The sequence below is a fragment of the Mya arenaria genome, chromosome 7 (assembly GCF_026914265.1).
Source record: "Mya arenaria isolate MELC-2E11 chromosome 7, ASM2691426v1".
Classification (NCBI taxonomy): Eukaryota; Metazoa; Mollusca; class Bivalvia; order Myida; family Myidae; genus Mya; species Mya arenaria.
The window spans coordinates 1,858,528-1,930,616 of NC_069128.1; the positions used below are offsets into that span (position 1 = coordinate 1,858,528).

At 39.8% G+C, this 72,089-nt stretch overlaps 4 protein-coding genes across 5 annotated transcripts; all 4 read left to right on the top strand.

Annotated features, from left to right (window-relative positions):
- The first annotated feature begins 3,261 nt into the window (after positions 1 to 3,261).
- LOC128240403 (mucin-4-like) lies at positions 3,262 to 18,234 on the top strand. Its single transcript, XM_052957039.1, has 7 exons — positions 3,262 to 3,855; positions 8,065 to 8,495; positions 8,760 to 8,949; positions 9,239 to 9,813; positions 10,246 to 10,743; positions 11,036 to 14,464; positions 14,757 to 18,234. Exons 1-7 carry the CDS (start codon positions 3,262 to 3,264, stop codon positions 18,232 to 18,234), a joined length of 9,195 nt encoding a protein of 3,064 aa, XP_052812999.1.
- Positions 18,235 to 21,261: 3,027 nt separating this feature from the next.
- On the top strand, positions 21,262 to 26,965 carry LOC128241672 (uncharacterized). Of its 2 annotated transcripts, none has more exons than XM_052958704.1 (5): positions 21,262 to 21,398; positions 24,213 to 24,371; positions 24,849 to 25,119; positions 25,659 to 25,815; positions 26,288 to 26,965. In XM_052958704.1, the coding sequence occupies exons 2-5, from the start codon at positions 24,217 to 24,219 to the stop codon at positions 26,368 to 26,370; spliced, it is 666 nt and encodes a 221-aa protein (XP_052814664.1). In that variant the 5' UTR covers positions 21,262 to 21,398; positions 24,213 to 24,216; the 3' UTR covers positions 26,371 to 26,965. The 2 variants fall into 2 exon arrangements, with proteins under 2 accessions (XP_052814664.1, XP_052814665.1); XM_052958705.1 differs by having other exon boundaries at positions 24,852 to 25,119.
- Positions 26,966 to 27,781: 816 nt separating this feature from the next.
- On the top strand, positions 27,782 to 51,125 carry LOC128241674 (uncharacterized). The gene is made up of 5 exons (XM_052958706.1): positions 27,782 to 27,911; positions 48,664 to 48,807; positions 49,117 to 49,384; positions 49,691 to 49,847; positions 50,801 to 51,125. The coding sequence occupies exons 2-5, from the start codon at positions 48,668 to 48,670 to the stop codon at positions 50,896 to 50,898; spliced, it is 663 nt and encodes a 220-aa protein (XP_052814666.1). The 5' UTR covers positions 27,782 to 27,911; positions 48,664 to 48,667; the 3' UTR covers positions 50,899 to 51,125.
- A 9,634-nt stretch (positions 51,126 to 60,759) lies between these two features.
- Positions 60,760 to 67,401, top strand: LOC128241675 (uncharacterized). The gene is made up of 5 exons (XM_052958707.1): positions 60,760 to 60,915; positions 64,419 to 64,580; positions 65,106 to 65,376; positions 66,086 to 66,242; positions 66,713 to 67,401. The coding sequence occupies exons 2-5, from the start codon at positions 64,423 to 64,425 to the stop codon at positions 66,793 to 66,795; spliced, it is 669 nt and encodes a 222-aa protein (XP_052814667.1). The 5' UTR covers positions 60,760 to 60,915; positions 64,419 to 64,422; the 3' UTR covers positions 66,796 to 67,401.
- The last annotated feature ends 4,688 nt before the right edge of the window (positions 67,402 to 72,089 follow it).

Sequence of the window (72,089 nt, forward strand, 5' to 3'; positions counted from 1 at the left end):
CTGAACGTCTGTGGAATATATACATACACAGTAATCCACATAACCAACCCTTATCTATTCTAGCTGTACGTCTGTGGATTATAAACATAGACAGTAATCCATATAACCAACCCTTATCTATTCTAGCTGTACGTCTGTGGAATATATACATACACAGTAATCCATATAACCAACCCTTATCTATTCTAGCTGTACGTCTGTGGATATATATAACTACACAGTATGCCACATAACCAACCCTTATCTATTCTAGCTGTACGTCTGTGGAATATATAAATACACAGTAATCCATATAACCAACCCTTATCTATTCTAGCTGTACGTCTGTGGAATATATACATACACAGTAATCCACATAACCAACCCTTATCTAGTCTAGCTGCACGTCGGTGGAATATATAACTACACAGTATTCCACATAACCAACCCTTATCCATTCTAACTGTAAGTCTGTGGATTATATATATACACAGTATTCAACATAACCAACCCTTATCTATTCTAACTGTAAGTCTGTGGATTATATAAATACACAGTATTCAACATAACCAACCCTTATCTATTCTAACTGTAAGTCTGTGGATTATATAAATACACAGTATTCAACATAACCAACCATTATCCATTCTAGCTGTACGTATGTAGATTTTATAAATACACAGTATTCAACATAACCAACCCTTATTCATTATAGCTGTACGTCTGTGGATATATATATCTACACAGTATTCAACATAAACAACCCTTATTCATTCTAGCTGTACGTATGTAGATTATATAAATACACAGTATTCAACATAACCAACCCTTATTCATTCTAGCTGTACGTATGTAGATTTTATAAATACACAGTATTCAACATAACCAACCCTTATTCATTCTAGCTGTACGTATGTAGATTTTATAAATACACAGTATTCAACATAACCAACCCTTATCTATTCTAACTGTAAGTCTGTGGATTATATAAATACACAGTAATCACCATAACCAAGCCTTATCCATTCTAGCTGAACGTATGTAGAATTTATAAATACACAGTATTCAACATAACCAAGCCTTATCCATTCTAGCTGTACCTCTGTGGAATATATTCATACACAGTATTCCACATAACCAACCCTTATCCATTCCCGCTGTATGTCTGTGACATATATACATACACCTTATTTCACAAAAACAATCCTTATCTATTCAAGCTGTATGTCCGTTGAATATATACATACAGTATGCCACATAACCAACCCTTATCTATTCTAGGTGTACGTCTGTGGATATATATAACTACACAGTATTCCCTATAACCAACCCATATCTAGTCTAGCTGTACGTCTGTAGAATACACACATACACAGTATTCCACATGACCAACCCTTATTTATTCTATCTGTACGTTTGTGGAACATTTACATACATAGTAATCCATATAAACAACACATATATATTCCAGCTGTACGTCTGTGGAAAATATGCACCATATCCACCATAATAAAGTTCATCTACGGTCGGTTGCTCAATATAATTGAATCTTAGGTTTATGATTACAGGGATTCGGTCAACATTGTTTTACCCTTAGTTTGTATTATAAATCTATCTCGGATATGAAACAGTAGAGCAACAAAACAAAGGAGTATTACAGTATAAGTTGAATTTATTTCCAATATATTAGACATTAACCGAATTCATTTTAGGGCAGCCGCAGCGACCGATGGAATATGTGTGTTATATTTGTAAAGCATGAGCCATTATAATAACCAACATTTAGTTTATCGTTTTAATCTAAGTAAGTAGATCTGCAAGTATGACGTCACGACCCAATATGTTACGTTGGACATTAACCGAATATGTTTGGCTCCTCTGATTAGTTTGCTTGAAGCAATGACCTTCTAGTATAAGCAAATGGTGAAAATAACATACCAACGTGTTGACACCTTGAACTGTAAAAGCCAGGGTAACATTGGCAGTGTATATTGCTGATGTCACCATTTTCGTAGGTACACCTGCCTTTTTCGGAACACAGGGACGCAGAACATGCTGTAAGTATTATTGATTCAGAAGTTAAATTCATAACAAAATGTTAAACAACTCACTCAAATATCTTGAAGGTATTAAAATTGGACCATGCCATGAGAAAACATACAGCGACCCGTAAGCCAATCTTCTACACAGTGATCGTCTTTGATCAGCAGAGAATATCTTTTCTTTTTTGAAAACTATTTTACATGTATTGATTGTACGTGATATTGATGATCATCGCGTGATTAACGAGACTTCACGGCAGTGATTTCTGCAAGGCATTGGAAGTAATCGCTGTGTTGAGTTTAGCTGTAAGCATTTATGAAAGTAGAATATGAACAAAATTGCCATATAAATATCAAGCATGTTTCAATGACTAGTAGTAGTGATACCATGACTCGTTTATTGCCCCTCCATGTTCTAGTGTTTTGGCAGTACTGAGTCATGGTGGGCCCCGCTTTCGCGAAGAAATTACTTAATAAACTCTAACCTATACGTAAAACAAGATGGTGGATTCTGATAGCCATTTCACACTTGTTTTAACAATTACTTATACCTATTATTGATAACATATTCTTCAAACACTACACTTACTTTTTAAAGCTGAAATTTTCGTCCAACGCTGTGGACATCATCAGAGCTACTGGCCTGACTATCGCTCACTCGCAGCTCTGACACTCGGGACTTCCCGCCGAATTTCCGTAATCCGGCGAAAAGTGGGTTGTAAATCCCAGAAAGGAAGGCCCCCTCGTCCCGGTTCATAACTCCCCCCTCAGTTTTGATGCAGATAGCCTCCTTCGTTTTTCGCACTCTCCAGTCTGATTCTCTCTCTATTACGCGTGCCCCCTCCCAGTCTATTTCATGATTATTTATGTTCTGGTGATCTGTGATTGCACTTTTTTCTATTGTCGATTCTGATTGTTTTCTAGTTGCTCTAGTAAATGCCTTATTTGAGTTTGTTTCACAATCTTTTTTGTGTTCATTCAATACCTGAATTTTTCATCCCACCACCCATTACAGCACAAGCTGAGCGTGGTCAGAACTCTATTAGACAGGTGCTACAACCTCGTCACCGAAACTGAAGATAGAGATAAAGAGGAAGAACATGTAAAACAAGCTTTAGGCCAGTGTGGGTACCCTGATTGGACAATAAAGAGGGTTAAGACCGAGATTTTGAAAAGAAAAAATGAAAACAAGGACAAGAAAAAAGTGAAACATACAGATAGAGACAATAAATCTAAAGGGATGGTGGTTATTCCGTATGTGAAAGGGCTATCTGAAGCAGTGAGCCGGGTGTTTAATAAACATCGAGTCGCCACGGCCATGCGCCCACATCAGACACTACGCAACATCTTAGTGCACCCCAAGGACAAACAGGAAACAACAGAGAAAGCAGAAGTAATTTACAAAATACCTTGTAAAAATTGTGATAAAGTCTACGTGGGAGAATCGGGGCGAAAATTTGGAATAAGACTGAATGAACACAAAAAAGATTGTGAAACAAACTCAAATAAGGCATTTACTAGAGCAACTAGAAAACAATCAGAATCGACAATAGAAAAAAGTGCAATCACAGATCACCAGAACATAAATAATCATGAAATAGACTGGGAGGGGGCACGCGTAATAGAGAGAGAATCAGACTGGGGAGTGCGAAAAACGAAGGAGGCTATCTGCATCAAAACTGAGGTGGCAGTTATGAACCGGGACGAGGGGGCCTTCCTTTCTGGGATTTACAACCCACTTTTCGCCGGATTACGGAAATTCGGCGGGAAGTCCCGAGTGTCAGAGCTGCGAGTGAGCGATAGTCAGGCCAGTAGCTCTGATGATGTCCACAGCGTTGGACGAAAATTTCAGCTTTAAAAAGTAAGTGTAGTGTTTGAAGAATATGTTATCAATCTATTGGATTTACCTACACAATGAACTCATTCAAGAATTATACCTATTATTTAAGGAGATAAACACAATATAGGTGTTTACAGTCTGCCAATGTAATGCGTTTGAAACATTATTTCTCATAAAATTCCTAGACGCCTTGATATGGCAAAAATAAGTCGGTTACTTTTCATATAGGCAGTCAACATGATCTAACTTAGTTGCGTACGTAACACAATAGGTCAAACTATACATTTGTTATCGTATGGGAAATATTACAAGCGATCGTAGCGGGAACAAAAACTACATTAAAGTAAAAATTAAGATTTTTCGAATGCAAACTGGTGTAACGGTCCGCTGTTGGCGGCGGATGTGCGTTAGTACAACTGTAACTGTCCGCTGTAGGCGGTGGATGTGCGTTCATAGTATAAAATTCCGTTATAGACGAAAGTAGGTTCATAGTGCGTATGTTTACTTGGTTGGTTATATGCAAATAAGCAAAGCCTGGGCTCCGTGTAGATTAAGAATTTACTGTAAATAAAGACCAGTGGACCCCTTTAGGGTCGAGCATGCTTTTACTGAAGGGATCTGTTGGTGTTTGTTGACGTCGCACGTAACACTGGAATGAATTATTGACATCAGGCTGTTGTATTTCGCTTTAGGTTTGAGATGATAGCTCGGGGCATTGAACGCGTACGAGAATAAGAAGACTGGAATATGTTTTACTAAGAAACACTGCAAGAAAGCAACATACCAATTCCATTTCATTGTAATCTATTACTGAAAGGTACTACACGCATTTCATGATAATGGCTTGTTTATTGAAGATCCCAATATTGTTTTAATCATAAACCATATTTATGTTAAAGACGTACTTCTTGGTTTCGTTGAAAACTGATTCATACTTTGTTTTAATTATAATTCATTTAAATTATTTTTCAAACTGCTAACCACATTGCTTTCCAAGACCACAGGCGGCGGTATCGGTAAACATGGATGTTTTTTTTTATATAATGATAAACATTATATATTGTATTTGACCATATAGACCGATACTGCCACTACTAGCCGTGACAAGACATGTACTGTAGATTTCATTCTTGTAAATAATTGAACCTCAAAAATAGATAAAAAATATGTTATAATTTAAGATATTTGCTGTTATATTTGACACACACAAGAGTTTCTATCGTGGAAGGACTTATCCGTACTCTGATATACGTTGATTTAAACATGAAGTGCAAATACTTGGTAATTGTTGAATATTTATGAAACAAATAAAAATTTGTTAAGACCTTATATCAAAGAAAAGATAAACGAAAATAAAAAAAAGTTCTTACTGTGATGCTGACACTGATGTCCATAATATCCAGAGTGACAGTGACATGTCTGTTGTCCGTTAACTTCGGAGCAGTCGCCATGGTGATTACAATATTGACTATCACATGTATTTGCGGTATGGATTTGTCCATGGAAATTCGACTGGGATCCGGTCACTAAACGAGAGATGTAGTTATACATTGTATCAGATTATAAAGTTCCGGAATGTTTCAAAATTGTAGACATAAAAACGTATTCATAAGTTGCTTGACAGCACGACTGCATGTATGTTGTCTGGTATTATCCTGTCCTTCAGAGTTACCAAATTGATGTAGTGATAAAAAGAACCTTGGTTGTTGATTTATCACATATCTAAAAAACTATCAACTATCAAAATTGTTAAATATTGTATAGTAGGACTAATAAGTGGCTCGAAAAATGTTTCCATTCCGTAGTCACTGACAGATTAAATGCCGTTACCCAAATATATATATTGATAACCAAATTTGATGTTTTTTTTGAGAACGTATTAACGTCAACCATTCGCAATGAGCGAGAGTCAGGATTTAGGTATACTCACAAGATTTGTGTGCAGTTACTGTTTTGACCAGTATTGTTAAGCTAGCCATGGAATAAGTAAGGTGCGTACATTTTCATTGCAATATATCACCGTTCCGTTTTGATTTGAAAATAAATGCATACATTAAAACAAAACGATTAAAACTCCAAATATGCGCGATGATATTAAATGAGCTACATCTTTTGTTCTTACCCGGTACTGTCCAGTGAACCCTGTGTCACATGTTCATAGAGGGAATGGGGAGTGGTCAGTGTAATGACAGAAAAGTGAGCTACATAGTTTGTTCTTACCCTGTGTGCCGCAGTACTGTCCAGTGTACCCTGGGTTACATGTGCACAGAAAGTGTGGGTAATGGTTAATATCTTTGCAGTGTCCATGACTTCCACAAGGAAGACCCAGGCAAAAGTCTGTGGATAAATGATGTGTATAATAATGGCATTTACAATTATAAAACGCATCTTCCAAATCAAGAGCCACTTCTTAATGGATAATGCGGTATACAGTTCTTCATGGAGCATTTCTTAATAAAGCATGTGTTTGGCATTTCATAATGAAACATGTTGTCGATACTTTTTCCTGGAGCATTATGTATAGCTTTATGTATAAAGAATAATAATTCAATATTGAGACGAGGTATCTTACCAATAAGCTCGCAGTGGTCTCCAGCGTAATTTCGATGACAGTGACACTTGACAACGCCATATACTACGTAACAATCCCCATTGCCGCTACACATGTTTTGTTGACACTCTATATACAAATTAATTCTTTATTAACAATCTGTATCAAACACAAGGATTTTATCGAACGTTAAAATAACCTACATGTAAGCGTATGATATGTTTAAAAAGATTGCTTTAATCATGATGCAAACTCAAATGAATTCAACCGTATTTTGCATAGGCATAATTTCCATTCTTGAAATAATATTGTGCCGAAATGTTTATAAAATGTACAAGTTTTAGTTTATTATATCTCACGTGCTGTACAGTATTCTGGAAAAGCAACGCCATTTAGCTATATATCTTGATTCTATTAAGATGTTGCGTTTCTTGTGCATGGGGGTAAAGAATGTGACACGTGAAGCCAACTCCATACAGCAATTGAAGGGTTTATCCGCCAGGTCAATATGTATGCTGCTTTATTATATTTGAAATCTTTTGTTTACAAGTGCATTAGTCGAACTGAATATTGCCTTCATGCAATTGCTTTGTACCTATTCGTATGACTACAGCATTTGTCTATATGTACAACTTTTGGTTGCGTTAAGTTTTCGCTTAGTTCCTTAGACTAAATAACGAGTGACATATGTTAGTTGTTAACTTTTATTGATGATTGTGTTTATCGAAAACACAACAACAACTACGACAGGTTCTACAGGCCTTAGCCCATCTATTCACGCATATTACACATTGCCTTTTCGCCCTGCCCAAAATCCACCACACCGCAGTCCTCCCATATCGCTACAACGCACTAGCCCCACATGTCCGCGCCACCACATCGCCATATCGCAGTTTCCCATATCGCCCTACCGCACTGCTTCAATACACATGTCCCCTCATCCCCCACATCGCTTAAAAGCAATGTTCCTATTTATCCAACATACCCCTACATCGTCCCAACGCAGTGCTCCTACATCGCCTAATAGCAGTGACCCAATATCACCCAATCACAAAGTTCTTACATCGCCCCAACGCATATGTCCCCTTATAACCCCATTATGTTTCACCGCAGTGCTCAAACATACTCACCATACCCTTTCATCGCCAAACGCATGCCCCCCCCCCCACACACACCACACATCTCCCACATCCCCTGTCGTAGTGCTACCACCTCGCTCCAATGCAGTTCCCCACTTCGTCAAACCTCAATGCTCCTTCCAGTCCCCATCGCGCTGGTCCCCACATCGTCCCCCCGCAATGCTTCCACATTACCCTACCGTTCTGTATCCACATCTACCGATCGCAGTGCCAAACATCGCCCAGTCCCAGTGTTCAAACAAATCCCAACTGCAGTGGTTTCACTTAACTCCACCGCAGGGTGCGCCTACATTACCCAATCGCACAGGCCAAACATCGATCCTCCACATTTCACAAAAACCGCTCATTCTCAAATCACCGCAATATCAGTCCTCCCACATCACTCCACTGCAGTCCTCCCTCACAACTTCACTGCAGTCCTCCAACACCACTCCACTGCAGTGCTCCCAAACCACTCCACTGCACTCCTCCAACACCACTCCACTGCAGTCGTCCCACACCACTCCATTGTAGTCCTCCGACATCACTCCACTGCAGAGCTCCCACACCATTCTACTGCAGTTACCCAACACCACTCTGCTGCACTGGTCCCACACCACTCCACTGCAGACCTACCACACCACTCTACTGCAGTCCTCCCTCACCACTCCACTGCAGTCCTCCCAAACAACTCCACTGCAGTCCTTCCATGTCACACCACTGCAGACCTCCCAAATAGCTCCACTGCATTCCTCCCAAACCACTCAACTGCAGTGCTCCCACAACACTCCACTTCAGTCCTCCCTTACAATTCCACTGCAGTGCTCCAACACCATTCCACTGCAGTTCTCCCACACCACTCCACTGCAGTCCTCCCACACAACTCAACTGCAGTCCTTCCACACCACTCTGCTGCAGTCCTCCAACATCACTCCACTGCAGTGCTCCCAAACCGCCCATCCACAGTGCTAAAACGCCACTTCACCGCAGATAGCACACACCACTCCACTGCCGTCCTCCGATATCACTCAACTGCCGTCCTCATAAATCTCCCCGCCGCATTCCTCACACATCACTCCACTGCAATCCACCCACACCACTCCACTGCAGTGCTCCCACATCACACCACTGCAGTCCTCCAAAATCGCCCGCGGCAGTCCACAAACATCACCACACTGCAATCCTCCGACACCACTCCACTACAGTGCTCCCAAATCACACCACTGCAGTCCTCCAAAATCGCCCGCGGCAGTCCTCAAACATCACTCCACTGCAATCCTCCCACATCACTCCATTGTAGTCCTCCCTCATCACTCCACTGCCGTCCTCCCAAATCGCCCCGGCGCAGTGCTCAAACCCCACTTCACCGCAGTCCTCCAACACCACTCCACTGCAGTCCTCCGATATCACTCCACTGCAGTGCTCCATGATCGCCCCGCCGCATTCCTCCCACATCACTCAACTGCAATCCTCCCACACCACTCCACTGCAGTCCTCCCACATCACTCCACTGCAGTCCTCCCACATCACTCCTTTGCAATCTTCTCACATCACTCCACTGCAGTCCTCCCACATCTCTCCACTGCAGTCCTCTCACATCACTCCACTGCAGTCATCTCACATCACTCCACTGCAGTCCTACCACATCACTCCATTGTAATCCTCCCACATCACTCCACTGCATTCCTCCTACACCTCTCCACTGCAGTCCTCCCACATCACCCAACGGCAGTCTTCCCACATCACTCCACTGCAATCCTCCAACATCACTCCACTGCAGTCCTCCCACATCACTCCACTGCAGTCCTCCCACACCACTCCACTGCAGTCCTCTCACATCACTCCACTGCAGTCCTCACACATCACCCCACTGCAGTCCTCCCAAATCACTCCACTGCAGTCCTCCAACATCACTCCACTGCAGTCCTCCCACATCACTCCACTGCAGTCCTCTCACATCACTCCACTGCAGTCCTCTCACATCACTCCACTGCAGTCCTCCCAAATCACTCCACTGCAATCCTCCCACATCACTTCACTGCAATCCTCCCATATCACTCCACTGCAGTCCTCTCACATCACTCCACTGCAGTCCTCCCACACCACTCCACTGCAGTCCTCTCACATCACTCCACTGCAGTGCTCCAACACCATTCCACTGCAGTTCTCCCACATCACTCCACTGCTGTCCTCCCACACAACTCAACTGCAGTCCTTCCACACCACTCTACTGCAGTCCTCCAACATCACTCCACTGCAGTGCTCCCAAACCGCCCATCCACAGTGCTAAAACGCCACTTCACCACATATAGCACACACCACTCCACTGTAGTCCTCCGATATCACTCAACTGCCGTTCTCCTAAATCTCCCCGCCGCATTCCTCCAACATCACTCCACTGCAATCCTTCCACACCACTCCACTGCAGTGCTCCCACATCACACCACTGCCGTCCTCCAAAATCGCCCGCGGCAGTCCTCAAACATCACTCCACTGCAATCCTCCCACATTACTCCATTGTAGTCCTCCCTCATCACTCCACTGCCGCCCTCCCAAATCGCCCCGGCGCAGTGCTCAAACCCCACTTCACCGGAGTCCTCCAAAACCACTCCACTGCAGTCCTCCGATATCACTCCACTTCATTGCTCCATGATCGTCCCGCCGCATTCCTCCCACATTACTCAACTGCAAACATCCCACACCACTCCACTGCAGTGCTCCCACATCACTCCACTGCAGTCCTCCAAAATCGCCCGCGGCAGTCCTCCAACATCACTCCACTGCAATCCTCCCACACCACTTCAACGCAGTCCTCCCACACAATTCCACAACAGTACTCCAAACCACTCTACTGCAGTGCTCCCATATCACTCCACTGCAGTGCTCCCACATCACTCCTCTGCAGTGCTCCCACATCACTCCACTGCAATGCTCCCACATCACTCCACTGCAGTGCTCCCACATCACTCCACTGCAATCCTCCCACATCACTCCACTGCAGTCCTCTCACAACTCTCCACTGCAGTCCTCCCACATCACTCAACTGCAATCCTCCCACATCACTCCATTGCAGTGCTCCCACATCACTCCACTGCAGTCCACCCACATCACTCCACTGCAGTCCTCCCACATCTCTCCACTGCAGTCATCCCACATCACTCCACTGCAGTGCTCCCATACCACTCCACTGCAACCCTCCCACATCACTCCATTGTAGTCCTCCCACATCTCTCCACTGCAGTCCTCACACATTACCCCACTGCACTCCTCCCACATCACTCCTCTGCAGTCCTCCCACATCACTCCACTGCAGTCCTCCCACATCACTCAACGGCAGTCTTCCCACATTACTCCACTGCACTCCTCTCACACCACTCCTCTGCAGTCCTCCCACATCACTCCATTGCAATCCTCCAACATAACTCAACTGCAATCCTCCAACATCACTCCATTTCAATCATCCCACATAACTCAACTGCAATCCTCCCACATCACTTCACTGCAGTCCTCCCACATCACTCCACTGCAGTCCTCCCACATCACTCCTTTGCAATCCTCTCACATCACTCCACTGCAGTCCTCCCACATCTCTCCACTGCAGTCCTCTCACATCACTCCACTGCAGTCCTCTCACATCACTCCAATGCAGTCCTACCACATCACTCTATTGCAATCCTCCCACATCACTCCACTGCATTCCTCCTACATCTCTCCACTGCAGTCCTCCCACATCACCCAACGGCAGTCTTCCCACATCACTCCACTGCATTCCTCCCACATCACTCCACTGCATTCCTCTCACATCACTCCACTGCATTCCTCTCACATCACTCAACTGCAGTCCTCCCACATCACTCCACTACAGTCCTCCTACATCTCTACACAGCAGTCCTCCCACATCACTCCATTACAGTGCTCCCACACCACTCCTCTGCAATCCTCCCACATCACTCCACTGCAGTCCTCCCACATCACTCAACGGCAGTCTTCCCACATCACTCCACTGCAACCCTCCAACACCACTCCTCTGCAGTCCTCCCACACCACTCCTCGGCCGTCCTCTCACATCTTTTAACTGCAGTCCTCCCACATCACTCCACTGCAGTCCTCCCACACCACTCCTCTGCAGTCCTCTCACATCTTTAAACTGCAGTCCTCCCACACCACCCCTCTGCAGTCCTCCCACACCACTCCTCTGCAGTCGTCTCACATCACTCCACTGCACTCCTCCCACACCACCCCTCTGCAGTCCTCTCACATCTCTCAACTGCAATCCCCCCCACACCACTCTTCTGCAGTCCTATCACATCTCTCAACTGCAATCCTCCCACACCACTCCTCTGCAGTCCTCTCACACCACTCCTCTGCAGTCCTCCCACATCACTCCAATGCAGTGCTCCCACACCACTCCACTGCACTCCTCCCACACCACTCTTCTGCAGTCCTCTCACATCTCTCAACTGCAGTGCTCCCACTCCACTCCACTGCACTACTCCCACACCACTCCACTGCAGTCATCCAACATCACTCCTCTGCAGTCCTCTCACATCTCTCAACTGCAGTCCTCCCACATCACTCCACTGCAGTGCTCCCACACCACTCCACTGCACTCCTTCCACACCACTCCTCTGCAGTCCTCTCACATCTCTCAACTGCAGTGCTCCCACACCACTCCACTGCACTCCTCGCACACCACTCCACTGCACTCCTCCCACACCACTCCTCTGCAGTCCTCCCACATCACTCCACTGCAGTGCTCCCACACCACTCCACTGCACTCCTCCCACACCACCCCACTGCAGTCCTCCCACATCACTCCTCTGCAGTCCTCTCACATCTCTCAACTGCAGTCCTCCCACTTCACTCCACTGCAGTCCTCCCACACCACTCCTCGGCAGTCCTCTCACATCTCTCAACTGCAGTCCTCCCACTCCACTCCTCTGCAGTCCTCCCACACCACTCCTCTGCAGTCCTCTCACATCTCTCAACTGCATTCCTCCCACATCACTCCACTGCAATCCTCCCACATCACTCCACTGCAATCCTCCCACATCACTCCACTGCACTCCTCCCACACCACTCCTCTGCAATCCTCCCACACCACTCCTCTGCAATCCTCCCACATCACTCAACTGCAGTCCTCCGACATCACTCTTCTGCTGTGCTCCCACATCACTCCACTACAGTGCTCCCACACCAGTCCACTGCAGTTCTCCCACACCACTCTTCTGCAGTCCTCCCAAATCACACCACTGCAGTGCTCCCACATCACTCCACTGCAGTTCTCCCACATCATTCCTCTTCTGTGCTCCCACATCACTCCACTACAGTGCTCGCACACCACTCCACTGCAGTTCTCCCACACCACTCCACTGCAGTCCTCTCACATCACTCCATTACAGTCCTCCCACATCTCTTCACTGCAGTCCTCCCAAATCATACCACTGCAGTCCTCCCACATCACTCCACTGCAATCCTCCCACACCACTCCACTGCAGTCCTCTCACATCATTCCACTGCAGTCCTCCCACATCTCTCCACTTCAGTCCTCCCAAATCCAACCACTGCAATCCTCCCACATCACTCCTCTGCGTTCCTCCTACATCACTCCACTGAAGTCCTCTTACATCACTCCACTGCAGTCCTCCCACGTCACTCCACTGCAGTCCTCCCACATCACTCCTCTGCAGTTCTCCCACTTCACTCCATTGCAGCCCTCCCACATCACTCATCTGCTGTGCTCCCAAATCACTCCACTACAGTGCTCCCACACCACTCCACTACAGTGCTCCCACACCATTCCATTGCAGTCCTCCCAGATCACTCCACTGAAGTCCTCCCACATCACTCCTCCGCAGTCCTCTCACATCTCTCCACTGCAGTCCTCCCACATCACTCGTCAGCAGTCCCACCAAATCTCTCCACTGAAGTTCTCCCACATCACTCCTCCGCAGTCCTCTCACATACCTCCACTGCAGTCCTCCCTCATCACTCGTCCGCAGTCCTCTCACAACTTTTCACTGCAGTCCTCCCACATCACTAGTCTGCAGTCCTCACACATCTCTCCACTGAAGTCCTACCACATCACTTGTCCGCAGTCCTCCGACATCACTCGTCCGCAGTCCTCTCACATCTCTCCACTGAAGTCCTCCCACATCACTCGTCCGCAGTCCTCCCACATCACTCCTCCGCAGTCCTCCCACAACACTCCTCCGCAGTCCTCTCACATATCTCCACTGAAGTCCTCCCACATCTCTCGTCCGCAATCCTCTCACATCTCTCCACTGAAGTCCTCCCACATCACTCGTCCGCTGTCCTCTCACATCTGTCCACTAAAGTCCTCCCACATCACTCGTCCGCAGTCCTCCCACATCACTCCACTGCAGTCCTCCCACATCACTCCACTGAAGTCCTCCCACATCACTCAACTGCAGTCCTCCCACATCAATCGTCCACAGTCCTCCCACATCACTCCACTGCAGTCCTCCCACATCACACAACCGCAAACCTCCCACATCACTCGTCCGCAGTCCTCCCACATCACTCGTCCGCATTCCTCTCACATCTCTCCACTGCAGTCCTCCCACATCACTCCACTGCAGTCCTCCCACATCACTCCACTGCAGTCCTCCCACATCACTCCACTGCAGTGCTCCCACATCACTCCACTGCAGTGCTCCCACATCACTCCACTGCAATCCTCCCACATCACTCCACTGCAGTCCTCTCACAACTCTCCACTGCAGTCCTCCCACATCACTCAACTGCAATCCTCCCACATCACTCCATTGCAGTGCTCCCACATCACTCCACTGCAGTCCACCCACATCACTCCACTGCAGTCCTCCCACATCTCTCCACTGCAGTCATCCCACATCACTCCACTGCAGTGCTCCCATACCACTCCACTGCAACCCTCCCACATCACTCCATTGTAGTCCTCCCACATCTCTCCACTGCAGTCCTCACACATTACCCCACTGCACTCCTTCCACATCACTCCTCTGCAGTCCTCCCACATCACTCCACTGCAGTCCTCCCACATCACTCAACGGCAGTCTTCCCACATTACTCCACTGCACTCCTCTCACACCACTCCTCTGCAGTCCTCCCACATCACTCCATTGCAATCCTCCAACATAACTCAACTGCAATCCTCCCACATCACTCCATTGCAATCCTCCCACATAACTCAACTGCAATCCTCCCACATCACTCCACTGCAGTCCTCCCACATCACTCCACTGCAGTCCTCCCACATCACTCCTTTGCAATCCTCTCACATCACTCCACTGCAGTCCTCCCACATCTCTCCACTGCAGTCCTCTCACATCACTCCACTGCAGTCCTCTCACATCACTCCAATGCAGTCCTACCACATCACTCCATTGCAATCCTCCCACATCACTCCACTGCATTCCTCCTACATCTCTCCACTGCAGTCCTCCCACATCACCCAACGGCAGTCTTCCCACATCACTCCACTGCAATCCTCCCACATCACTCCACTGCATTCCTCTCACATCACTCCACTGCATTCCTCTCACATCACTCCACTGCAGTCCTCCCACATCACTCCACTACAGTCCTCCTACATCTCTCCACAGCAGTCCTCCCACATCACTCCATTACAGTGCTCCCACACCACTCCTCTGCAATCCTCCCACATCACTCCACTGCAGTCCTCCCACATCACTCAACGGCAGTCTTCCCACATCACTCCACTGCAATCCTCCCACACCACTCCTCTGCAGTCCTCCCACACAACTCCTCGGCCGTCCTCTCACATCTTTCAACTGCAGTCCTCCCACATCACTCCACTGCAGTCCTCCCACACCACTCCTCTGCAGTCCTCTCACATCTTTAAACTGCAGTCCTCCCACACCACCCCTCTGCAGTCCTCCCACACCACTCCTCTGCAGTCGTCTCACATCACTCCACTGCACTCCTCCCACACCACCCCTCTGCAGTCCTCTCACATCTCTCAACTGCAATCCCCCCACACCACTCTTCTGCAGTCCTCTCACATCTCTCAACTGCAATCCTCCCACACCACTCCTCTGCAGTCCTCCCACACCACTCCTCTGCAGTCCTCCCACACCACTCCTCTGCAGTCCTCCCACATCACTCCACTGCACTCCTCCCACACCACTCCACTGCACTCCTCCCACACCACTCTTCTGCAGTCCTCTCACATCTCTCAACTGCAGTGCTCCCACTCCACTCCACTGCACTACTCCCACACCACTCCACTGCAGTCATCCAACATCACTCCTCTGCAGTCCTCTCACATCTCTCAACTGCAGTCCTCCCACATCACTCCACTGCAGTGCTCCCACACCACTCCACTGCACTCCTTCCACACCACTCCTCTGCAGTCCTCTCACATCTCTCAACTGCAGTGCTCCCACACCACTCCACTGCACTCCTCGCACACCACTCCACTGCACTCCTCCCACACCACTCCTCTGCAGTCCTCCCACATCACTCCACTGCAGTGCTCCCACACCACTCCACTGCACTCCTCCCACACCACCCCACTGCAGTCCTCCCACATCACTCCTCTGCAGTCCTCTCACATCTCTCAACTGCAGTCCTCCCACTTCACTCCACTGCAGTCCCCCCACACCACTCCTCGGCAGTCCTCTCACATCTCTCAACTGCAGTCCTCCCACTCCACTCCTGCAGTCCTCCCACACCACTCCTCTGCAGTCCTCTCACATCTCTCAACTGCAATCCTCCCACATCACTCCACTGCAATCCTCCCACATCACTCCACTGCAATCCTCCCACATCACTCCACTGCAATCCTCCCACACCACTCCTCTGCAATCCTCCCACATCACTCAACTGCAGTCCTCCGACATCACTCTTCTGCTGTGCTCCCACATCACTCCACTACAGTGCTCCCACACCAGTCCACTGCAGTTCTCCCACACCACTCTTCTGCAGTCCTCCCAAATCACACCACTGCAGTGCTCCCACATCACTCCACTGCAGTTCTCCCACATCATTCCTCTTCTGTGCTCCCACATCACTCCACTACAGTGCTCGCACACCACTCCACTGCAGTTCTCCCACACCACTCCACTGCAGTCCTCTCACATCACTCCATTACAGTCCTCCCACATCTCTTCACTGCAGTCCTCCCAAATCATACCACTGCAGTCCTCCCACATCACTCCACTGCAATCCTCCCACACCACTCCACTGCAGTCCTCTCACATCATTCCACTGCAGTCCTCCCACATCTCTCCACTGCAGTCCTCCCAAATCCAACCACTGCAATCCTCCCACATCACTCCTCTGCGTTCCTCCTACATCACTCCACTGAAGTCCTCTTACATCACTCCACTGCAGTCCTCCCACGTCACTCCACTACAGTCCTCCCACATCACTCCTCTGCAGTTCTCCCACTTCACTCCATTGCAGCCCTCCCACATCACTCATCTGCTGTGCTCCCACATCACTCCACTACAGTGCTCCCACACCACTCCACTACAGTGCTCCCACACCATTCCATTGCAGTCCTCCCAGATCACTCCACTGAAGTCCTCCCACATCACTCCTCCGCAGTCCTCTCACATCTCTCCACTGCAGTCCTCCCACATCACTCGTCAGCAGTCCCACCAAATCTCTCCACTGAAGTTCTCACACATCACTCCTCTGCAGTCCTCTCACATCCCTCCACTGCAGTCCTCCCACATCACTCGTCCGCAGTCCTCTCACATCTTTTCACTGCAGTCCTCCCACATCACTAGTCTGCAGTCCTCACACATCTCTCCACTGAAGTCCTACCACATCACTTGTCCGCAGTCCTCCGACATCACTCGTCCGCAGTCCTCTCACATCTCTCCACTGAAGTCCTCCCACATCACTCGTCCGCAGTCCTCCCACATCACTCCTCTGCCGTCCTCCCACAACACTCCTCCGCAGTCCTCTCACATATCTCCACTGAAGTCCTCCCACATCTCTCGTCCGCAATCCTCTCACATCTCTCCACTGAAGTCCTCCCACATCACTCGTCCGCTGTCCTCTCACATCTGTCCACTGAAGTCCTCCCACATCACTCGTCCGCAGTCCTCCCACATCACTCCACTGCAGTCCTCCCACATCACTCCACTGAAGTCCTCCCACATCACTCAACTGCAGTCCTCCCACATCAATCGTCCACAGTCCTCCCACATCACTCCACTGCAGTCCTCCCACATCACACCACCGCAGTCCTCCCACATCACTCTTCCGCAGTCCTCCCACATCACTCGTCCGCATTCCTCTCACATCTCTCCACTGCAGTCCTCCCACATCACTCCACTGCAGTCCTCCCACATCACTCCACTGCAGTCCTCCCACATCACTCCACTGCAGTGCTCCCACATCACTCCACTGCAGTCCTCCTACATCACTCCACTGCAGTCCTCCCACATCACTCCACTGCAATGCTCCCACAACACTCCACTGCAGTTCTCACACATCACTGCAATGCAGCCCTCTCACATATCTCCACTGCAGTCCTCCAAAACCACTCCACTGCATTGCTCCAACACCACTCCACTGCAGTGCTCCCACACCACTCCACTTCAGTCCTCCTACACAACTCCACTGCAGTGCTCTAACATCACTCCACTGCGGCCCTCCCACACCACACCACTACGGTCCTCCCTCACAACTCAACTGCAGTCCTCCCACTCCACACCACTGTAGTCCTCCCACATCACTCCACTGCAGTGCTCAAAAAATTTCCCCGCCGCTGTGCCCGAACACCACTTCACCGCAGTCTTCCCACATCACTCCATTGCAGTCCTCCCACATCACTCCTCTGCAGTCCTCCCACATAACTCCTCTGCAGTCCTCTGATATCACTCCACTGCCATCCTCTCAAATTGCCCTGCCGCAGTGCGCATACACCACTTCACCGCGGTCCCCCCATATCACTCCACTGCAGTCCTCCTTCATCACTCCACTGCCGTCCTCGCAAATCGCCCCTCCGCGGTGCTTATACACCATTTCACCGCGGTCCTCCCATACCACTCCACTGCAGTCCTCCGATATCCTTCCACTGCAGTGCTCCCAAATCGCCCACGCCGCAGTCCTTCCACATTCCGCTGCAGTGCTCCCAAATGGCCCCACTGCAGTCCTCCCACATCACTCCACTGCAGTGCTCCAAAATGCTTCAAACCGCCGCAGTGCTCCCATATCGCCCCGTTGCAGCGCTCCCCCATCGCTACGTTGCAGTGTTTTCACATCGCCCCGTTGCAGTGCTCCCACATCACCCTACCGCAGTGATCCCACACTAACCCAGCGAAGTGCTCCCACATCAACCCACGGAAGTGTTCCCAGATCAACCCACCGTAGTGTTCCTAAATCGCCCCACCGCAGCGCGCCCTCTTCGCCCCACCATAGAGCTTCAACAGCTCCCAACTGTATTGTTCCTACATCCCTCCACTGCTATGATCCACTATATACCACATACTCTACATACATCCACATCACCCCACCGCAGTGTGCTCCCACATAGTCCCATCGCAGTGTTCAAAGATTGCTCGACGGCACTTCCCCAGTTCCTCCCGTCTGCCCACATACACCCGCTTTGCCCCACCGCAGTGTACCAATATATTCCATATACCCCACATACCCAAAAATCGCCCAACTGCAGTGTTCTCCTACATTGCTCAACCGAATTGTTTTTTTTCATCCCCCCTCAACGCAGTGCTCCCATAAATATGACATACTCCCAAATCGCACCACCGCAGTACCCCCATATATTCCACATATCCCACATACTCCAATATCGCCCCACTGCAGTGACCCCACAATCGATGTATTAAGCACATTCTCAATTTGAACGTCAACCTTGTTAATTCATGTTGAATTTACAATTTATAAGATGTTTTTATATTTTCACTCTATGCTTTGATGGTACACGCCAAAGATGAATCAAGCACAAATTAATTAAAACAGTGATAGGATTAAGAATCCTTTTTTAATTTGGCCATTATAGCAGAATTTCAATATCTAAAAAGTGCATTAAGTTATGTAAGGAACTTACGGTTATTGCAGAATTAGGGGCTGAGGTACGTTCAGTCTGTTTTAAGTTTTGTTTTATCAAGTACATGGTTTAGAAAGAAATACCCACGAGTATCCAACAAGTAGCTTTCGGTTGTCTGCCATATCAGGAAAACGGAGAGAATAAAAAACAATCCTGAAAATATTCATTGGTTAAAAATGACTAGGGACTTTTACGATACAAAGTGGGTTGATCAGGCGAATTAAGTTTTAAAATGTTTCGAGGTGCAATCTGTTAAAATAGAAAATTATATATTCTTTTAAACATGTTTGTGTTTGTAATGGAGTTAAGCGAATTTAACGAAATAATGTGGTTTCAGGGAGAAGCTGAAAATCCGTTTGCATTTTTACTTTCATGACTACGTTACGTTATGAATATATTGTTGTGTTAATATTATCCACACTTTTCATTCAACAATAAGGTGTTGTGATAGTTCTTCAATTAAGAAAAATATTCAATAAAATTGTGAAAAAAGTGTCTTAGATTCTTTCAGGATAACAAAAATTAAATGTATTTCCTTAAATAGCAACAATCACCACAAAGCCTTAATACAGTGTTCGTCTCCTGGTCATGATCCACCTAAATTCTAAATCACTGTACATGTTACTGTATCATTCTAATGATGATAATTTTGTTCCATTTTTATTCTTAATTTTAAAACTTTATCTTATGTCATATAAGGTCACAACGTATTCTAGTAAAATGATTATACGTAAAATAGGTGCGATCATAAGCGAAATAAATGTGAGACGATAACTCACCTGCCATTGTCCAAGCTCTCAAAGGAACTATCCGTAAATCTCTGAACGCATGTTGTGACTTTCTTATCAGTTTACATATTTGGCCAGACGTTATATATATCGTTACTGACATGCACTATTCTAAATTAGTAAAATGAGTGCATTGTGACTTGAGTTTTTACAGCTGAAAAGTTTAGAAATTAGAAGGAAAGTACGAATTATGTTATAAAGATTATAAGTATTTTCCATGACCGGGAATGTAAGATCGGTTCATCCCAACCCGAGCGTCCGGTGTTTTGCGAATATTTGGAATTTATTATCCCGGGTGGGAGAAAAATGAGACAAGCATTATCGTGGCAATGAAAAAACAAATAGTTAAACGTGCATGGACCATGCTCTGTCTGGGTCCTTTATGACGTAAGACCCTAAACTTTAAATATTACATGTACTGTTTCAAGTTTAACGGACAACAGCGAGAATGAAAATGTTACATATGGTACAGCACAACAGATATCATTTTTCTACAAATGCTTTGTACACGCATCGAATAAAAAACGTTTTACATAAAAGAAGTGTTCTTTAAGACTTCCTTAATATTGTTTCTTCTTCTTTGAGGTAAGAAGACGTCCAAGAACAAACACTTAACTTATATTAGTTCGTGTTAAAAACATAAGGAAATTGTTCAAAACCTGTATACACTTAATACTAAAACACCAATCAGTTTTTGCCACGGACAGAAAATTTCAAACACGAAGGAAATTCTTGATAAAAAGTAAATGATTGTAATTGCCTTTAGACACGATTTTAATAATTAATGGTCATTTCATGTAGTGGAGTACGCGATCTCTATTTTAACCTCTTAAAAAACTATTCAAATCTCTTGAGAAACGTGAAGACACCTATTTGCGAAAACTACTTAATAATGTGATATTAAACCAACTTCCGGTAAGACTCTCGACATCAGTGGTTGTTAAAGCCTATAAATACGGCTGCTTATTCCATTGCTGCGTACCACTCGCATTTCTAAGACTTGTCGTTTGGTGAAAGCTCACGTGTAAAAGGTATGTTGTTGTTATTGTTTAAAATCTTGTCTATTTAGCATAAATTGACTTACTCATGTTCATTGAGACAAATCTTATGTATTATAAAGCATACAAGATGGAAATATAATACATTGGTTTACTATTAAACATGTACGGGTTTTTTCACGTGCTCCGCGGTATCGTTAATATACATTTTAGATTGACTGTTAAATCGTTATTTGTTTGTATAGTTAATTAGACACGAGTTCATAATCATACACTTTCTTAGAATGATTGAGAGAACTGCTGTGCATCTTAATCATACTTTACTTGTCGCATCTATTACCGAACGTTAACAGTATTTAGAATGTGCCGTTTATTGTAGAATTTCGCAAAATCGCACCATAATTCATGCGGTCATAACGTCTATCGTAATGATGTCTTCACGTCCATGCCCTGAGCTCGCTGACGTTTGATTTGGAAGTGATAGCAGGCTAAAATTTAAACCAAAAATATCAGTGCAAACTATCAAATTGTTATTTCATAGTTTAAAACAAAACAAATAGTTAATGTAAGTTAAACAGACTAGCAAACTCACATACTATTTGGCTAAATGTCATATATACGAGTATAAGATGACATGCGACATGAAGCATAAGGCTATATCGGAGCACAAATTTGGCAATTTTCGCGGATCAGGCCCAAATTTCTCGAAACTTCTCAAATGCCTTATAACAGGATTAAGCTAAGCTTACTATTTTTGTGTTCCTATAATTTGCGTATTTTTTTAAGAGTGTTTATACTTCAGATAAGAATAATCGTTATGATAATCACAATAAACCATTTATCATTAATTAAAATCGAATTCAAGCATGTATTTTGATTTATTGAAATGAGCTACTTCATCCCGTTAAGGTTAAGAAAATTCGAGAAATTGGAGGCGGTACTTGTACGGCAGCTGAACGTCAGCATATTGCTAAGAACATTAGTACATCGTCAAGACATCGGCGAAAAACGCCAGACGACGGTATAAATTTTTGAGCATGCTCCAAAATGTCTGCCGTTACACTGCCGGAGCAAGTAACGGAACTACATTGGCAGTAAAACGGCGGTACTTTGTTAAAGATGATTAAGTGCTCCCAAATAAGAATTACCAAAAATAATACGATCGTTTTGATATACCAGAAAGGATGAATAAACGTTGAAAACAATGCTCAAAAATTAATGCCGATGCACAACCGCGGCCATGTGATCGTCACCAATCGCAGGCATGAATTTATGATTACGATGTTTTTATTATAGTTTAAAACCATTTTGGAAGTGTCTTGTAAACAAAAAAAAAAACGCTGTCATTCTGAAAAAAGCATTTTCAAGTGTAAATATTTAAGTCATCTTATAAGTAAATCTTATTTTAAGTAATAGTTTGATGACATAAAGCAACATTTTAACAAGATTAAGAATGGGCGAATTGAAGGTAGCGAATGAGCCATCCTTAATCATGAAAATATTATGTAAGGTCATCTAAATATCTTAGAATACTTCCTCATTGGCTGACACAGAAGTATTTATCGGATGAGAATGCGTTAGGCGGACCTTTAAATGCCAGCGAACGTTAAAACTCTTAATGATTACCCTAGTACTTAATGAGTGCCTATCTGCAATTTCATTGGCTGAAAATGAAGGCTGTATTTTTATAATATAATTAAAAAAAAAATGTAATTACTTGCTCATACAATCAAAATAGGTCTTGTTAAGTGAGTAAAGAAGTTGATTCTTAAAGCTGAGGGAAAATCGATGCAATGCTTCGACTATATCGAAATTGTTTAATTTGCTATTTGGTAATTCAGTTACTAAATTGGCTGAGTTATAGAAATAAAAAATCGTTTCTGGTTTACAAATAGATTGAATTTATATTTAATAAAATGTTTTGCTCAATTTTTGTTTGCAGATATAACGATTTGAAAGTATCTATAAAATTATCAAAACAGCCTTCACATTACTTTTGCAATCGTATTTATAAATAATTGCGTGTTTGCGGTATCCGGCCAATTAATAAACAAATAATTCTCCGACATCGTCAATAACCATTAAGTTTTATTTTGATGTGTGGTGACCCATTCTGGTATCATTAAAATGCTGATTATACATTTATATTCTTAATGACCAAAAGTAAATCATACATTGAGCTTCTAAATTTTGTATAGTTGCTCGTTATTTCAAATTTAAACTGAGATGCGACTTTTAGTTGAAACTTGCTATGTCGAACTCCTTTATCTCGAAGTATTACCCGAGGCCCGGCGACTTTGACATAGCAAATGTTGAGTGTGAATGACATTCTTCGTAATCTTTTAAAGCTACAATAATTTTGTTATAACATATAAGTATAGGTATTGTTAACAAACTGCTTATCAAATTTCATGGAGAAAATGTTACTAAAAATTAGAAAATATAATCAATCAAAGTTGTGTATTCACAATTTATTGTTTTAATACAGTCAAAACTCGCTATATCGAAGTCATTTGGACTTCGGGAAATACTTCGAGATAACGATGATTTCTATATAACCGTATTACCAAAGAAATCGTAAAACTAAACCCAATACATTTAAAGAAAAATCGACATAACCAGAACATCGAGAAAATAGCGTTCGTCATAGCAACTTTCGACTGTATGTTCATAATAGACTGGAAGACAGGAAATAACGTAACATCTGCTGAAATAGCAGTAATCGAATGCACTCCGGTGTTAAGCCAGGGCCATGAACAGGGGCTTATCAGCAAGGGACTAACACACCGAATAAGTTTACCTCAAGCGTTACGTGAACTTTGTTGATACAGAAATCTCATGTTATAGGACCATGGGGAATAAGCTGTTGTACCTGCTGCTGGTGACTGTTATGTGCCTTACGCGAGGAGTTGTTGGTGGGAATGATGATGGTCGTGTGGGATTGCGCCATAATATAACTTTTGAAAGAAACGAACATGGTACTAGCGCAGGGCTGAACCTTGATAGGTAAGTAGGAAAACGTCTGATATTAAAAAAAACGTAGACGCCTGCATGAAGTACGCGGTACGCTAGAGTCTAATAACTGTACGGTATGCCGCATGCATGTTTTTTTGCACTCGTTTATGTCTCATGGATACAATTTACTTCCATCACATTATGTCTACAATTCCAATGGAAACATAAAGATCAGCTTGTGATACATGGCTTCAAGAAAAAGAATAGAATACCCCAAAATCACAACGTTCGCAAGCAATGCAGACTTTCACACTTTAAGACATTAGATTGCAATAATTCCTTGCGATGTACTGTCGAAATGCTATGTTTTCGGTATTCAATCTTGCGTTCGTTAAGATTATGTGTATGAAGGGGTATCTATCAAGGGAATCTAATGGTAGAGTCTTTTTTGCGTCTTTGTTGAACCCTGCTGTGTTATACTGTTGATAAAATTGGTTCATTTTACAAATAAAGTTTCCGTTCTTTTAGAAGGTGGCTCAGCGGCTACAGAGCAAGCGTTGGAGGCACAGCACATACTAGCGGGTACTGGGAAAGGAGATTAGGAATAGGTAGGGATACGCCTAACGGACTGAGCTGGAATGTGGGCAGCACCACGAATAGCAGGGGCTATTCCAGGTACGAGGGCGACCTGAGTAGGACGTATGACAATGGGCGGTACGGCATCCACGGACATGTGGACTCTTATGGCGGTGTTGGTATCCGTGGATCGTGGTCACATAGGTGGCGACGATCTGTCAAGGCAAGTCTTGGGCCGTTTATATAAAGAATGTTATTCGTAACTTCCAAAGTCCAAAGCACCACTGACTACATAATTATTATTATTTTTACTTGTGTTCACTTTTAATACTGACTAAAGTTCAATTCACTCAGATATATTGCAAAACAATACTATTATGACACTGAGATCAATCACATTTACGATAAAATCAACTTATATTTGTATTGAAACGTATAACAAAGATTATGTTAAACATAAAACATGCCACAGATGTTCACTGCATTACGCGATTAATATGGTCTTAATTTGATGAGAATATCTTAAACAATTTGTTTATAGACAAATTAAATTTCCTAGTTTATTTTTAATAACTTGAACTCGTTAAAATACATGTATCATTGAAACCAGAGTACTTTTATATCCATGGGACCTGTGTTGTTTATTACTTATTTTCGATACATCAAAGTTCCTCAGCTCTTTGATTTCATGTAACATGTCCAATGCATGTTGTTATATTCACTTGGTTGATATACATAAATTATTTCTTTCAAAATATATAGGCTCAAAGGTTCAACGTGACGCTTATGGCTGATCCCTGTGATTTCGACTTCTACGACCACGACAAAGATGGCGGAATATCTAAGAAAGAGATGGCGACCATATTCGGAGACGAGGCGGGCGCTGAAAGGCTATTTGATGCTTTGGACAGAGAATCGGGTAAGGTATTAAACTAGGGCATATGGTAAAATGACACATGCAATAAATAGGGTATTGATAATGATGATGATGATGATGATGATGATGATGATGATGATGATGATGATGATGATGATGATGATTTATATATAATGTTTAATGTAACATACAGTCCAACCCCGTTGGCTCGAACTCGATTGATTCGACTTTCTCGTTGGTTACGCTTGGCTCGATTTCCTAGTTTGCTCGATCCGGATGTAAAGAATCGATTTTTTTTCTACTGAATGTAAGCATTCTCGCTTGGCTCGAATTTTCGAGGCTCGAGGTATTTTCGCCGTTCCCTGGGAATTCGAGCCATCGGGATCGATTGTATTAACATCTATGTGTCAAATGCCTTATTGAACGACCTTTGGGTATACTAATGAATCTATAATATTTTGAGATGCTAAACACTTTGGAAGTATGTTTCATAAGGTACCAACTTCTCTTTCAGTTGATGGGGTGATCGTTAGGGAGGAATTCGCGTTTGCTCCGAAGGTCATCAACAACTGCTTCCAGGACAGTGAAGAAGAGTAGCACGCAACGACTTACTCTCACAGATTGACAGTTTTCACTTTTATTTTATGTGTTGTCTCGGAATCAGATGATTTTGTCAATACACATGTACATTCAAATTAGTCATATAAGGTATCTCACTAATGAACATTCCTCAATTGTTTGGAAAACTGCCAAAACATTCTGATCTTTTGTCAGCCAAGTCTTATATCACTGATATCCAGACAGTAACGCAAAAATGGCTCATTCTCAGACAAAAGATAAAAAAAGATATCGAAACGGTCAATCTGTGAGAGTGCAGCTTTAAAAACCGTAGTCAACGTGTTCCTAAAATACAGCCAATTATAGCTTCACAAGTATATGCTAGTGTATAAGAATGACACATTCCGTATTAACACATTTTACAGAATTAGTGTATATATAAAAAAACATATGTCAATGATTTGTTTCAAAATTAAATTAGATGAAATAAATGAAATCCTTACATAAACGCTGGATTTTATGTTTAAAAAAAGTGAACATGCAGTTTTGTTTTACTTTTATTTTGTTTTATGAAATTCAATTTTTAGCATGACCAAATGTTATTGAATAATTTTCTGAATAAAAATGAAGCTATTTTCTTGTTGTTAATCGTTGTATCCTTAATTCTCGGGTTAAGTAATAATTGGCTATGCCCTATCAGATATGGCTTCAGTAATCGTGAACCATTATGTGAACCATATTGTGGATAGGAATGCTTGAAGGATACTAAAACATGACGTCGCACGCGCTTTTTGGTGAAACGTACAAAATGCGCTTTTATAGTATGATTTTTCACAAAAAATGCAATTTAACGTATGCAAGAAAACATATCAATCATGTGTTTCTGTTCTGGGTAGAAAATTGGGACCCTCGGGCACGCTGCGTATCCGGTAACGCAGGTGCCCTCAGGTCGGATTTTCCTACCCGGAGCGGAAACACATGATTGATATTATTAATCTGGGGTCGGAGAAAACTTGGGCTTGCATTATCGTGACAATGACTTTCTTAATTAGTTAAACCTTAAAATTTGGGCAATGCTCTGTCTTGGCCCCCCTACTGTAAATATTAGATGTATATTTCCATGTTGAATGTACAATGTCGAGATTGAACATATAACATATGGCACAGCAAAGGTGATATCATTTTTACGAATGTTTTGTACACGCAGCGATATAAAACGTTTTAAATACTACATTTAAGTGTTCTTTAAGACTTCCTGAACATTTTTCCTTTTGGGTTAGAAGACTTTTATGCACAGACGCTTAACTTATATAAGTTCGCGTCAAAAACATAAGGAAACTCTTCAAACAGTTAAACCACTTAATAAGAAAACACCAATTTTATGTTTGCAGTGAACAGACCATTTAAAACACGCAGGAAATTCTTAACAAAAACAGAAGGATCGTAATTGCCTTAACACTCGACTTCAATCATCTCATTTAAAATAAACTTTACGAAAGTGAAGAACTAAAATATTTGCAACAGAAAACACATTCTCGGCTAAACTCTCAACATTTGACTTTGTTTGCGATAACTGAAAGGTATGTTTTGTTCATGTTCAAAGTTTAATCTATTTAGAACAAATTGACATGTTTGATTAAATTAATTGCGACAAATCTGAATAATTTAGCTTAGATTGATATACTTGCTTAGATTATCCGAGAGAAATATCGTGCAAATAAATCTTTATTTATTTTTCGCATCTATTAGCCAAAGTTAGACCTGAAAAATTTATTTTACCTGCAAAGAAAATGTTTTTGCCTTTAAAAGTATATATTTCAGTATTGATAAATGACTTTAAGTTAAACTAGGATAAAGATATTTACATCTCCGGAATGATTGAAGTTATGGAACTGATAGTTTGCACATGTTCAAAAAAGCAATAATTTGAAATCACTTTTGCATTTCGGTAGATATACGTATATTTAAAAAAAAGTTTTAAACGTAACTATAGTGATGCTATATCGATTTGGTCGCATGATTGTCTGTATTTTGTCAGGGGAGTTAAGAACTTGATTCTATAATATACGGGGAAAAATCTTTGGCTATTGTAGAAATTGATTGATTTGGTAAATTAGTAAAGCTGTGTGAAGTTAGCTAAACATATGTCATTGGACATTGGACATTCAAAAATGAAAGTCGTGCTGGCACAAAATTGGACATTGGACATTCAAAAATTAATTTCGTGCCAGCACAACATTGGACATTGGGCATTCAAAAATGAATGTAGTGCCAGCAGTGCAATTAGCAGGAGGTGCACAGCAGGGGATTGTAAAGCCTTTAAAATAGTCACTATCAAGCACTCATTATTATTATGTCGCGTCTTAGAACAAAGGCGTCAACAATAATCCACAAGTGCTTGCGGATTATTCTACTGGATAGAACGATGATAAAAACAAGACAGTACGATAGGAAAAACACGACATAACGATGATGAAAACACGACAGTACAATAGGAAAAACACGACATAACGATGATGAAAACACGACAGTACGATGGTAAAAACACGACATAACGATGATGAAACACGACAGTACGATAGGAAAAACACGACATAACGATGATGAAAACACGACAGTACGATGAAAAAACACGACATAACGATGATGAAAACACGACAGTACGATAGAAAAAACACGACATAACGATGATGAAAACACGACAGTACGATAGGAAATACACGACATAACGATGATGAAAACACGATAGTACGATAGGAAAAACACGACATAACGATGATGAAAACACGACAGTACGATGAAGAAAACACGGCAGTACGATGAAGAAAACACGACATAACGATGATGAAAACACGACAGTACGATGAAAAAACAACGACATAACGATGATGAAAACACGACAGTACGATGAAAAAACAACGACATAACGATGATGAAAACACGACAGTACGATGATGAAAACACGACAGTAAGATGAAAAAACAACGACATAACGATAATGAAAACACGACAGTACGATGAAAAAACAACGACATAACGATGATGAAAACACGACAGTACGATGGTAAAAACTCGATTTAACGATGATGAAAACACGACAGTACGATGATGAAAACACGACAGTAAGATGAAAAAACAACGACATAACGATGTTGAAAACACGACAGTACGATGAAAAAACAACGACATATCGATGATGAAAACACGACAGTACGATGAAAAAACAACGACATATCGATGATGAAAACACGACAGTACGATGAAAAAACAACGACATATCGATGATGAAAACACGATAGTACGATGGTAAAAACACGACATAACGATGATGAAAACACGACAGTACGATGAGGAAAACGCAAAATCACGTTGAAACGATGGTAAAAACACGACACTACGATGGTGAAACACGACGATACGATGGTGAAACACGATAGTATATCGTATTATCATCACTATACTATCACATTATCGCGTGTTCGTTATCGTACAGTCTGATTTTCATCATCGTACTCATTATTATTATGTCGCGTCTTAGAACAAAGGCTTCAACAATAATCCACAAGTGCTTGTGGATTATTCTACTGGATAGAACGATGATGAAAACACGACAGTACTATGAAAAACCCGATAGTACGATAGGAAAAACACGACAGTACGATGATGAAAACTTGACAGTACTATGAAAAACACGACAGTACGATAGGAAAAACACGACATAACAATGATGAAAACACGACAGTACGATAGGAAAAACACGACATAACGATGATGAAAACACGACAGAACGATAGGAAAAACACGACATAACGATGATGAAAACACGACAGTACGATAGGAAAAACATGACATAACGATGATGAAAACACGACAGTACGATGAAGAAAACACGACAGTACGATAGGAAAAACACGACATAACGATGATGAAAACACGACAGTACGATGGTAAAAACACGACATAACGATGATGAAAACACGACAGTACGATGGTAAAAACACGACATAACGATGATGAAAACACGACAGTACGATGAAAAAACAACGACATATCGATGATGAAAACACGACAGTACGATGATGAAAACACTACAGTACGATGATGAAAACACGACAGTAAGATGAAAAAACAACGACATAACGATGATGAAAACACGACAGTACGATGGTAAAAACACGACATAACGATGATGAAAACACGACAGTACGATGGTGAAAAAACGACAGTACGATGATGAAAACACGACAGTACGATGAAAAAACAACGACATATCGATGATGAAAACACGACAGTACGATGAAAAAACAACGACATAACGATGATGAAAACACGACAGTACGATGGTAAAAACACGACATAACGATGATGAAAACACGACAGTACGATGGTAAAAACTCGACATAACGATGATGAAAACACGACAGTACGATGATGAAAACACGACAGTAAGATGAAAAAACAACGACATAACGATGTTGAAAACACGACAGTACGATGAAAAAACAACGACATATCGATGATGAAAACACGACAGTTCGATGAAAAAACAACGACATATCGATGATGAAAACACGACAGTACGATGAAAAAACAACGACATATCGATGATGAAAACACGATAGTACGATGGTAAAAACACGACATAACGATGATAAAAACACGACATAACGTTGATGAAAACACGACAGTACGATGGTAAAAACACGACATAACGATGATGAAAACACGACAGTACGATGGTAAAACACGACATAACGATGATGAAAACACGACAGTACGATGGTAAAAACACGACATAACGATGATGAAAACACGACAGTACGATGGTAAAAACACGACATAACGATGATGAAAACACGACAGTACGATGGTAAAAACACGACATAACGATGATGAAAACACGACAGTACGATGGTAAAAACACGACATAACGATGATGAAAACACGACAGTACGATAGGAAAAACACGACATAACGATGATGAAAACACGACAGTACGATAGGAAAAACACGACATAACGATGATGAAAACACGACAGAACGATAGGAAAAACACGACATAACGATGATGAAAACACGACAGTACGATAGGAAAAACACGACATAACGATGATGAAAACACGACAGTACGATGAAGAAAACACGACAGTACGATAGGAAAAACACGACATAACGATGATGAAAACACGACAGTACGATGGTAAAAACACGACATAACGATGATGAAAACACGACAGTACGATGGTAAAAACACGACATAACGATGATGAAAACACGACAGTACGATGAAAAAACAACGACATATCGATGATGAAAACACGACAGTACGATGATGAAAACACTACAGTACGATGATGAAAACACGACAGTAAGATGAAAAAACAACGATATAACGATGATGAAAACACGACAGTACGATGGTAAAAACACGACATAACGATGATGAAAACACGACAGTACGATGGTGAAAAAACGACAGTACGATGATGAAAACACGACAGTACGATGAAAAAACAACGACATATCGATGATGAAAACACGACAGTACGATGAAAAAACAACGACATAACGATGATGAAAACACGACAGTACGATGGTAAAAACACGACATAACGATGATGAAAACACGACAGTACGATGGTAAAAACTCGACATAACGATGATGAAAACACGACAGTACGATGATGAAAACACGACAGTACGATGAAAAAACAACGACAGTACGATGGTAAAAACACGACATAACGATGATGAAAACACGACAGTACGATGGTAAAAACACGACATAACGATGATGAAAACACGACAGTACGATAGGAAAAACACGACATAACGATGATGAAAACACGACAGTACGATGGTAAAAACACGACATAACGATGATGAAAACACGACAGTACGATGGTAAAAACACGATATAACGATGATGAAAACACGACAGTACGATGGTAAAACACGACATAACGATGATGAAAACACGACAGTACGATGGTAAAAACACGATATAACGATGGTAAAAACACGATATAACGATGATGAAAACACTACAGTACGATGGTAAAAACACGACATAACGATGATGAAAACACGACGATACGATGGTAAAATCACGACATAACGATGATGAAAACACGACAGTACGATGGTAAAAACACGATATAACGATGATGAAAACACGACAGTACGATGGTAAAAACACGACATAACGATGATGAAAACACGACAGTACGATGGTAAAAGCACGACATAACGATGATGAAAACACGACAGTACGATGGTAAAAACACGACATAACGATGATGAAAACACGACAGTACGATGGTAAAAACACGATATAACGATGATGAAAACACGACAGTACGATGGTAAAAACACGATATAACGATGATGAAAACACGACAGTACGATGGTAAAATCACGACATAACGATGATGAAAACACGACAGTACGATGGTAAAACACGATATAACGATGATGAAAACACGACAGTACGATGATAAAAACACGACATAACGATGATGAAAACACGACAGTACGATGGTAAAAGCACGACATAACGATGATGAAAACACGACAGTACGATGGTGAAAACACGACATAACGATGATGAAAACACGACATAACGATGATGAAAACACGACAGCACGATGAAAAAACAACGACATATCGATGATGAAAACACGACGGTACGATGAAAAAACAACGACATATCGATGATTAAAACACGACAGTACGATGAAAAAACAACGACATATCGATGATGAAAACACGACAGTACGATGGTAAAAACACGACATAACGATGATGAAAACACGACAGTACGATGGTAAAAACACGACATAACGATGATGAAAACACGACAGTACGATAGGAAAAACACGACATAACGATGATGAAAACACGACAGTACGATGGTAAAAACACGACATAACGATGATGAAAACACGACAGTACGATAGGAAAAACACGACATAACGATGATGAAAACACGACAGTACGATGGTAAAAGCACGACATAACGATGATGAAAACACAACAGTACGATGGTAAAAACACGACATAACGATGATGAAAACACGACAGTACGATGGTAAAAACACGATATAACGATGATGAAAACACGACAGTACGATGGTAAAAACACGACATAACGATGATGAAAACACGACAGTACGATGAGGAAAACGCAAAATCACGTCGAAACGATGGTAAAAACACGACACTACGATGGTGAAACACGACACTACGATGGTGAAACACGATAGTATATCGTATTATCATCACTATACTATCACATTATCGCGTTTTTGTTATCGTACAGTCTCATTTTCATCATCGTACTTTCGCTTTTTCATCATCGTACTATCGAGTATCGCGTTTCAGATCCAACACACGCGATGGCTCTAACTGAATTCCGCAGGTAACGAGGCTTGCCGTAAAAACCTTTCTTGCATATCTAAAATGATCAATTAGTGGAAAAGTTGACGTAGAAAATTCATTTTTTTGTAAATTTCACCAAAAACCGTGTGCAACCAATTTTAAATCAATATTAAAGTCAAACGGTTCCGCCTAAAAATCGTGTTCGAACGATTATTTATTTTCAATTTTAATCAAAAGCCTTGAATACTTACATATGTCAATACGCTTTATTCAAATGACAAAATCTACTTTTCATAAACTATACAATAAAAGAAATAAGAAGTGACGTGTTGTTTTGCGTGACTCATTTTTGGAAATCCAGAAAAAAATAGCAAGAAACATTATAACAAAGGATTATAAAATAGCGGATTAAAAATAATCGATTTTAATATGTTCATATCAACAATAAAAACAAGCTGGATTAAAACAATAATTGACGATTCCAACAGTGGTAGTTGGAAAGTACCGTACCTAAAGGAAATAAATAAACTTGGTGGTAAAATCTTACTTGAGGGAATATTTCACTGAAATATATGCTACCTGATAAACAGAATAAATTTCTAAAAGATATACTTACAAGTTGGACAAGGTTAAATTGTACTAAGGAAATAGAACATATTCTAACGCAAATACTTTGGTATAATGAATATATCAAAACATGTTAACATCTATTCTTTTACAAAGAATGGTATATACATGGCGTCATATACATACACCATTTATTTAAAAACACGACAAAACCATTTTACACATTTGAAGAACTTAAAATAAAGTATAATATACCAAACACAGATTTTCTCAAATATCATTCACTTATTTCAAGCATACCAGATAAATGGAAACGTACGTTAAAAAGCAAATGTAAAAACATGAGTCCAAAAGTCAAATTTATTGACAAAATACTAGGAATTAAAAAACCAAACAAATATGTCTATGAACATTATATGAAACAAACCATTAAAGGAGTGATTATTAAATCTAAAAATAAATGGAATAATATATTTGAAGACCTCGACTGAAAATCGATATATTTAAATCCCATTAAATGTACTATAGACACAAAACTTAGAGCGTTTCAATATAAGTATATCAATAGATTAGTGCCAACGAACACATATCTTTTCAATTAGTCCAATCTACCCTTTGTGATATGTGTGACATGAATATCGAAACAATAAAGCACTTGTTCTTGGAGTGCCATCATAGTCAAGTTTTTTGGTCAAATATCAAAAACTAATCGGTAAAAATAATATCCTAGAACTAATTGATTATAAAACAATATCATTTGGTGTAGAGCCTAAAACAGATTATTCCGTAATAACTTACTTCATTGTATTAGCAGCAAAACACTATATCTACAAGTGTAAGGTGAACCAATCTCAACTTAAATACGAATATTTTATTACATTTGTTAAAGAAAGAAAAGAAATGGAAGCACATATAGCCTTAACTAAAAACAAACTAAACATACATAAAAGAAAATGGAATCACCTGGTCTTGGAATAACCACATAAAAGTCAAGTTTCTCTTTGCAAAACATACCCTCTGCCTCTTACTATTATTAAAAAGTATATATGTTAATAGCAGTTCTATGTACAAAGCAGACTGCGATAATTTTTGTTCAGTTTTCACCCGGAACCAAACTATCTTTCTCTTTTTCTCCATTCTTTCTATAATTAACCTACCTTTAATCTTTCTCTAACACTCTCCTGAACAGCATTAGATATTGTTAACATAACTTGTATATGTTTTTGTAATATATATATGCATGTATATTAAAAACATGTAACTTGTTGAACAGTAGTATGTGTATAATATTTAGTGATACAATAATACATACAAAAGTTAATAAAAATCCCAGAAAACATTTTGCTACTGAGCTTGTTTCTGTAGTTTTTCGCATAAATATTACAATTCGATAACAAATAGCCTATATGCCAGAATATGATTGATATGGCACTGCCTAGGCTTAATTAGAGCTGTAAACGGGTTTGTTTGGCTCCAAATGGGCTATATTGCTGCCAACATGTGGTCTATTAGGCATTGAGTGGTCTAATTATGATTTGCAGATGTGTATTTTGGCTCTAAATAGGCTTTATGGCTGCCGACATGTGGTCTGTCTGACACTGAGAAGTCTCAATGAGAGTTGCACATGGGTTTGGTTGGCTCTAAATGGACTTTCTGACTGTATGCAAGTGATATATTGGGCATTGAGTTGTCTATATTAGAGCTGCATATGTGTTTGTTTGGCTCTAAATTGGCTTTATGGTTGCCAATGTATAGTAAGTTTGGCACTAAGTAGTTTAAATTAGTATTGTTAATTGTATTTGTTTGTCTTTAAAAAGCTTTTATGGTGCCAACATGTGGTATGTAAGATACTAAGTAGACTGAACTAGAGTTATGTATGTGTTTGTTTGGCTTTAAATAGCTTCTATGCTGCCAACATGTGGAATGTAAGACACTGAGTAGTCTGAACTAGAGTTGTATATGTGTTTGATTGGCTCTACATGGGCTTTTATGGTGCCAACATGTGGTATGTTAGACACTTAGTAGTCTGAACTAGAGTTGTATATGTGTTTGATTGGCTCTACATGGGCTTTTATGGTGCCAACATGTGGTATGTTAGACACTTAGTAGTCTGAACTAGAGTTGTATATGTGTTTGATTGGCTCTACATGGGCTTTTATGGTGCCAACATGTGGTATTTAAGACACTGAGCAGTCTGAACTAGAGTTGTATATGTGTTTGATTGGGTCTACATAGGCTTTTATGGTGCCAACATGTGGTATGTTAGACACTTAGTAGTCTGAACTAGAGTTGTATATGTGTTTGTTTGGCTCTACATGGGATTTTATGGTGCCAACATGTGGTATGTTAGAAACTTAGTAGTCTGAACTAAAGTTTTATATGTGTTTGATTGGATCTACATGGGCTTTTATGGTGCCAACATGTGGTATCTAAGACACTGAGTAGTCTGAACTAGAGTTGTATATGTGTTTGATTGGCTCTACATGCGCTTTTATGGTGCCAACATGTGGTATGTTAGACACTTAGTAGTCTGAAATAGAGTTGTATATGTGTTTGATTGGCTCTACATGGGCTTTTATGGTGCCAACATGTGGTATTTAAGACACTGAGTATTCTGAACTAGAGTTGTATATGTGTTTGATTGGCTTTACATGGGCTTTTATGGTGCCAACATGTGGTATGTTAGACACTTAGTAGTCTGAACTAGAGTTGTATATGTGTTTGATTGGCTCTACATGGGCTTTTATGGTGCCAACATGTGGTATGTTAGACACTTAGTAGTCTGAACTAGAGTTGTATATGTGTTTGATTGGCTCTACATGGGCTTTTATGGTGCCAACATGTGGTATTTAAGACACTGAGTAGTTTGAACTAGACTTGTATATGTGTTTGATTGGCTCTACATGGGCTTTTATTGTGCCAACATGTGGTATGTTAGACACTTAGTAGTCTGAACTAGAGTTGTATATGTGTTTGATTGGCTCTACATGGGCTTTTATGGTGCCAACATGTGGTATGTAAGACACTGAGTATTCTGAACTAGAGTTGTATATGTGTTTGATTGGCTCTACATGGGCTTTTATGGTGCCAACATGTGGTATGTTAGACACTAAGTAGTCTGAACTAGAGTTGTATATGTGTTTGATTGGCTCTACATGGGCTTTTATGGTGCCAACATGTGGTATGTTAGACACTTAGTAGTCTGAACTAGAGTTGTATATGTGTTTGATTGGCTCTACATGGGCTTTTATGGTGCCAACATGTGGTATGTAAGACACTTAGTAGTCTGAACTAGAGTTGTATATGTGTTTGATTGGCTCTACATGGGCTTTTATGGTGCCAACATGTGGTATTTAAGACACTGAGTATTCTGAACTAGAGTTGTATATGTGTTTGAATGGCTTTACATGGGCTTTTATGGTGCCAACAAGTGGTATGTTAGACACTTAGTAGTCTGAACTAGAGTTGTATATGTGTTTGATTGGCTCTACATGGGCTTTTATGGTGCCAACATGTGGTATGTAAGACACTTAGTAGTCTGAACTAGAGTTGTATATGTGTTTGCTTGGCTCTACATGGGCTTTTATGGTGCCAACATGTAGTATGTTAGACACTTAGTAGTCTGAACTAGACTTGTATATGTGTTTTTTTGGCTCTAAAAGGCTTTTATGGTGCCAACATGTGGTATGTAAGGCACAGAGTAGTCTGAACTAGAGTTGTATATGTGTTTGTTTGGCTCTAAATCGCTTTTATGGTGCCAACTTGTGGTATTTAAGACACTGAGTAGTCTGAACTAAAGTTGTATATGTGTTTGTTTGGCTCTACATGGGCTTTTATGGTGCCAACATGTCGTTTGTTAGACACTGAGTAGTCTGAACTAGAGTAGTATATTTGGTTGTTTGGCTCTTAATGGGCTTTATGGTTGCTAACATATGATAGGTTAGGCACTGAGTAGTCTATATTAGAGTTGAATATGTGTTTCTTTGGCTCTAAATGGCTTTGATGGTGCCAACATGTGGTATTTAAGACAATGAGTTGTCTGAACTAGAGTTGTATATGTGTTTGTTTGGCTCTACATGGGCTTTTATGGTGCCAACATGTGGTATGTAAGACACTGAGTAGTCTGAACTAGAGTTGTATATGTGTTTGATTGGCTCTACATGGGCTTTTATGGTGCCAACATGTGGTAAGTTAGACACTTAGTAGTCTGAACTAGAGTTGTATATGTGTTTGATTGGCTCTACATGGGCTTTTATGGTGCCAACATGTGGTATGTAAAACACTTAGTAGTCTGAACTAGAGTTGTATATGTGTTTGATTGGCTCTACATGGGCTTTTATGGTGCCAACATGTGGTATGTTAGACACTTAGTAGTCTGAACTAGAGTTGTATATGTGTTTGTTTGGCTCTAAATGGCTTTTATGGTGCCAACATGTGGTATGTAAGACACTGAGTAGTCTGAACTAGAGTTGTATATGTGTTTGTTTGGCTCTAAATGGCTTTTATGGTGCCAACTTGTAGTATGTAAGACACTGAGTAGTCTGAACTAGAGTTGTATATGTGTTTGTTTGGCTCTACATGGGCTTTTATGGTGCCAACATGTGATATGTTAGACACTTGATAATCTGAACTAGAGTTGTATATGTGTTTATTTGGCTCTAAATGGCTTTTATGGTGTCAACATGTGGTATGTTAGACACTTAGTAGTTTGAACTAGAGTTGTATATGTGTTTGTTTGGCTCTAAATGGCTTTTATGGTGCCAACATGTGGTATGTAAGACACTGAGTGGTCTGAACTAGACTTGTATATGTGTTTCTTTGGCTCTAAATGGGCTTTTATGGTGCCAACATGTGGAATTTAAGACACTGAGTAGTCTGAACTAAAGTTGTATATGTGTTTGTTTGGCTCTACATGGGCTTTTATGGTGCCAACATATCGTTTGTTAGACACTGAGTAGTCTGAACTAGAGTAGTATATGTGGTTGTTTGGCTCTTAATGGGCTTTATGGTTGCTAACATATGATAGGTTAGGCACTGAGTAGTCTATATTAGAGTTGAATATGTGTTTCTTTGGCTCTAAATGGCTTTGATGGTGCCAACATGTGGTATTTAAGACACTGAGTTGTCTGAACTAGAGTTGTATATGTGTTTGTTTGGCTCTACATGGGCTTTTATGGTGCCAACATGTGGTATGTAAGACACTGAGTAGTCTGAACTAGAGTTGTATATGTGTTTGATTGGCTCTACATGGGCTTTTATGGTGCCAACATGTGGTAAGTTAGACACTTAGTAGTCTGAACTAGAGTTGTATATGTGTTTGATTGGCTCTACATGGGCTTTTATGGTGCCAACATGTGGTATGTAAAACACTTAGTAGTCTGAACTAGAGTTGTATATGTGTTTGATTGGCTCTACATGGGCTTTTATGGTGCCAACATGTGGTATGTTAGACACTTAGTAGTCTGAACTAGAGTTGTATATGTGTTTGTTTGGCTCTAAATGGCTTTTATGGTGCCAACATGTGGTATGTAAGACACTGAGTAGTCTGAACTAGAGTTGTATATGTGTTTGTTTGGCTCTAAATGGCTTTTATGGTGCCAACTTGTAGTATTTAAGACACTGAGTAGTCTGAACTAGAGTTGTATATGTGTTTGTTTGGCTCTACATGGGCTTTTATGGTGCCAACATGTGATATGTTAGACACTTGATAATCTGAACTAGACTTGTATATGTGTTTATTTGGCTCTAAATGGCTTTTATGGTGCCAACATGTGGTATGTTAGACACTTAGTAGTTTGAACTAGAGTTGTATATGTGTTTGTTTGGCTCTAAATGGCTTTTATGGTGCCAACATGTGGTATGTAAGACACTGAGTGGTCTGAACTAGACTTGTATATGTGTTTCTTTGGCTCTAAATGGGCTTTTATGGTGCCAACATGTGGAATTTAAGACACTGAGTAGTCTGAACTAAAGTTGTATATGGGTTTGTTTGGCTCTACATGGGCTTTTATGGTGCCAACATATCGTTTGTTAGACACTGAGTAGTCTGAACTAGAGTAGTATATGTGGTTGTTTGGCTCTAAATGGGCTTTATGGTTGCTAACATATGATAGGTTAGGCACTGAGTAGTCTATATTAGAGTTGAATATGTGTTTCTTTGGCTCTAAATGGCTTTGATGGTGCCAACATGTGGTATTTAAGACACTGAGTTGTCTGAACTAGAGTTGTATATGTGTTTGTTTGGCTCTACATGGGCTTTTATGGTGCCAACATGTGGTATGTAAGACACTGAGTAGTCTGAACCAGAGTTGTATATGTGTTTGATTGGCTCTACATGGGCTTTTATGGTGCCAACATGTGGTATGTTAGACACTTAGTAGTCTGAGCTAGAGTTGTATATGTGTTTGATTGGCTCTACATGGGCTTTTATGGTGCCAACATGTGGTATGTAAGACACTTAGTAGTCTGAACTAGAGTTGTATATGTGTTTGATTGGCTCTACATGGGCTTTTATGGTGCCAACATGTGGTGTGTTAGACACTTAGTAGTCTGAACTAGAGTTGTATATGTGTTTATAATGCTCTAAATGGCTTTTATTGTGACAACATGTGGTATGTAAGACACTGAGTAGTCTGAACTGAAGTTGTATATGTGTTTGATTGGCTCTACATGGGCTTTTATGGTGCCAACATGTCGTTTGTTAGACACATAGTAGTCTGAACTAGAGTTGTATATGTGTTTATATGGCTCTAAATGGCTTTTATTGTGACAACATGTGGTATGTAAGACACTGAGTAGTCTGAACTAGAGTTGTATATGTGTTTGATTGGCTCTACATGGGCTTTTATGGTGCCAACATGTGGTATTTAAGACACTGAGTAGTCTGAACTAGAGTTGTATATGTGTTTGTTTGGCTCTACATGGCTTTTATTGTGACAACATGTGGTATGTAAGACACTGAGTAGTCTGAACTAGAGTTGTATATGTGTTTGTTTGGCTCTACATGGCTTTTATTTTGACAACATGTGGTATGTAAGACACAAAGTAGTCTGAACTAGAGTTGTATATGTGTTTGTTTGGCTCTACGTGGCTTTTATGGTGCCAACATGTGGTATGTAAGACACTGAGTAGTCTGAACTAGACTTGTATATGTTTTTGTTAGGCTCTAAATTGCTTTTATTGTGCCAACATGTGGTATGTAAGACACTGAGTAGTCTGAACTAGACTTGTATATGTTTTTGTTAGGCTCTAAATTGCTTTTATTGTGCCAACATGTGGTATGTAAGACACTGAGTAGTCTGAACTAGACTTGTATATGTTTTTGTTAGGCTCTAAATTGCTTTTATGGTGCCAACATGTGGTATGTAAGACACTGAGTAGTCTGAACTAGAGTTGTATATGTGTTTGTTTGGCTCTACATGGCTTTTATTGTGTCAACATGTGGCATGTAAGACACTGAGTAGTCTGAACTAGAGTTGTATATGTGTTTGTTTGGCTCTACGTGGCTTTTATTGTGTCAACATGTGGTATGTAAGACACTGAGTAGTCTGAACTAGACTTGTATATGTTTTTGTTAGGCTCTAAATTCCTTTTAGTGTGCCAACATGTGGTATGTAAGACACTGAGTAGTCTGAACTAGACTTGTATATGTTTTTGTTAGGCTCTAAATTGCTTTTATTGTGCCAACATGTGGTATGTAAGACACTGAGTAGTCTGAACTAGACTTGTATATGTGTTTGTTTGGCTCTAAATTGCTTTTATGGTGCCAACATGTGGTATGTAAGACACTGAGTAGTCTGAACTAGAGTTGTATATGTGTTTGTTTGGCTCTACATGGCTTTTATTGTGACAACATGTGGTATGTAAGACACTGAGTAGTCTGAACTAGACTTGTATATGTGTTTGTTTGGCTCTAAAAGGCTTTTATGGTGCCAACATGTGGTATGTAAGACACAGAGTAGTCTGAACTAGAGTTGTATATGTGTTTGTTTGGCTCTAAATGGCTTTTATGGTGCCAACTTGTGGTATTTAAGACACTGAGTAGTCTGAACTAAAGTTGTATATGTGTTTGTTTGGCTCTACATGGGCTTTTATGGTGCCAACATGTCGTTTGTTAGACAATGAGTAGTCTGAACTAGAGTAGTATATTTGGTTGTTTGGCTCTTAATGGGCTTTATGGTTGCTAACATATGATAGGTTAGGCACTGAGTAGTCTATATTAGAGTTGAATATGTGTTTCTTTGGCTCTAAATGGCTTTGATGGTGCCAACATGTGGTATTTAAGACACTGAGTTGTCTGAACTAGAGTTGTATATGTGTTTGTTTGGCTCTACATGGGCTTTTATGGTGCCAACATGTGGTATGTAAGACACTGAGTAGTCTGAACTAGAGTTGTATATGTGTTTGATTGGCTCTACATGGGCTTTTATGGTGCCAACATGTCGTTTGTTAGACACATAGTAGTCTGAACTAGAGTTGTATATGTGTTTATATGGCTCTAAATGGCTTTTATTGTGACAACATGTGGTATGTAAGACACTGAGTAGTCTGAACTAGAGTTGTATATGTGTTTGATTGGCTCTACATGGGCTTTTATGGTGCCAACATGTGGTATTTAAGACACTGAGTAGTCTGAACTAGAGTTGTATATGTGTTTGTTTGGCTCTACATGGCTTTTATTGTGACAACATGTGGTATGTAAGACACTGAGTAGTCTGAACTAGACTTGTATATGTGTTTGTTTGGCTCTACATGGCTTTTATTGTGACAACATGTGGTATGTAAGACACAAAGTAGTCTGAACTAGAGTTGTATATGTGTTTGTTTGGCTCTACGTGGCTTTTATGGTGCCAACATGTGGTATGTAAGACACTGAGTAGTCTGAACTAGACTTGTATATGTTTTTGTTAGGCTCTAAAAGGCTTTTATGGTGCCAACATGTGGTATGTAAGAGACAGAGTAGTCTGAACTAGAGTTGTATATGTGTTTGTTTGGCTCTAAATGGCTTTTATGGTGCCAACTTGTGGTATTTAAGACACTGAGTAGTCTGAACTAAAGTTGTATATGTGTTTGTTTGGCTCTACATGGGCTTTTATGGTGCCAACATGTCGTTTGTTAGACAATGAGTAGTCTGAACTAGAGTAGTATATTTGGTTGTTTGGCTCTTAATGGGCTTTATGGTTGCTAACATATGATAGGTTAGGCACTGAGTAGTCTATATTAGAGTTGAATATGTGTTTCTTTGGCTCTAAATGGCTTTGATGGTGCCAACATGTGGTATTTAAGACACTGAGTTGTCTGAACTAGAGTTGTATATGTGTTTGTTTGGCTCTATATGGGCTTTTAGGGTGCCAACATGTGGTATGTAAGACACTGAGTAGTCTGAACTAGAGTTGTATATGTGTTTGATTGGCTCTACATGGGCTTTTATGGTGCCAACATGTGGTAAGTTAGACACTTAGTAGTCTGAACTAGAGTTGTATATGTGTTTGATTGGCTCTACATGGGCTTTTATGGTGCCAACATGTGGTATGTAAAACACTTAGTAGTCTGAACTAGAGTTGTATATGTGTTTGTTTGGCTCTAAATGGCTTTTATGGTGCCAACATGTGGTATGTAAGACACTGAGTAGTCTGAACTAGAGTTGTATATGTGTTTGTTTGGCTCTAAATGGCTTTTATGGTGCCAACTTGTAGTATTTAAGACACTGAGTAGTCTGAACTAGAGTTGTATATGTGTTTGATTGGCTCTACATGGGCTTTTATGGTGCCAACATGTGATATGTTAGACACTTGATAATCTGAACTAGAGTTGTATATGTGTTTATTTGGCTCTAAATGGCTTTTATGGTACCAACATGTGGTATGTTAGACACTTAGTAGTTTGAACTAGAGTTGTATATGTGTTTGTTTGGCTCTAAATGGCTTTTATGGTGCCAACATGTGGTATGTAAGACACTGAGTGGTCTGAACTAGACTTGTATATGTGTTTCTTTGGCTCTAAATGGGCTTTTATGGTGCCAACATGTGGAATTTAAGACACTGAGTAGTCTGAACTAAAGTTGTATATGTGTTTGTTTGGCTCTACATGGGCTTTTATGGTGCCAACATATCGTTTGTTAGACACTGAGTAGTCTGAACTAGAGTAGTATATGTGGTTGTTTGGCTCTTAATGGGCTTTATGGTTGCTAACATATGATATGTTAGGCACTGAGTAGTCTGAACTAGAGTTGTATATGTGTTTGATTGGCTCTACATGGGCTTTTATGGTGCCAACAAGTGGTATTTAAGACACTGAGTAGTTTGAACTAGACTTGTATATGTGTTTGATTGGCTCTACATGGGCTTTTATTGTGACAACATGTTGTATCTAAGACACTAAGTAGTCTGAGCTAGAGTTGTATATGTGTTTGTTTGGCTCTTAATGGCTTTTATTGTGACAACATGTGGTATGTAAGACACTTAGTAGTCTGAACTAGAGTTGTATATGTGTTTGTTTGGCTCTACATGGATTTTATTGTGCCAACATGTGGTATGTAAGACACTGAGTAGTCTGAACTAGATTGTATATGTGTTTGTTTTGCTCTACATGTCTTTTATTGTGACAACATGTGGGATGTTAGACACTGAGTAGACTGAACTAGAGTTGTATATGTGTTTCTTTGGCTCTACATGGCTTTTATTGTGACAACATGTGGTATGTAAGACACTTAGTAGTCTGAACTAGAGTTGTATATGTGTTTGTTTGGCTCTACATGGATTTTATTGTGCCAACATGTGGTATGTAAGACACTGAGTAGTCTGAACTAGAGTTGTATATGTGTTTGTTTGGCTCTAAATGGGCTTTTATGGTGCCAACATGTGGTATGTTAGACACTGAGTAGACTGAACTAGACTTGTATATGTGTTTGTTTGGCTCTACGTGGCTTTTATGGTGCCAACATGTGGTATGTTAGACACTGAGTAGACTGAACTAGATTTGTATATGTGTTTGTTTGGCTCTACATGGCTTTTATGGTGCCAACATGTGATATGTAAGACACTGAGTAGACTGAACTAGAGTTGTATATGTGTTTGTTTGGCTCTAAATGGGCTTTTATGGTGCCAACATGTGGTATGTTAGACACTGAGTAGTCTGAACTAGACTTGTATATGCGATTGTTTGGCTCTACATGGTTTTTATGGTGCCAACATGTGGTATGTTAGACACTGAGTAGACTGAACAAGACTTGTATATGTGTTTGTTTGGCTCTACATGGGCTTTTATGATGACAACATGTGGTATGTAAGACACTGAGTAGTCTGAACTAGAGTTGTATATATGTTTGTTTTGCTCTACATGGCTTTTTTGGTGCCAACATGTGGTATGTTAGACACTGAGTAATCTGAGCTAGAGTTGTATATATGTTTGTTTGGCTCTAAATGGGCTTTTATGGTGCCAACATGTGGTATGTAAGACACTGAGTAGTCTGAACTAGAGTTGTATATGTGTTTATATGGCTCTAAATGTCTTTTATTGTGACAACATGTGGTATGTAAGACACTGAGTAGTCTGAACTAGACTTGTATATGCGATTGTTTGGCTCTACATGGCTTTTATTGTGTCAACATGTGGTATGTAAGACACTGAGTAGTCTGAACTAGAGTTGTATATGTGTTTGTTTGGCTTTACATGGCTTTTATTGTGACAACATGTGGTATGTAAGACACTGAGTAGTCTGAACTAGAGTTGTATATGTGTTTGTTTGGCTCTAAATGGCTTTTATTGTGACAACATGTGGTATGTAAGACACTGAGTAGTCTGAACAAGATTTGTATATGTGTTTGTTTGGCTCTACATGGCTTTTATTGTGACAACATGTGGTATGTAAGACACTGAGTAGTCTGAACTAGAGTTGTATATGTGTTTGTTTGGCTCTACATGGCTTTTATTGTGTCAACATGTGGTATGTAAGACACTGAGTAGTCTGAACTAGAGTTGTATATGTGTTTGTTTGGCTCTACATGGCTTTTATTGTGTCAACATGTGGTATGTAAGACACTGAGTAGTCTGAACTAAAGTTGTATATGTGTTTGTTTGGCTCTACATGGCTTTTATTGTGACAACATGTGGTATTTAAGACACTGAGTAGTCTGAACTAGAGTTGTATATGTGTTTGTTTGGCTCTACATGGCTTTTATTGTGTCAACATGTGGTATGTAAGACACTGAGTAGTCTGAACTAGAGTTGTATATGTGTTTGTTTGGCTCTACATGGCTTTTATTGTGACAACATGTGGTATGTAAGACACTGAGTAGTCTGAACTAGAGTTGTATATGTGTTTGTTTGGCTCTAAATGGCTTTTATTGTGACAACATGTGGTATGTAAGACACTGAGTAGTCTGAACTAGAGTTGTATATGTGTTTGTTTGGCTCTACATGGCTTTTATTGTGACAACATGTGGTATGTAAGACACTGAGTAGTCTGAACTAGAGTTGTATATGTGATTGTTTGGCTCTAAATGGGCTTTTATTGTGACAACATGTGGTATGTAAGACACTGAGTAGTCTGAATTAGAGTTGTATATGTGTTTGTTTGGCTCTACATGGCTTTTATTGTGACAACATGTGGTATGTAAGACACTGAGTAGTCTGAACTAGACTTGTATATGTGTTTGTTTGGCTCTAAATGTCTTTTATTGTGACAACATGTGGTATGTAAGACACTGAGTAGTCTGAACTAGAGTTGTATATGTGTTTGTTTGGCTCTAAATGGCTTTTATGGTGCCAACATGTGGTATGTAAGACACTGAGTAGTCTTAACTAGAGTTGCATTATGTGTTTGTTTGGCTCTAAATGGGCTTTTATGGTGCCAACATGTGGTATGTAAGACACTGAGTAGTCTGAACTAGACTTGTATATGTGTTTGTTTGGCTCTACGTGGCTTTTATGGTGCCAACATGTGGTATGTAAGACACTGAGTAGTCTGAACTAGAGTTGTATATGTGTTTGTTTGGCTCTACGTGGCTTTTATGGTGCCAACATGTGGTATGTAAGACACTGAGTAGTCTGAACTAGAGTTGTATATGTGTTTGTTTGGCTCTAAATTGCTTTTATGGTGCCAACATGTGGTATGTAAGACACTGAGTAGTCTGAACTAGACTTGTATATGTGTTTGTTTGGCTCTACGTGGCTTTTATGGTGCCAACATGTGGTATGTTAGACACTGAGTAGTCTGAGCTAGACTTGTATATGTTTTTGTTAGGCTCTAAATTGCTTTTATGGTGCCAACATGTGGTATGTTAGACACTGAATTGTCTGAGCTGGACTTGTATATGTTTTTGTTAGGCTCTAAATTGCTTTTATGGTGCCAACATGTGGTATGTTAGACACTGAGTAGTCTGAGCTAGACTTGTATATGTTTTTGTTAGGCTCTAAATTGCTTTTATGGTGCCAACATGTGGTATGTAAGACACTGAGTAGTCTGAACTAGACTTGTATATGTGTTTGTTTGGCTCTACGTGGCTTTTATTGTGACAACATGTGGTATGTAAGACACTGATTAGTCTGAACTAGACTTGTATATGTGTTTGTTTGGCTCTAAATGGGCTTTTATGGTGCCAACATGTGGTATGTAAGACACTGAGTAATCTGAACTAGAGTTGTATATGTGTTTGTTTGGCTCTACGTGGCTTTTATTGTGACAACATGTGGTATGTAAGACACTGAGTAGACTGAACTATAGTTTTTAATAAAACCTGCCTGTAATGCAGCATACGTTCTATTTATAGATTAGGTTGCAGCCTTTTCTGGTACCAAACACTACGCATTGAGCTTTAAATGTATGGTTGCACTGCCACGAAAAATGCTGAAAACCATCGGCCAAAGGATATAGTTGCAGAAGATTTAAACCACCGGTGCTCATCCATAGGAACAATTATAAACCATCCCTAAACATGATGCGCCGTGTAATAATTTCGACAATATATAAATATCAGATACCATGGAGGGTGATAGCATTTATTGTTCCTGAGAACGTTAATAGCCTCGGCTGACATTAGCATTCTCTGGTTAACTTTATATGTTATCACCCTTCATGGCATCTGATATTTATTTTATGTCGTAATTGAAATATTTTACAAAAGAAATTAAATCTTAAACTTAACTTAACTTTTGCAATATTACATTTTGATATGCTTACAGCCTTCTGGAAGACAGGAAATAACATGTTATAAAACTATCAGCTGTAATAGCCAAAAGCAGTTACGGAATGCACTCCGCTGTTGAAACAGGGTCATGCATGTCCAGAACCTGATCATCTAGGGATTAACATACTAGAAATGTAATAAAAACTGTTTACCTCTAGCGTTATGTAAACGTAGTTGATACATACATGTCCTGTTATAGGACCATGGGGTATATGCTGCTGTACCTACTGCTGGTGACTGTTATGTGCCTTTCCCGAGGAGTTGTTGCGCAGGGATGGCGCCTCCATCCTGATATTGGCACCTCGAGAAACGGAGTACCTAGCGCATCGCTGGATTTATCTAGGTGAGTATAGGTAGATCACCGTCGGATATATATAAAACGAAGAAGCAAGCATAATGTCGCGGTATACAATAGTATATACATGGAAAGTTTTCGCTATGCATACTTGAATTCGTAAAGAATATATGCATCAAAAGATGTGTATTTTAACTACATGAGTTTTTGGTAGGCAATGGGGAGTTCGAAAACTCGTATTAAATATACGATGTAATAGTAAAGTCTAAAGTCTCCGCTTCATGTAAATCCCTGAATGTGAAAAACCTTTCTGAATGTTCGTTCACTTTACAAATAAAGTTAACATTAATTTGGTAGAAATATTCACGGCCACAGAACACGCATCGGAGGCACTGTTCTTTCTAATGGCCACTGGGAAATGAGAGGGAGTGTAAAAAAGGATTATGCTAATGGACTCGGGTGGGATGTCAGCGGCAGCACTAACAGCAGGCGCTATTCAAGGTTCGGGGGTAGCCTGAATTATAGGTATAAAAATGGGAAGGTCGATGTCCATGGACATGTGGACTCTCATGGCGATTTTGGTTTGGGTCTGTCGTGGGAACATCGGCTTCGAAGATCTGTTAAGGCAAGTCGTAATAAAAAATGTCGCAGACTCAATGTGCATTGCGTAACGCGTATAATACTCGTTAAGCAATGATTGTGTCTTTGTTTTATGGCAATTAATTTATATACAATGAGTATCTATTAGTTTATTTTTGAATATCTGTTTCCTCATAAAAGAATTCGCTGAAAAACGTGTAACAATGAAATCAGAGTATTTTAATATACGCATGAGAACTATGTTGTCTATTACTTATTTTCGACAAATGCAAGTTCCAGAGCTCTTTGATATAATGTAACATGTACATATAATTTCTTTCAAACTGTGTAGACTCAAAGGTTCAACGTGACGCTAATGGCTGATCCCTGCGAGTTCGACTTCTACGATTACGACAAAGATGGCGGCATATCTCAGAAAGAGATGGCGGCCATATTCGGACACGAGGCGGCCGCTGAAAGGCTTTTTGATGCTTTGGATAGAGAAACGGGTAAGATTTGATTAATGGAAGATACAGTCGAACCCCTTTGGCTCGAACTAGCTTGACTCGATTTCCTCGTTTGCTTCACTTGGCTCGATTTCCCTGTTGACTTGGATTTAGAAGACAGATATTTTTACTGAATATAAGCATTCCCGCTTGGCTCGAACTTGTCGAGACTCGAGGCATTTTAGCCTGTCACTTGGAGTACAAGCCAACGGTGATCGACTGTAATACAAGTGATAGGCCGAGAATCGATTATATCGGCAAACATTCGTAAGTCGGCGATCGGGGACTTTATTGTTCCATAATCGAATAATCAAAAGAAAAAAAAAACACTTGCTTGAATTTGGTAAATTTCCAACTTTATATAGCGCAGTAACTTAGAACTAAGGGAAGTAACCGCTAAACTTTGAATTTTAACAGTACTTTCCTTTAGTTTTTCTTTGCGTTCAAATCGCTTTATGATGGCAGACACACAGCGACCCCGATCTAAAGATATTTGCCATCCAAAACAAAATTGAAATGTCTCATTTTTTTTTTCGATTTAATTTTCAAAACAGGTCCAAGTCATTTACAAATGACAAAACATATGCATTAGTTAATATTAGTTGTATATAGGATAAGACATCGTTGACCATCGCTTTCCGTTGATACTTACCCCAGTGAAAAATAATCACCCTCGGGCAATTATTCTTAGCACTGGGGCAATTATCAACGAAAAGCCATGGTCAATCATGTATTATTTTAGAAATAACAGTCAACCTAAGTAAACCTCACCATGAAATTTTCGCTTACTTCATAACCCTTGGAATATTATTTTTAGAATTATCAATATGCCACAAATAATAACTGTTTTCCGATTGAAAAATCGGAAATGAAATATACATGAAAACTAAGGTCCTTATTGATACATGTATATACATTTTGAAGTATGCATCATAAGGTACTCACTACTCTTTCAGTGGATGGGGTGATCGTTAGGGAGGAATTCGCGTTTGCTCCGATGGTCATCGACAACTGCTTCAAGAACAGTAAAGGAGAAAAATACGGAACAACTTAGGAACCGTAGTCAATGTGTTCCTGACCTACAGCCAATTATAGCTTCACATAAATATATGCTAGTGTTTGCGAATAACACAGTTCGTAGTAACACACTTTTTTTAAATTATTATATGTTTAAAACCCGCATGTCAATGAATTGCTTGAAAATGAATGAATGTTTGTAAATACTTAATTTGGAATAAATGAAGTCGTTGCATAAATGCTGGATTTCAAGTGAACATGCAATTGTGTTTTAGCTTTATTTTATTTATGAAATTAAATTATGGGTATGACTATAAGTACAACTTCGATTTTCTGGATAAAAATGAAACTGTCCATGTTATTAATATTTATATTTTCTTTTCTAAGCACTTTGATGAAATACATGTCAATTTTGGTTAAGAAATAATTGGCCATGTCCAATCACATACGGGTTCAGCAATCGTGAACCAATGTGAACCATGTTGCGGATAGAAATACATTAAGATTACTCGACATTGTCTTAAACGATATTTTGAGAGAGAATGCTTAGTGTTTTAGACAAAGACTAATATAAGCCCTGCCTGAATTCACATTTAAGGTATCAGATGCCCATATAAGATTATCGATGTGTTATCGATTGGCCGTAATGTTCAATTTGATTGCATGGTAACCACTGAAGTCGGAACTTAAATGGCCGGTTTTTCAATTTTCAAAAGTCCGAGGTTGTTTTCGGAGGAAAACGACCGTGGAGTTTTGAATGAGTAAAAAAAATATATTCCTGAAACAACGATATTATTTTCGCAATGAATTTACGGGAACGTTGAATATTTGTGTGGGTTAGATCACTTTGACATGCCAAACACTTAATAAGTTCATATAAGGGTATACCTCCTCGTACAGCTTTTGGAGGCTCTATTTCTTCCTCCCGACTCTTCACTTTATTTTGTCCTATTGTGGATGATTTCGTAATTTCAAAAAACAAATTCGCCTTTTTGAGTGTACGTGTTCAAATAGAGCCATTTTATGTTTTAAAATTTCTACAACCGTATTTACCCCGATATGTCGGTTTGGTACAGAGTCCCACTTCATAAAAAGAAAGCAGAAAAAAGTTAAGCCTACCTACCTATCCTTTTTCTTCTCTGAGATAATAGTGGAAACAAAACAATTTTCTTACCAAACTGTTAAGGGAAGACTTTGTCCATTTCGACAAAAAAAAACTTTGATCAGGCATCATCTGCACATGATCTCGAAGAAAATAATTTGAGCTGCAAATATTTCAGCAATAAGTATGGCCGCTTGTTTGTTTTCTGTTAATTACACTGAGTGGGCTACAAATCGTAAGTGTGCCGAATACTCATTTTACTTTGCATATACAGCGAGACTTACCCAGAACTTGATTGATATCCATCGATAGCGACATTTACACAGACCTTGATTGATTTTCATCTATAGCGAGACTTACACAGAGCTTGATTGATATGCATCTATAGCGAGACTTAACAGAGCTTGATTGATATGCATCTATAGCGAGACTTACACAGAGCTTGATTGATATGCATATACAGCGACACTTACACAGAGCTAGATTAATATGCAACTATGGCGAGACTTATACAGAGCTTGATTGATATGCATCTATGGCGAGACTTACACAGAGCTTGATTGAAATTCATCTATAGCGAGACTTACACAGAGCTTGACTAATATGAATCTATAGCAAGACTTACACAGAGCTTGATTGAAATTCATCTATGGCGAAACTTATACAGAGCTTGATTGATATGCATATACAGCGACACTTACACAGAGCTAGATTAATATGCAACTATGGCGAGACTTATACAGAGCTTGATTGATATGCATCTATGGCGAGACTTACACAGAGCTTGATTGATATGCATAAATGGCGAGACTTACACAGAGCTTGGTTGATATGCATCAATGGCGAGATTTACACAGAGCTTGATTGATATGCATCTATAGCGAGACTTACACAGAGTTTGATTGATATGCATCTGCAGCGAGACCTACACAGAGCTTGATTGATATGCATCTATAGCGAGACTTACACAGAGCTAGATTGATAAGCATCTATGGCGAGACCTACATAGAGCTTGATTGATATGCATCTATGGCGAGACTTACACAGAACTTGATTGATATGCATCTATAGCGAGACTTACACAGAACTTGATTGATATGCATCTACAGCGAGACTTACACAGAACTTGATTGATATGGTTCTACAGCGAGACTTACACAGAACTTGATTGATATGTTTCTACAGCGAGACTTACACAGAGCTTGATTGATATGCATATACTGCGACACTTACACAGAGCTAGATTAATATGCAACTATGGCAAGACTTATACAGAGCTTGATTGATATGCATCTATGGCGAGACTTACACAGCTTGATTGATATGCATAAATGGCGAGACTTACACAGAGCTTGATTGATATGCATCTATAGCTAGACTTACACAGAGCTTGATTGATATGCATCTGCAGCGAGACCTACACAGAGCTTGATTGATATGCATCTATAGCGAGACTTACACAGAGCTAGATTGATATGCATCTATGGCGAGACCTACACAGAGCTTGATTGATATGCATCTATGGCGAGACTTACACAGAACTTGATTGATATGCATCTTTAGCGAGACTTACACAGAGCTTGATTGATATGCATCTACAGCGAGACTTTCACAGAACTTGATTGATATGATTCTTCAGCGAGACTTACACAGAACTTGATTGATATGCATCTACAGCGAGACTTACACAGAGCTTGATTGATATGCATCTATAGCGAGACTTACACAGAGCTTGATTGATATGCATCTATGGCGACACTTAAAGATAGCTTGATTGATATGCATCTATGGCGAGACTTACACAGAGCTTGATTGATATGCATATATGGCGAGACTTACACAGAGCTTGATTGATATGCATCTATGGCGAGACTAACACAGAGCTTGATTGATATGCATCTATGGCGAGACTTACACAGAGCTTGATTGATATGCATATATGGCGAGACTTACACAGAGCTTGATTGATATTCATCAATAGCGAGACTTACACAGAGATTGATTGATATGCATCTACAGCGAGACTTACACAGAGCTTGATTGATATGCATCTACAGCGAAACTTACACAGAGCTTGATTGATATGCATCTATAGCGAGACTTACACAGAGCTTGATTGATATGCATCTATGGCGACACTTACACAGAGCTTGATTGATATCCATCTATGGCGACACTTACACAGAGCTTGACTAATTTGTATCTATAGCGAGACTTACACAGAGCTTGATTGATATGCATCTATGGCGACACTTACACAGAGCTTGATTGAAATGCATCTATAGCGACAGGTACTAAAACCTTGATTGATATGCATCTATGGCGACACTTACACAGAGCTTGACTAATTTGCATCTATAGCGACACTTACACAGAGCTTGATTGATATGCATCTATGGCGATACTTACACAGAGCTTGACTGAAATGCATCTATAGCGACAGGTACGAAAAGCTTGATTGATATGCATCTACAGCGACACTTAAATATAACTTGATTGATATTCATCTTTAGCGAGACTAAAACAGAGCTTGATTGATATGCATCTATAGCGAGACTTATACAGAGCTTGATTGATATGCATCTTTAGCGAGACTTACACAGAGCTTGATTGATATGCATCTATAGCGAGACTTACACAGAGCTTGATTGATATGCATCTATAGCGAGACTTACACAGAGCTTTATTGATATGCATCTATAGCGACAGGTACGAAAAGCTTGATTGATATGCATCTACAGCGAGACTAAAACAGAACTTGATTGATATGCATCTACGGCGAGACTTACACAGAGCTTGATTGATATGCATCTATAGCGAGACTTACACAGAGCTTGATTGATATGCATCTATAGCGACAGGTACGAAAAGCTTGATTGATATGCATTTACAGCGACACTTAAACAGAACTTGATTGATATTCATCTTTAGCGAGACTTACACAGGGCTTGATTGATATGCATCTATAGCGAGACTTACACAGAGCTTGATTGATATTCATCTATAGCGAGACTTACACAGAGCTTGATTGATGTGCATCTATAGCGACGCGTACAAATAGCTTGATTGATATGCATCTACAGCGACACTTAAACAGAACTAGATTGATATTCATCTTAGACGAGACTTACACAGAGCTTGATTGATATGCATCTATGGCGAGACTTACACAGAGCTTGATTGATATGCATCTATGGCGAGACTTACACAGAGCTTGATTGATATTCATCTATAGCGAGACTTACACAGAGCTTGGTTGATATGCATCTATAGCGAGACTTACAGAGAGCTTGATTGATATGCATCTACAGCGACACTTACACAGAGCTTGATGGATATGCATCTACAGCGACACTTACACAGAGCTTGATTGATATGCATCTATAGCGACACGTACACAGAGCTTGATTGATATGCATCTACAGCGACACGTACACAGAGCTTGATTTATATGCATCTATAGCGACACTTAAACATAGCTTGTTTAATATGCATCTATAGCGAGACTTACACAGATATTGATTGATATGCATCTACAGCGAGACTTACACAGAGCTTGATTGATATGCATCAATTGCGAGACTTACACAGAGCTTGATTGATATGGGTATATGGAGAGACTTACACAGAGCTTGATTGATATGCATATAAGGCGAGACTTACACAGAGCTTCATTGAAATGCATCTACAGCGACACTTAAACAGAACTAGATTGATATTCATCTTAGACGAGACTTACACAGAGCTTGATTGATATGCATATATGGCGAGACTTACACAGAGCTTGATTGATATTCATCTATAGCGAGACTTACACAGAGCTTGATTGATATTCATCTATAGCAAGGCTTACACAGTGCTTGGTTGATATGCATCTATAGCGAGACTTACAGAGAGCTTGATTGATATGCATCTACAGCGACACTTACACAGACCTTGATTGATATGCATCTACAGCGACACGTACACAGAGCTTGATTGATATGCATCTATAGCGACACGTACACATAGCTTGATTGATATGCATCTACAGCGACACGTACACAGAGCTTGATTTATATGCATCTATAGCGACACTTAAACATAGCTTGTTTAATATGCATCTATAGCGAGACTTACACAGATCTTGATTGATATGCATCTACAGCGAGACTTACACAGAGCTTTATTGATATGCATCAATTGCGAGACTTACACAGAGCTTGATTGATATGGGTATATGGCGAGACTTACACAGAGCTTGATTGATATGCATATATGGCGAGACTTACACAGAGCTTCATTGATATGCATCTATAGCGAGACTTAACAGAGCTTGATTGCTATGCATATTTCACGACGCTTACAAAGAGCTTGATTGATATGCATCTACAGCAACACGTACACAGAGCTTGATTGATATGCATAAATGGTGAGACTTACACAGAGCTTGGTTGATGTGCATCAATGGCGAGATTTACACAGAGCTTGATTGATATGCATCTATAGCGAGACTTACACAGAGCTTGATTGATATGCATCTGCAGCGAGACCTACACAGAGCTTGATTGATATGCATCTATAGCGAGACTTACACAGAGCTAGATTGATATGCATCTATGGCGAGACCTACACAGAGCTTGATTGATATGCATCTATGGCGAGACTTACACAGAACTTGATTGATATGCATCTATAGCGAGACTTACACAGAGCTTGATTGATATGCATCTATAGCGAGACTTACACAGAACTTGATTGATATGATTCTACAGCGAGACTTACACAGAACTTGATTGATATGCATCTACAGCGAGACTTACACAGAGCTTGATTGATATGCATATACAGCGACACTTACACAGAGCTAGATTAATATGCAACTATGGCGAGACTTATACAGAGCTTGATTGATATGCATCTATGGCGAGACTTACACAGAGCTTGATTGATATGCATAAATGGCGAGACTTACACAGAGCTTGGTTGATATGCATCAATGGCGAGATTTACACAGAGCTTGATTGATATGCATCTATAGCGAGACTTACACAGAGCTTGATTGATATGCATCTGCAGCGAGACCTACACAGAGCTTGATTGATATGCATCTATAGCGAGACTTACACAGAGCTAGATTGATATGCATCTATGGCGGGACCTACACAGAGCTTGATTGATATGCATCTATGGCGAGACTTACACAGAACTTGATTGATATGCATCTATGGCAAGACTTACACAGAGCTTGACTAATATGCATCTATAGCGACGTTTACACAGAGCTTGATTGATATGCATCTACTGCGAGACTTAACAGAGCTTGATTGATATGCATCCATGGCGAGTCTTAACAGAGCTTGATTGATATGCATCTATAACAACATGTACACAGAGCTTGATTGATATGCATCTATAGCGAGACTTACACAGAGCTTGATTGATATGCATCTACTGCGAGACTTACACAGAGCTTAATTGATAGGCATCTATAGCGAGACTTAACATAGCTTGACTAATATGCATCTATAACGAGACTTACACAGAGTTTGATTGATATGCATCTACTGCGAGACTTAACAGATCTTGATTGATATGAATTCATGGCGAGACTACTGCGAGACTTAACAGAGCTTGACTAATATGCATCTATAGTGGGACTTCACAGAGTTTGATTGATATGCATCAATGGCGAGACTTACACAGAACTTGATTGATATGCATATATGGTGAGACTTACACAGAGCTTGATTGATATGCATCTATAGCGAGACTTAACAGAGCTTGATTGATATGCATCTTTAACGACACTTACACAGAGCTTGATTGATATGCATCTACAGCGACACGTACACAGAGCTTGATTGATATGCATCTACAGCGACACGTACACAGAGCTCGATTGATATGCATCTACAGCGACACGTACACAGAGCTTGATTGATATGCATCTATGGCGAGACTTACACAGAGCTTTATTGATATGCTTCGATAGCGACATTTACACAGAGCTTGATTGATATTCATCTATAGCGAGACTTACACAGAGCTTGATTGATATGCATCTACTGCGAGACTTAACAGAGCTTGACTAATATGCATCAATAGTGGGACTTACACAGAGTTTAATTGATATGCATCTATAGCGAGACTTACACAGAGCTTGATTGATATGCATCTATAGCGAGACTGACAAAGAGCTTGATTGATAGGCATCTATAGCGAGACTTACACAGAGTTTGATTGATATGCATCTACTGCGAGACTTAACAGAGCTTGACTAATATGCATAAATAGTGGGACTTACACAGAGCTTGATTGGTATGCATCAACTGTGCTATTTAGCAGAGCTTGATTGATATGCTTCGATAGCGACATTTACACAGAGCTTGATTGATATTCATCTATAGCGAGACTTACACAGAGCTTGATTGATATGCATCTACTGCGAGACTTAACAGAGCTTGACTAATATGCATCAATAGTGGGACTTACACAGAGTTTAATTGATATGCATCTATAGCGAGACTTACACAGAGCTTGATTGATATTCATCTATAGCGAGACTTACACAGAGCTTGATTGATATGCTTCTATAGCGAGACTTAACAAAGCTTGATTGATATGCATCTACAGCGAAACGTACACAGAGCTTGATTGATATAAATCAATAGCGATTCTTACACAGAGCTTGATTGATATGCATCTATTGCGAGACTTACACAGATCTTGATTGATATGCATCTAAAGCGAGAGTTACACAGAGCTTGATTGATATGAATCGATGGCGAGACCGACACAGAGCTTGAATGATATGCACCTATGTCGAGACTTACACAGAGCTTGATTGATATGCATCTAGAGCGAGACTTAACAGACCTTTATTGATATGCATCTTTAACGACACTTACACAGAGCTTGATTCATTTTCATCTACATCGACTCCTACACAGAGCTTGATTGATATGCATCTACAGCGACAAGTACACAGAGCTTGATTGATATGCATCTACAGCGACACGTGCACAGAGCTTGATTGATATCAATCTCTAGCGAGACTTACACATAGCTTGATTAATATGCATGGATAGCGACAGTTACACAGAGCTTGGTTTATATCCATTTACAGCGAGACTTACACAGAGCTTGATTGATATGCATCTATGGCAAGACTTACACAGAGCTTGATTGATATGCATCTACTGCGAGACTTAACAGAGCTTGACTAATATGCATCAATAGTGGGACTTACACAGAGTTTAATTGATATGCATCTATAGCGAGACTTACACAGAGCTTGATTGATATGCATCTATAGCGAGACTGACAAAGAGCTTGATTGATAGGCATCTATAGCGAGACTTACACAGAGTTTGATTGATATGCATCTACTGTGAGACTTAACAGAGCTTGATTCATATGAATTGATGGCGAGACTTACACAGAGCTTGATTGATATGCATCTACTGCGAGACTTAACAGAGCTTGACTAATATGCATAAATAGTGGGACTTACACAGAGCTTGATTGATATGCATCAACTGTGCTATTTAGCAGAGCTTGATTGATATGCATCTATGTCGAGACTTACACAGAGTTTGGTTGATATGCATCTTTGGCGTGACTTATACAGAGCTTGATTGATATGCATCTACAGTGACACGTATACAGAGCTTGATTGATATGCATCTACAGCGACACGTACACAGAGCTTGATTGATATGCATCTATAGCGAGACTTTCACAGAGCTTGATTGATATGAATCTATAGCGAGCCTTACACAGAGCTTGATTGATATGCATCTATTGCGACACTTACACAGAGCTTGATTGATATTCATCTATAGCAAGATTTACACAGAGCTTGATTGATATGCATGTATGGCGAGACTTACACAGAGCTTGACTAATTAAATATATAGCGACATTTACACTGAGGTTGATTGATATGCATTTACTGCGAGACTTAACAGAGCTTGATTGATTTGCATCTATAGCGAGACTTAACAGAGCTTGATTGGTACGCATCTATAACGACACTTACACAGAGCTTGATTGATATGCATCTTTTGCGAGACTTATACAGAGCTTGATTGATATGCATCTACAGTGACACGTACACAGAGCTTGATTGATATGCATCTACAGCGACACGTACACAGAGCTTGATTGATATGCATCTATAGCGACACGTACACAGAGCTTGATTGATATGAATCTATAGCGAGACTTACACAGAGCTTGATTGATATGCATCGATAGCGACACTAACACAGAGCTTGATTGATATGCATCTATAGCGATGATTTAAAAAAGTAGTAACGACGTTTGGTCCGATGTAATACCCTAAACTTAAACTATTACACTAATATTGTTTTAAGTTTAAGGGACAACGTCGAGAATGAAAAGGTAACATATGGTACAGCACAAGTGATTTATTTTTATTCAAATGTTTTGTACAATTATACAATAAAAAAACGTTTTACATAAAAAAAGTGTTCTTAAAGACTTCATTTTTTTCTTTGAGGTAAGAAGACTTTCAAGAACGAGCATTAAACTTTTTTAGTTCGTGTTAAAAACATAAGGAAATTGTTCAAAAACTGTATACGCTTAACATTAAAACACCAATCATTTTTTGCCACGGACTGAACATTTCAAACATAAAGGAAATTCTTGATAAAATGTAAAGGATTGTAATTACCTTTAGACACGATCTCAATAATTGCTGGTCATTTCATGCAGTTTAGTACTCGATCTCTATTTTAACCTCTTAAAAACTATTAAAACCTCTTGGGAAAGACACCTATTTACGAGAACTACTTAATAATGTGAAATCCAACTTCCTGTTAGACCCTCGACATCAGTGGTTGTTTAAGGCTATAAATACTTGACACTCTGGCTGCTAATATCATTGCTGCAAACCACTCGCATCTCTACATACTTGTCAGTTTGGTGATAACTCACGTGTAAAAGGTATGTTGCTGTTATTGTTTTAAATCTTGGCTATTTAGCATAAATAGACATACTCAAGGTCATTGAGACAAATCTTATGTATTATAAAGCATACACGATGGAAATATAATACAGAATTGGTTTACTAAAATGTACGTATTTTTGCACGTGCTCCGCGGAATCGTTAATATACATTTTAGATTGACTGTAAAATCGTTATTTGTTTGTATAATATGACAAAAGTTCTCTATAATATGCTTTCTCAGAATGATTGAGAGAACTAAATTACATATAAATAACAATTTACTTTTCGCATATATCACCGCTCACTTGTATTGCCTGTATATTGCATTTGGCATTGCTCAAAATTAGACCTGATTAACGATTTAACCTCCAAAGTCAAATTATTTTTTATAAAGGCAACTAGATACATACTTAGATATATATTGATAAATGACGCTTAAGTTTGAAATAGAATAGAGGTTTTAAATCTATTTACATCTCCGCAATGTTGGATGTATGGTCCTAATAGTTTGCACAAGTTAATAAAAAGGTATTTACTTATTTTAAAAATGGAAAATCTAACACATTTTAAATTGCAGCCACGAACACAAAGATGATAATTGTTTGTTTATAGTAAGATCGCAATATATTTCACATAAGTACCATATGTATTATTATCAAATGCATAACAGTAAGTAAAATACTCAGTTTATTGTAGAATTTTGCAAGTTCGCACCATAAAGTATGCGGCCATAACGTCATTTCGGAAATGATATAGTCGCATCCAAGCCCTCAGCGGGCTGACGTTTGATTTGGAAGTGAAAGCAGGCTAAAATTTAAACCAAAAAAAATCAGTGCAAACTATCAAATTGTTATTTCATTGTTTAAAACAAAACAAATAGTTAATGTAAGTTAAATTTAATGTCACGTTACAGACTAGCACACTCACATACTATTTGATAATTGGCCATATATAAGTATACAGTAGCATGCGGCATTAAGCATATTCGGCTCGCCGAAGCCATATCGGAGCACAGTTACTTGGTATTTGGACTGCATTTTTGGCCAGTCGAGCTATCTGATTCGTGCGTGTGATCTCTTGGACTGAGAATCGTAAAAAATGTGTTCTAGTACACTTTGATACACATAATAAAAAAATTGTCCACTTTTAGTCATTTATTTTTACATATTAAATATTTTAAAATTTCATACAATCTTTGTCATTAACAAGTTATGAAGGTTAGCAGATTTCGGATTGAGACATAATTATGTATGGAAACGAGCTCGGATCTACAAGATTATTTCGATTAAACAACTCTATACGTCGCCTGCATGTTCAGAAGGAAGTTATCTCCAAGGTGCACTCGCTCAACAAGCACAAACAAGACGCGTGTTCGCAATTTTCTTTAATAACTCTGCCAATAATACTGTTAATATACCGACTCACAGATCTTGCCGTACTTTTGAGTATGCACAAGGGCCGAACCCGGCAAGCGTTTTTTTGGCTCTACGCGCGGACGGGTACCAGCCACGAGGTAAACATATCCCCGGTTCCCGTTTGTGCGGGATGCCAATGCACTACCGCGGCCACGTAATCGTGACCAATCGCTGACACAGCATGAATTTACGAATATGATTTTTTATTGGAGTTTAAACCACTTTGGAAATGTCTTGTGAACAAAATACAAAACGCTGTCATTCTGAGAAAGTATTTCAAGCGAGAATGTTTGAGGCATCTTAAAAGTAAATATTATGTTTAAGTAATATTTTTTGATGACATAGAGCAACATTTTAACAAGATTAAGAATGGGCGAATTGAAGGTAGCGAATGAGCCATCCTTAATCATGAAAATATTATGTAAGGTCATCTAACTATCTTATAATATTTCCTCATTGGCTGACACAGAAGTATTTATCGGATGAGATAACGTTAGTCCGCCCGGTTAGCTCATTCGGTAGAGCGTTGGACTCTGAATTGGACAGCCCGGGTTCGATCCCCGGGCGGACCAGGTCACCTCTGTTGTGGTTGGTTATGAAATCCTTTCTACGACCATCCGCACTGTACCACTGTCCCTGGCATGTACAGAAGTTGTCAGTTCCTTGCAGAGGTGAAGGCACCTAGTACTGGTTCTGCCCACAATAGGTGTGCGGTAGTTGAACTGTCACTCTGGGACCCTTCAATGTGCTCACGCCGGGACCCGGAGTATAAACTACTAACACCACCACCAGGCGGACCTTTAAATGCCAGCGAACGTTGAAACTCTTCATGATTAAGCCTGGTACTTAATGATTGCCTATCTGCAATTTCATTGGCTGAAAATGTAGGCCGCATTTTTATAATTTAATTTTAAAAAGAAATGTAATTACTTGATCATACAATCAAAATAGGTCTTGTTAAGTGAGTAAAGAAGTTTGATTCTTAAAGCTGCGGAAAAATCGATGCAATGCTTCGACTATATCGAAATTGATTAATTTGCTATCTGGTAATTCAGTTACTAAATTGGCTGAGTTATAGAATACAAATAAAACGTTTCTGGTTAACAAATTGATTGAATTTATATTTATTCGAAAGTTCCGCTAATTTTTATTGGCAGACGTAACGATTTGAACTCTAGAATTATCAAAACAGTCTTCACATTACTTTTGCAATCGTCTTTATAAATATGTGCGTGTGTGCGGTATCCGACCAACAAATAAACAAATAATTATCCGACATTGCCAGTAACCACGAGGTTTTATTTTGATTCGTGGTGACCCTATATAATTTTGGTATCATTAAAATGCTGATTATACATTTATATTAATATTCTTAATGACCAAAGGTAAATAATACATAGAGCTTCTACATTTTGCATAGTTGCTCTTCATTTCATTTACAACTGAGATGCGTCTTAAAGTCGAGACTCGCTATGTCGAACTCCTTTTATCTCGAAGTATTTCTTAAGTCCCGGTGACTTGCTTAAAGCAAATTTTGAGTGGGAATGACATTCTTCGCAATCTTTAAAAACTAAAATATTTTTGTTATAACATATGTAGAGTAATTGTGAATAAACTGATTATCAATATTTTATGAAGAAAAGGTGTTTTAAATACTTTAGGGATGATAATCAATCAAAACTGTGTTTTTACAATTTATTATTTTAAAATAGTCAAAACTTGCTATGCCGAAGTCGTTTGGATTTAGGGAAATACTTTGAGATAACGATCACTTCGATATAACCGAACTATCAAAAAAACTCCAACACATTTAAAGAAAGTTCAATAAAACCAAAACATCGAGATAACAGAGTTCGATTTCATTATATAGCAGGTTTCGACTGTACATTCAAAATCAACTGGAAGAAAGGAAATTACATGTTATAAAGCTACTTGCTGTTATAGCAGTAAAAGAAGGCACTCCGCGGCTGAACAAGGGCCATGAACAGGGGCTTATCAGCAAGGGATTAACGCACCAGACATGCAATGAATAAGTTTACCTGGAGCGTTACGTGAACTTATGATACAGAAATGTCATGTTATAGGACCATGGGGAATAAGCTGTTGTTCCTGCTGCTGGTGACTGTTATGTGTCTTACCCGCGGTGTTGTTGGTGTGGATGATGATGGCGATCATGTGGGATGGCGCCATGATATAGATTTTGACGCCAACGAACAAGGAGGTCACGCAGGGCTGGACCTTTATAGGTAAGCAGGAATTAGTCTGATATTAATAAAACGTAGACGCCTGCATGAAGTACGCGGTACGCTAGAGTCTAATAACTGTACGGTATGCCGCATGTATGTTTTTTTGCACTCGTTTATATCTCATGGATACAATTTACTTCTATAACATTATGTCTACAATTCCGATGAAAACATACAGATGAGCTTGTGATACATGGCTACAAGAAATATTATAGAATACCCCATATTACAATGACCACTATCAATGCAGCTTCCACACTTTAAAACAAAAGATTGCACTAATTCCTTGGCGATGTTCTGTCAAATTGCTGGGTTTTCGGTATGCAGTCGTGCCTTCGTTAAGAATATATGTATCAAAGGATTTGGATTTAACTACTGGATAAATTAGTTGGCAAAATGAAGTAATTGACACACACATAAATATACAGTCTAATGGCAGAGTCTTCGCGTATTTGTTCAAACCGGCTGTGTTATACTGTTGTTAAAATTGGTTCATTTTACAAATAAAGTTTCTGTTATTTGTAGAAGGTGGCTCAGCGGCTACAGAGCAAACGTCGGAGGCACGGCACATACTAACGGGTACTGGGAAAGGAGATTAGGAATAGGTAGGGATACGCCTAACGGACTGAGCTGGAATGTGGGCAGCACCACGAATAGCAGGGGCTATTCCAGGTACGAGGGCGACCTGAGTAGGACGTATGACAATGGGCGGTTCGGCATCCACGGACATGTGGACTCTTATGGCGGTGTTGGTATCCGTGGATCGTGGTCACATAGGTGGCGACGATCTGTCAAGGCAAGTCTTGGGTCTGTTTTATGCTCAGTTCTTTTAAATTAAACTCGGTATCCTTCATAAGAATCATTGTCTTCGACATTTATTCATCCTTTTGGAATATTAAAACAATATTATTAATTGTGGAAAATCTTATTTGGGAATACGAGTGCATCTTTAAAATGTTTATATAAAGAATGTTATTCGTAACTTCAAAAGTCATTAAAATATATAAGCACCACTGACTTCATAATTATTATTATTTTTACTTGTGTTTACTTTTAATACTGACTAAAGTTCAATTCACTCAGATATATTGCAAAACAATAATACTATGACACTAAGATCAATTCCATTTACGATAAAATCAACTTATATTTGTATTGAAACGTATAACAAAAATTATGTTAAACATAAAACATACCACAGATGTTCACTGCATTACGCGATTAATATGGTCTTAATTTGATGAGAATTTCTTAAACAATTTGTTTATAAACAAATTAAATTTCCTAGTTCATTTCTAATATCTGTTTCCTCATAAAAGAACACTAGGACTCGTTGTAAAACATTTATCATTGAAACCAAAGTATTTTAATATCCATGGGACCTGTGTTGTCCATTACTTATTTTTGATACATACAAGTTCCTCAGCTCTGTGATTTATTGTAGCATATATGTTGTTATATTCACTGGGATGATACGTATAAATTATTTCTTTCACAATATGTAGGATCAGAGGTTCAACGTGACGCTAATGGCTGATCCCTGTGATTTCGACTTCTACGATCACGACAAAGATGGCGGCATATCTAAGAAAGAGATGGCGGCCATATTCGGGGACGAGGCGGGCGCTGAAAGGCTATTTGATGCTTTGGACAGAGAGTCGGGTAAGGTATTAAACTAGGGCATATGGTAAAATGACACATGCAAGAAATAGGGTATTGATGATGATGATGATGATGATGATGATGATGATGATGATATTGATGCTGATGATGATGATACTTTATATATAATGTTTAATGTAACATACAGTCAAATCCCTTTGGCTCGAACTCGATTGACTCGACTTTTTCGTTGGTTACGCTTGGCTCGATTTCCTAGTTTGCTCGATCCGGATGTAAAGAATCGATTTCTTTTCTACTGAATGTAAGCATTCTCGCTTGGCTCGAATTTTCGAGGCTCGAGGTATTTTCGCCGTTCCCTGGGAGTTCAAGCCAAAGGGGATCGATTGTATTAACATCTATGTGTCAAATGCCTTATTAAACGACCTTTGGGTATACTAGTGAATCTATAATATTTTAAGATGCTAAACACTTTGGAAGTATGTTTCATAAGGTACAAACTACTCTTTCAGTTGATGGGGTGATCGTTAGGGAGGAATTCGCGTTTGCTCCGAAGGTCATCAACAACTGCTTCCAGGACAGTGAAGAAGAGTAGAACGCAACGACTTACTCTCACAGATTGACAGTTTTCACTTTTATTTTATGTGTTGTCTTGGATTCAGCTGACTCTGTCATCAATACTTTCAATTTAGTCATGTAAGATAACTCACTAATGAACATACCTCAATTGTTTGGAAAAACTGCCAAAACATTCATTTTTCTTAAAGCGATCTGATCTTTTGTCAGCATTCTTTTATCACTGATTTCCAGACATTAACGAAAAAATCACTCTCAGACAAAAAATAAAAAAAAAATGTCAAAAAGGTCTATCTGTGAGAGTGCAGCTGTAAGAACCGTAGTCGACGTGTTCCTAAAATACAGCCATTCATAGCTTCACAAGTGTATATGCTAGTATATAAGAATGACACTTTTCGTATTAACACACTTTTCAGAATTATTATATATTTAAAAGACATATGTCCATGTATTGTTTCAGAAATGAATTAAATGGAGAGAAAAATGAAATCCTTAGATAAACGCTGGATTTTTAGTTTAAAAAAGTGAACAAGCAGTTTTGTTTTCCTTTATTTTATTGTATGCCATTCAATTTTCAGTATGACCATAATTATAACTTGGATTTTCTGAATAAAAATGAAGCTATGTTTATATTGTTAATATTTGTATCCTTAATTTTCTGGCTTAGTAATAGTTGGCCAGTCAGATACGGCATCAGTAATCGTGAACCAATGTGAACCATGCCGTGGAAAGGAATACATTAATAATACTAAACATTTAATTTGTCTTAACCGATATTTTGAGAGAGAACGTATTGTGTTTAAGACAGAGACTTGGGCCCTGCTTCAAAACATTTAAGGTATAAGATGTCCATATAAGATTTTCGTTGTGTTAGCCGTCTGGCCGTAATGTTCCATTTGGTTGCCAGGTTACCCCTGAAATCGGAAGTTGAATCGCCGGGTTGTTTCAATTTCCGAGGTTTGTAATATTTATATTAGTATAATAGTATAGTATAGTTGAATATTCCAACTCTACACATTAAACACTTCCTTATGATACCAAACATAATATGGTGTCACCAGACATAGTATAACATTATTGTACATCAGATGACGTGATTATATTTTGAGATAGCATAAAAGAATAAGAGAACCGAAAATGCCTTTGTGAACCAACCAGCAAGAAGCTTTTTTAATAAATTCCATTCAAGTAAATGATGAGATTTCAGTTAAAATACTAAGCGTACAATTTAGCCTAAATCAATTGAAACTCTTTGGCCATTTTCCGTCGAAACAACCTCGGATTTATATGAACGGTTTAAGATGTCAGAATTCTTTAAATTAAACTACGCTGCAAGTAGGTCGCGTACTAAGCGAACAATTTAGCCTTAATCAATTGAAACTCTTTGGCCATTTTCCATCGAAACAACTTCGCATTTATATGAACGGTTTAATATTTCAGAATTCATTAAATTTAACTACGCTGCAAGTAGGTCGCGTACTACTTTCAATTTAACAGTTAAACCTAAGGACTTTACTCTTAACAATATCAATTATTTCCGCAGCAATACACTTCGCTGGTAATCAATTTGAACTTAGTAATACAAATAACACGTTAAAACACTACTACTAGTTAATATTATCATTATTTATTATAAGACCTACTGATGTACCGCCATTCATCTGAGGCTGTTTTCAGTGGAAAAAAGGCTGAGCAGATTCGTATGAGATTAAAGTGGAACTCTTACTCAAAATCAATACATACACATGTGTAACAAACATCAATTTTGACTGATAAACCTTTAACTACTTACTTGATAATGCATTTATGGAAAATATTAATTACTAGTAACAAGATTGTAACCGTGTATTTAATAGCAGAAAGTGCAAAAATATTAAATGATTGGTGAATGCTAAAAGATTTACTGTGGTCTACTATAGTCTCATAAGGTAGAAATACCCTGTTTTATGCTCATTTCTTTCAAATTAAACTTGGTATCCTTCATAAGAACCATTGTTTTCAACATTTATTCATCCTTTTGGAATATTAAAGCAATATTATTAATTGTGGAAAATCTTATTTGGGAATACGAGTGCATCTTTAAAATGTATTCCTGAAATTATGGTATTTTTTTCGCAATGTATTTACGGAAACGTTAAACTCTGTGTGGGTTTGATCACTTTAAAATGTCAGACACTTCGTTAAAGGGTATACGTATAACTCCTCGTACAGATTTTGGAGAGTTTTATTATATGATCAGGACTACTGTTACGGAAGGATTTTGTCCATTTCGATAAAAAAAAACACTTTGATCAGTCGTCGTATGCACATGATCTTAAAGAAATTAATTTGTGCTGCGTACATTTCAGCAATAAATACGGCCGTTTGTTTGTTCTCTGTTGATACTGAATATACCTCAAACACTTAATGTGCCGAATGTTCATTTTGATATAATTTCACAGACTATGGCACCAACTTACATCTAAGTGATAAATACATGATCATGGGGACAACTTTGTCAGATGGAAATAATTCTTGTAATAAGTTTTTACTATATCTCATATAAGAATTGACAGCCATTTATTATGTCTACGGTTCCAATGAAAAGAAAAAGCACATCTTGTGATACATGGCTACAAGAGAAATAACAAAATACCAAATAACCCCGATGTCCGGAGGAAATGACGATATTCACAGTTGCAATAAAACCATCCACATATCATAGAATTTGCAATTGATTTCATTAAATATCTTCATTTTAACTTTGTTTCTATACTCTCTTAACTACAAAATAATACTTGCAGGAGTGAATTCAGCTAACATCGTGGTCAAAACAAACGCAAACGTTATTGTGCAGTTGGATCAGATTTAAAGATTGTTCTAAGTGCAGGGGAAGTATAACTGGTTATTTGCGACACTTACACAGGGCGACACTAACACACATACACAGTGCGACACTTACACAGCGTTCGATTGATATGTGTATATATACCGACACTTACACAGCGCGACACTTACATACTTACACAGCGCGACACTTACACACCGTTTGATTGATATATATATATATACATCGTATATATACATCGACACTTACACAGCGCTTGATTGATATGGATATATAACGACACTAACACACCGCTTGGTTGATATGGATATATAGTGACACCTAAACAGCGCTTGATTGATATGCATATATAGTGACACTTACACACCGCTTGATTGATATGCATATATAGTGACACTTACACACCGCTTGGTTGATATGGATATATAGTGACACCTAAACAGCGCTTGATTGATATGCATATATAGCGACCCTTACACACCGCTTGATTGATATGCATATATAGCGTCCCTTACACACCGCTTGATTGATATGCATATATAGTGACACTTACACACCGCTCCGTTGATATGCATATATAGTGACACTTACACACCGCTCGGTTGATATGGATATATAGCGACACTTACACACCGCTTGGTTCTTATGCGTATATAGCAAAACTTAAACACCGCTTGGTTGATATGCATATATAGCGACACTTACACACCGCTTGGTTGATATGCATATAGAGCGACACTTACACACCGCTCGGTTGATATGCATATAGAGCGACACTTACACACCGCTTGGTTGATATGCATTTATAGCGACACGTACACACCGCCTGACTGATATGCATATATAGTGACACTTACACACCGCTCCGTTGATATGCATATATAGTGACACTTACACACCGCTCGGTTGATATGGATATATAGCGACACTTACACACCGCTTGGTTCTTATGCGTATATAGCAAAACTTAAACACCGCTTGGTTGATATGCATATATAGCGACACTTACACACCGCTCGGTTGATATGCATTTATAGCGACACTTACACACCGCTTGGTTGATATGCATTTATAGCGACACTTACACACCGCTCGGTTGATATGCATCTATAGCGACACTTACACACCGCTCGGTTGATATGCATCTATAGCGACACTTACACACCGCTCGGTTGATATGCATCTATAGCGACACTTACACACCGCTCGGTTGATATGCATATATAGCGACACTTACACACCGCTTGGTTGATATGCATATATAGCGACACTTACACACCGCTCGGTTGATATGCATATATAGTGACACTTACACACCGCTTGGTTGATATGCATATATAGCGACACTTACACACCGCTCGGTTGATATGCATATATAGTGACACTTACACACCGCTCGGTTGATATGCATATATAGTGACACTTACACACCGCTCGGTTGATATGCATATATAGCGACACTTACACACCGCTTGGTTGATATGCATATATAGTGACACTTACACACCGCTCGGTTGATATGCATTTATAGCGACACTTACACACCGCTCGGTTGATATGCATCTATAGCGACACTTACACACCGCTTGGTTGATATGCATATATAGCGACACTTACACACCGCTCGGTTGATATGCATATAGAGCGACACTTACACACCGCTTGGTTGATATGCATATAGAGCGACACTTACACACCGCTTGGTTGATATGCATATATAGCGACACTTCAACACCGCTTGACTGATATGCATATATAGCGACACTTACACACCGCTTGGTTCATATGCATATATAGTGACACTTACACACCGCTCGGTTGATATGCATATATAGTGACACTTACACACCGCTTGGTTGATATGCATATAGAGCGACACTTACACACCGCTTGGTTGATATGCATATATAGCGACACTTCAACACCGCTTGACTGATATGCATATATAGCGACACTTACACACCGCTTGGTTCATATGCATATATAGTGACACTTACACACCGCTCGGTTGATATGGATATATAGCGACACTTACACACCGCTTGGTTCTTATGCGTATATAGCGACACTTACACACCGCTTTGTTGATATGCATATATAGCGACACTTACACACCGCTTGGTTGATATGCATATAGAGCGACACTTACACACCGCTTGGTTGATATGCATATAGAGCGACACTTACACACCGCTTGGTTCATATGGATATATAGCGACACTTACACACCGCTTGGTTCATATGGATAAATAGCGACACTTACGCACCGCTTGGTTCATATGCATATATAGCGACACTTACACAGCGCGACACTTACATACTTACACAGCGCGACACTTACACACCGTTTGATTGATATATATATATACATCGTATATATACATCGACACTTACACAGCGCTTGATTGATATGGATATATAACGACACTAACACACCGCTTGGTTGATATGGATATATAGTGACACCTAAACAGCGCTTGATTGAT

Coding starts and splice junctions, on each gene's coding strand:
- LOC128240403 (XM_052957039.1), top strand. CDS start 3,262: ATGGTGGTTATTCCGTATGTGAAAGGGCTATCTGAAGCAGTGAGCCGG. Junction 9,814..10,245: donor TCCCAAACCGCCCATCCACA/GTGCTAAAACGC, acceptor ACTCCACTGCAG/TGCTCCCACATCACTCCACT. Junction 14,465..14,756: donor CCCTCCCACATCACTCCATT/GTAGTCCTCCCA, acceptor ACTCCACTGCAG/TCCTCCCACATCACTCCACT.
- LOC128241672 (XM_052958704.1), top strand. CDS start 24,217: ATGGGGAATAAGCTGTTGTACCTGCTGCTGGTGACTGTTATGTGCCTT. Junction 24,372..24,848: donor GCAGGGCTGAACCTTGATAG/GTAAGTAGGAAA, acceptor CCGTTCTTTTAG/AAGGTGGCTCAGCGGCTACA. Junction 25,816..26,287: donor TGCTTTGGACAGAGAATCGG/GTAAGGTATTAA, acceptor CTTCTCTTTCAG/TTGATGGGGTGATCGTTAGG.
- LOC128241674 (XM_052958706.1), top strand. CDS start 48,668: ATGGGGTATATGCTGCTGTACCTACTGCTGGTGACTGTTATGTGCCTT. Junction 49,385..49,690: donor GGCTTCGAAGATCTGTTAAG/GCAAGTCGTAAT, acceptor CAAACTGTGTAG/ACTCAAAGGTTCAACGTGAC. Junction 49,848..50,800: donor TGCTTTGGATAGAGAAACGG/GTAAGATTTGAT, acceptor CTACTCTTTCAG/TGGATGGGGTGATCGTTAGG.
- LOC128241675 (XM_052958707.1), top strand. CDS start 64,423: ATGGGGAATAAGCTGTTGTTCCTGCTGCTGGTGACTGTTATGTGTCTT. Junction 64,581..65,105: donor GCAGGGCTGGACCTTTATAG/GTAAGCAGGAAT, acceptor TGTTATTTGTAG/AAGGTGGCTCAGCGGCTACA. Junction 65,377..66,085: donor GGTGGCGACGATCTGTCAAG/GCAAGTCTTGGG, acceptor CACAATATGTAG/GATCAGAGGTTCAACGTGAC.